This window comes from Micropterus salmoides, unplaced genomic scaffold (genome assembly GCF_014851395.1).
Source record: "Micropterus salmoides isolate LMB-PRFRI ecotype aquatic unplaced genomic scaffold, ASM1485139v1 Ms_hic_scaffold_4, whole genome shotgun sequence".
In the NCBI taxonomy this organism is placed as follows: domain Eukaryota; kingdom Metazoa; phylum Chordata; class Actinopteri; order Centrarchiformes; family Centrarchidae; genus Micropterus; species Micropterus salmoides.
Genome location: NW_024043372.1, coordinates 38,533,014 through 38,605,102, shown reverse-complemented (window position 1 = coordinate 38,605,102; position 72,089 = coordinate 38,533,014). Strand labels below are relative to the sequence as shown.

Below are 72,089 nucleotides of genomic sequence, written 5' to 3'. Positions count from 1 at the left end.
AAAGTGTTAGCATGGCTGGCCTAACATGTATGATAATGCACAGTAAAATGTGTGGCTAATAACGTCATTACAATCGTCACATCATTGATTGGCTTTAACTAATTAAAATGCACTAATTTGCATACATTTGCCAAGGCAATGCAGGTAAATAGGATAAACAAAATAACTAAAGCATATCACCACAGACTTTCCCCAGTTAATGACTTACATAAAGAGGCTTTTCCCCTGAAATGTTATGTTTATTTATGTTATGCTTGTTTGAAAGTGGACCTTTCTATTTAGCACCCTGCGTAAATTTGATTTTGGAGAGTCATTCATCCATTGGATAAAACACTCTACACTTCACCTAGAGCCACAGTAATTGCAAACCAGATCACTTCACCACCATCCCTATTTGCTATTTTCATCGAACCACTTGCAGCAGCAATATGACAAAACAATAAAATTGACGGAATCCAGGATGCCAGCTCACAACATAAAATTAGTCTTTACGCCGATGATTTATTATTATATCTACTAAACACCTCTGTGTCACTACAGAAAACATTTAACATCATTAATAACGTCTCAATAATTTCACTACACAATATACTGGAACAAATCAACTATACTACCACCATCTCTAGATGCATGGGATTCTGCAGCTCAAGAATCCTCCTTCCCTTCTCACTGGCAACATAAAATATTTATGCATTAATATTTCTCATAAGATGTCAGATCTCTTCCAGCCTCAACTACGATTGACCAAATTCCCACTCACTCTCATTTACCTCAGATTAATTACTTGTTCTCAATGCTTCCCATCACCCCCACCAACAAATGGTTCAAAACAGTAGACTCACTAACCTCTCAATTTTACTGGAAAAACAAAAAACAAGAATCTCACTTTCAACATTACAAAACAGGAAATCACAAGGAGGCCTGGAAGCACCACATTTTTTAACTACTTTCTGGCAAATCAATCAAAATTTTTATTCAAAGGGACCCAGAAACAAGTATTTTACGGGCCCTTGTCCCCTTGCGCACCCAGGGTAGAGCGACAGCTGGGGTCTGTAAACCGCAGGTTGGCTGATGCAGGTCTGAAGGTAACACCGCACATATTACACAAGTGAAGTGTGGAAAATATTTGCCAATGTGGGGTCAGGGTGTCAGTTACTTATTCAATTAAAAATGAATGACTTGGAATGGATATAGCTGTAGACTTCAAAAGGGGGACAAACATCAAGGCCCCGGTTCATATCTCTGAGCAACCCGTATACCTGACAGACTGCTTCAAATTCCTTTAACACCTTCATGAGTAACAATCTCAAATGGAATATCAACAGCAATCAAATTAACAAAAAGACCCAGCAAAGACTGTACAGCTCAGACCGTCTCAACAAGAACAGACTGAAGCAGATTGTCACTAAAGCCTCCACTGTAATCAGTTGTGACCTCCCTCTAGTCAACTCATTGTAGAAAAAAGTGCACCTTCAACTGGGCAGCTAAAATAACCAAGGACCTCTCCCATCCAGCCCATCACCTCTTCCAGCGTTATATGCCAAACCAAACCAACTAACTAAAACAGCTCTTTCCTACAGCAGCCAGAACCCCCACTACACCCCCCAAAAGACCCCATATTAACCTGAATGCACTGAAAGCACTGGACTGAACACAGACTGGTCTCGCTTGCACTAGTACATACATCCATTCATCCATCCATCCATCCATCCATCCATCCAGTTTACGGTTTAGCTTCATGAGCCTTATTTTAAGTTTAGAGATTATACATTTGCCTCAAGCTTCTTTAGCCTCTCAAAAAAAAAAAACAGCTTCACAGTAAATAAATCCTTGCTACGGCAATTGAGTTTGAAGAAAACTCACAAGCTTCACAACACAATAAACAACAATAATAAAGTATGTCTTCTAAAATACAACATCATTAAGGAGTTAAGGCTTTCCTGTAGATAGATAGATAGGTAGATATATACTTTAATTTTCCCGAAGGAAATTCAAGTATCTAGTAGCATACGAAACATACATACATTAAACATACATTAAACCTATATTAAAATAGAATTAAAATTAAAATAACTTATAACACAGTAGCCACAGTAAAACAGTGCAAAAACAGTAAACAGTGCAAATGGAGTGCAAATGGAAGTAAAGAGTACAGATTTTGTCTATTGTCCTTCCTGCCATGACTAGGAGCTGTTGTACAGTCTGATGGCCAGGGGGACGAAAGAGTTTTTAAGTCTGTTGGTGAAGCTGGGCTGGGACAGCAGTCTGCCACTGAACACACTCCTCTGCCCGATGAAGGTGTTGTGCAGAGGGTCGTGGGCGTTGTCAAGTATGGACAACAGTTTGTCCAGGGTTCTTCTTTCTGCCACTGTCACTAGCGAGTCCAGCTCTCCTCAACAGTCTGTCCAGTCGAACAGCATCTCTCTTCTTACTGCTTCCTCCCCAGCAAACTACAGCATAAAAGAGGACGCTGGCCACCACAGACTGGTAAAACATCTGCAGCAGTTTTTTGCAGGACCCCAGCCTTCTCAGGAAGTACAAACGGCTCTGCCCTTTCCTGTGGAGAGTGTCCATATTTTCTCTCCAGTCCAGCTTGTCATCCAGCTGCAGCCCCAGATATTTGTAAGTCCTGACCACCTCCACATCGACCCCCTCGATGGACACAGGCTGGAGATGTGGTTTCTTACTTCTGAAGTCCACCACCATCTCCTTGGTCTTGAAGGTGCTCAGCTGCAGATGGTTGGTCCTGCACCACCTCACGAAGTCCTCTACCAGGCTCCTGTACTCCTCCTCCTGTCCATCCTTGATACAGCCAACTATCACAGTATCGTCTGAGTATTTCTGCATGTGGCAGAGCCCGGCGTTATACTGGAAGTCAGATGTGTACAAGGGGAAGAGGACAGGAGAGAGCACGGTCCCCTGTTGTGCTCCGGTGCTGCTGACCACAGTGTCTGACATGCAGCCCTTCAGTCTGACGTACTGTGGTCTCTCTGTGAGCTAGTCTGAGGACATGTCTGAGGTCTAAGGACATGTAGCAGCAGCCGTTCAAAGGTCTTCATGATGTGAAGTCTTCCAGAGCACTGGGACCCTTCCCAGCTGCAGGCTCAGGTTGAAGACATGCAGGAGTGGCTCCCTCAGTTCAGCAGACCAGGCTTTAAGCATCCTTGGACACACTCTGTCCGGGCCCGCTGCTTTCCTTGGACGGAGCCTCCTCAGCTCTCTGCTCACCTGATCCTTTGTGATGGTGGTGGGGAGGGGTGTTGAACTGTCTGTGTGTGGAGGGTGGGGGGTGGTCTGCAGTCTGAGGGGGTGATGGACATGGTGGTGGCATTGGGGGAGGTGATGGACATGGGGATGTGAAGTGGGCTGTCGCTGGTTGTGGGATCTGGAGTATCAAACCTGTTAAAAAACATTTTAGCTGGTTTGCTCTCCCAGCATCCCCCTCTCCTGCAATACTGCACTTCTTCTTGCTGCCTGTGATGGCTTTCATGCCATCCCAGACCTCCCTCATGTTGTTTGCTGCAGCTTCTGTTCTACCTTCCTTCTGTAGTCCTCCTTCACCTCTCTCTCTCAGGTGGACCTCGAGTTCCAGTAGTATGTAGTAGGCGGTTCTGAATACTGCCAATGTCTCTGTTGCACACAATCTCCTTCACCGTAACATGCCCCTGGTTGCACCATCTGTTGTTGATAAACAGCGCGATTCCCCCTCCTTTGCCGCTGCGTCCACAGTCCCGGTCCGCTCTCACTGTAGTGAATCCAGGTAAATCCGCATTAGCGTCCGGGGTGTTGGGTTAGCCAGGTTTCAGAGAGGCAAAGTTAACTGCACTCCCTGAATGTCCTGTCCGTTCTCAAAAGGGCAGCCAGCTCATCAGTCTTGTTGGTCAGACAGTTCACATTCCCCATCACTATTGACAGAACCGAGCCGCTAGCCTAGCCTTCATCTTAGCTCTTAGCTCTGCAACCCTGGTGCCTCTTCCTCAGCTCCTTAGGTATGTGGTGGAAAATGCTGGCTCGTCCCATTGTTTGGAGTGAAAGCAGCTTCTCCCTTGAATAAACAAGTTGTCCACTGCTATGTTGTTCGTAAAAAGTAATTGTATCCATAGGATATATAAAGTTTTACACAGCTTAGTGTTATATAAAGAGTTAACGTTAAAGTTTAAAAAAACACACTTAAAGTATTAAAAACAACAACACGTACGGAGCTACTGGATCAGCGTCCTGCTCGCGCTGGCGCCAGAAATATGAACTTTAAAATGGATTTGGTCCACCTGCTTGGAGGAACACATTAAAGCTGCTATGATCATGACAGGATATTGGCATGTAGATGTTTTTATCACACATTTGAAGAATGGGACAGATTTGACCATGTCCAGTCCATATACATACTACTAAAAGCTTAGTAATTTAACATCCCAAGGATCTTAATATTGTTCTGCCTACATTTGAAATCAAGTTAATGCTCTAGGAGGAGTTTGTATAAGTACCGTGCCTGTAAACGGAGAAACCTCTTGTAAAGACTTAAAATGGCCGACTTCCTGTTAGGTTTAGGGTATGGCTCCAAGAGGCTTATTTTTAGGTCTCAAGATGATACATCGGTTTCTCAAGTTTTGTACAGCTAGGTAAAATGTACGCTGGGGGCTGCTCTTTAAAAAATGTGTAAGGGGAGCTATTGAGCCAATTTTCCACAACCATGCCCCCAAACCGTATTGAACAATAAAAAACAATACTTCTGATGTGCGTGCCAAGTCTTGTGAGGTTTCGAGCATCCCCAGACATGTCAAGACTAAAATGCCTTTAGGGGGCACTATAGATCCAATGTGCGACCTCCAATCCCAAAAATGACAGGAAATCAAAACATTACCAGTTTGAGTGTGGCTGCAAAGTTTTACGGCTCTTTGAGCATCCTAAAGGCCTCAAACACCTGTTTAAAATACTGAAGATGACACAGGAAGTGCAAAATGGCTGACTTCCTGTTGAACAAAATCTCAAGAAATGTGGTCTTTGTAATAAGTGCAATAATCTCATGAAGATCAAAGAAACTTTTTCCAAAACATAGTTTATTTAGAGGCACTATAGAGCCCCCTGGCCTCACCCGACCCCAATCACTGCAGAACATTGGGTTTCCCACCAGACCTGAGGTGTGTGCAAATTTTTGTGATTTGAGCATCCTAAGATCTTGAAAAATGAGTTCTCTGGGGAGAAAAACAAAAGCATTTCGTGCTAGGACACCAGTGGGTACCCTATTTTCCATCAAGGCAGCACAGCGAGGAACACCCACCTATTCGAAAATATATCATTTAATACACTAACCCAGAAGTACAGGGTAGGGAGACACCAGTTCCTCCACAACCAATAACTAAAATCCTTAATTAAATCTAGAATCAACATTACCAGTAACACACTACAACTGTCTAAATTAAGTTATGAGATATTAAACATCACAAATCCAAAAAAAATACTTAACTTAATACCATAAATACTTAATACCAAACTCAGTAAACTCATATTCACTACAGATACCTCCTTAACACTCCAACTACAAAATGGGAAGATTATGTAGCTGTCTCTCCCAACCCTGAGGTCTGGACACAAATCTGTAATAACATTTTCTCTATAACCACCAAGACAAACTTGCAATTCATACAAAATAAAACTATACATAGAACCGAGGTTCTTATTGTAACGAAGACAAACGAAATAATGAAAACTAGATGTGAAAAACATTGTCATTACCTGAAATACAAATAAAAACGAGGCTAACTAAAAACTATATTGTAGGATTGCAAAACTAACTAAAATGAAATGCAAGAGTAAATATTTTATTTACCCAGGTAGGGGTAGGCTGCGTAGTTGGTGGGATTTGAACATGTTTTCTATTATCTTTTATACATACATGTGTACAAAATAATATGAATGCAACAACTGTATAGAGTTGTGTTTTGTTTAGTTCAGGTTGCAGGCAGTGAGTCACTGTCCTGGTAGTTTTCTTTTCCTTGTTTTGTTCTGTTCTGATGGTCTGGCTTACTGCTCATCCTGCGTGTGGGATAAACTTGCCCCTTGCCCCTAACCGGGGGCAGCATGCAATCGTCAAAACCGCTGACTTAGTATTGCCTTATATGTAGTTTTAAGTCCAAAACTCAGCGGTTTTGTTGCTCCAAGAATCGGCGGGCGCCATCTTTAGTAACTAACAAACTTTCCCAGATCTTGGGCTGCAGAATCCCATTGTCCCCATCACTATGCCTACTCGGAGGTACTACACAAATTACCCTACCAAATAAACATAAAAACCCACTACTAATTTCTAGCTATCGCTAAGAAAGTAATATTTCAAAACTGGAAATCCAAGACTTCTTGTCACTTCACTCACTGGATTATTTACTTACAGAACATATTTTAATAGAAAGAATAACAGCTTACAAAACAAGTAATATATCTGCCTTTAATGAAACCTGGGATACATTCTTAACCTTCTTTAACAAAAATCCACCCCAAGACTGAGGCCACGTGCATATCCGCAGACCTCTTTGAGTCCAGGCGTAACTTGTAGGTCCCATATTTATTCATCATTTATTCACTCCTTCTGTTATTTATTTATATTTTGTTGTTTCACCTGGCGGGCAATGGCTTCCATCAGCCAGCTCCCTATACATATACTGTATATATATGCTGGTAGTCCATCGATGACATCCCTCATTATTACCGGTGTGTTCTTTGATGACTATAGAGTCCAATTCTTGATCCACAAGTTTTCTTACAAGTTAGGCATATAAAGTCTGTGTTAGTGGGGCAGGCATAGCAGTGCGTCTCCTTTGTCTTTTCTGTTTTCTCTCACATTTTTCTCCATTTCCAGCTGTTTTATACCTTTATTGCAAAGCTCCTGCCAGTTGGAACCATAGACTGTATATAAAACGGTGGATGGCAGCTTGCTCCAGTCTTAAGGGGTCAATACAACATTTCTTCAGTGATGTTTTTAGCTGTTCTTTGTACCGCTTCTTCTGACAAACTGCAGATTGGTGACCCAGATGAAGCTGTCCATATTTGAACATGAGGTACAAGGTCACGCCACGTGATTCCCATTATTTGCTGCAGACAGCCTATTTGGAACTTGTTGTGTTTGTGTAGGACTCAATAACTACACCATGTAGCTTCGTTCGTATTGCGTTTTACTCCACTGCTGCCAACCTTACATTTTGACCTTTTGACGTAAATCACTGCTGTAAGCCTTAAAGGCACAGTAACCTGTCACTCGCAGTGCATAACATAACAGAGTCTAACAGGACAATACTGAACGTTTTCAGACACAACATTGTCTGTAAGGGGCCGGCCCCAACTGCTTAGTCACCTGCAGGGGCTCTGACCAGTATGACAGCAGCTTATTTTGGCGGTGGAGGTGATCCTCACCCAAACCCCTGGAGAAAGTGAGGGGGTCTGCACTCTGTGCGTGGCATCAAACCTCTCTTTCATCCGAGCCTGCAAACCCTTCACCTGAGCTCTGGCTTTCTGGAGCCCTGGGCTCCCACGTGCAGAAGCTGGCTCTGCTCTCAAGCAGTCCAGTGGTTGCTTTAGTTCGTGTCCAATCATGAGCAATGCAGGTGACACTCTTGTAGTGGAATACTTGGATGGTCAGGAGAGTTTGGTTGAGTGAGTCACTGAAGGTTTTCCCTTCCTCCAGACAGGCTCGGGTTCCATTTTTGAGAGTTTTATTCAGTCTTTCCACCCCCCCATTACTCTCTGGGTGATACACTGCCGTTCTGATGTGCTTGATGGACCGTATCGTGATAAACTCTGTGAACTCTGCAGAAGCAAATTGGGGCCCATGATCCGTTGTGATGACACTGGGGAGGCCCCAGCGCCCAAACAGGTTGTCCAGGCGGTCAATGATGGAGTGTGCAGTGATGGAGCTCAGCTGAAAAACCTCTGGCCGCTTCGAATGAAGATCTTGCACAACCAACAGGTAGCGAGCGTGAGCAGGTGCCCCGTGAAGTTCACCACAGAGGTCAACCTGAATATGTTCCCAGGGTGACGACAGCCAAAGTGTCGGGGTGAGAGGGGCTGTGGCCGGCTGACCAGTTTTCCCACTCAGGAGGCAGCAAGCGCAGTTACGTACCAGCTCCTCAACATCAGTGTCTATGTGGGGTTACCACACTGTGTCACGGCAGCGCTGCTTGAGAAACTCCGGAACGACCGAACGGTGGCGATGGGCCAGGCACACCGCCCCCCAGCAGGAGAGCTCATCGTGGAAGCGGTAATAGGGAAGCAGCCTGTCATCCACTTTGGCAGGCCAGCCGTCCTGGACGTAGGTACGGAGAGTTGTGAGGCCCTCATCAGCAGCTGAGGCCTGCTGCAGCTCTGCCAGAGTGACTACTGAACTGAGGGGCCCATGCAGGATGTGGACCCAGTCTTTGTCGCTCTCTGTGTCTGGTGTCACCTTACCCGTCTCCTTCGTCACCGACACAGCTCTAGACAGGAGGTCGGCCACCGTTGACTCCAGACTGAAGTTGTACTGGTTCAGCCTGTCAGCCCACATCAGCAGTCTCATGGGCCTGTGCCCCGAGCCTTGAGTCGCCAGCAGTGCCGTCAGCGCCTGGTGGTCTGTGCGGATGGTGAAAGGCCTCCTGTAAAGGTAAACGTGCCAGCGTTCGCACGCCCACAGACAGGCCAGGGCCTCCCTCTCCCCCACCGAATACTTCTGCTCTGCTGGAGTAAGTGCCCGTAAGGCGAAAGCCACCGGGCGTTCCACACCTTCTTGAGTCTGGGAGAGCACAGCGCCTAGCGCCACCCCGGAGGCGTCGCAGGTGACCATGGTGGGCGCGGTCAAGCAGTTGAGTCAGAGTAGTGTGGCATGAATCTGAGGTAGTAGGCGGCCATCCCCAGGAAGGAAGACAGCTGGGATGGTCACTGGCAGGGACAGAATGGCTTCAGTGTGGGACATAATCGGGACGATGCCCTTCTTTGAGAGCCTGAAGCCTAGGAACTCAACCTCCTCAACCCCGAACATGCATTTCTCAGAGTTCAGTGTGACCCTGTGCTGTTCGAAACGCTGGAAGACCTACTCCAGGCGATCGTCATGCAGTGCGGTGGAGGGTGCATACACCACTACGTCATCCAGGTAGATGGAGACACCCTGGATACCAGCCAGTATGAGTGACATTATCTTCTGAAAACAGTTCGAGGCTGATGAGTCCAAATGCCATGCGTTTAAATCTGAAAACCAACCCACGTGCGTGACAAACGCTGTAAGTTCCATGCTAACCGGTGCTAGAGGGACCTGCAGGTAGCCATTACATAGGCTTATCTTACTGAAAACAGTGGATCCATGGAAATGGCTAGTGACCTCCACAGCCGTGGGTAGGGGGTACTTATCAGGAATGATGGCTTTGTTTACATCTGTGAGGTCGTCACAAAGTCGCAACCTACCCCCCCTTCTCTTGGCTATCACCAGGTTAGACACCCATGGTGAGGTGTCGACGGGCTCTATGACGTCCACCTCCACCAGGCGATGCAGCTCGGCCTCCACCGCATCACGGAGAGCCAGGGGAATGCGCCGTAGGGGCTGGATCACAGGGCGGACTGACAGATTAACAGTAGGCTGGTGTACAAATCCAGTCATGCGACCCAGCCCATTGAACAGTTGTGGGTAGCGGTCAGGCAAGGAGCACATTGTTGATCATATCTGACAGGGAGGCGAGCCAATGAGATGGGGAAATGACCATAGCCTAACAGGGGTTTAGCCGCTGCTGCCAGAGGCACGAGACTGAAGAAGTGCTCATATTTGCATTTGTGCAGGATTAACACTGTAGCCCCTGTGTCCACGAGGAGAGGAATGAGAGCTGTGCCCGCACGGCATGTGCAGAGCTTAAACGAAGGCAGTGAGGTCTGTATAGTGTTTATGGGAACAGCGGCAGTATCAATCATCATCATAAATGGTTCAACTTGTTGCAATTACGACAACGTTTTCCATGGGCAGGGCAGGGACTGATCTCTAGTTGCATGTTTAGGGGAGCCACAGTTGCTACAGCTCTTGTGCCCACTCTCACTGGGCCACCTGTCCACCCTGAGTACATCCAGACTGTCACTCACCCTGTCAGCCGCCTCTGCAGTCTCTGTGTGCCGAACTGACGGTGGTTCAGGCTTGTGCGCAGCGCGGCCGAACTTCAGCGCCTCTATTAGGGTCGTTTCCAAGTGCTTTCCAATTACTAAAGCGTCCGCTAGTGTCGTGGAGTCTGGCTCTAGTAAAAGTCTCTCCCTCAGTTGGTTACATGACGTTTTCTCTATTAACTGGTCGACTATAAGTCCATCCTCCAAAGCCCCAAAATCACGTCTAACCCGCTCACGTAATGCTGATAAATAATGGGCAACGGTCTCACCTGGCATTTGGGTCCTCTGACGAAACTCAAAACGGTGCATCCGCTGGCTTCTTCCGGAGCTGAAGTGAGCCTTCAAGGCGGCCGTGGCTGTGACGTACTTATCATCCGATAAGGTGAGCGTGGCGAAGATTCGCTTTCCCTCCTGCCCGAAAAAATGGCGCAGGAGTATGCACTTCCTCGCCTCCGCTAGGTCAGAGTGTCCCAAAGCCAGCAAATAATCCTCAAATGACGTCAGCCAGCGATCCCAGGGAACAGCTGGATCACCGGGAACAGGTAGGAAAGGTCGCGGAGGCTAAGGAGGCTTGTTTGATTCTATTGTGAATTTCATGATCAGTGTTGCAGCAGTCAGTCAGGATGCTGCCCAGATATTTGAAAGATGATACAATTGAGAGTTGTTGATGTGCTATAGTAAAGACAGGCATAGTGGGTAAGGGGCTGGACCTCCATTGCCATATCACCTCAGTCTTGGTGGTGTTGACATATAAAGCCAGCCTGCTGTAGGCATTTACAACTGTGTCAAGGGTGGTTTGCAGGTCTTCTGGTATGTGAGCCTCAAGAGCGCAGTCATCAGCATACTGCAGCTCAAGTACCCGCACTGCTGACACCTTGGTAGTTGCCTGTAGCCTTCAAATGTTAAAGAAGTTTCCATCTAGCCTTAAGTCTATTGTGATCCCACTACTACCTTATAAATCTTTATGAAAGAGCTTTGTGACACATAGGAGGAAAATGTGGAATAGTACCGGTGCCTGCACACACCCCTGCCTCACTCCAGTGCGTACATTAAAGGGCATTGATTCCTGTCCTCCTATGGCCACACGAGCCACCATCCCATCACTGAACTGTGATAGAATTTTGGGACACTTCCTAAGGATGTCCCAAAAAGGCTCACGGTTCACAGTGTCAAAAGCTTTAGAGACGTCGACAAAAGCCATGAAAAGGTCCTAATGTTGTTCTCTGCTGTTTTCTTGTAGCTGTCTAACTGTGAAAATCATGTCCACAGTACTCCTATTCTTCCTGAAACCACACTGTGACTCTGGCAGCAGATGTTCTGTCAAGTGCTTCACCATCCTACACAACATAACCTTTGCAAGGACCTTGCCTGCAACAGCTAGCAGTGATATGCCGCGGCTGTTGCCGCAGATGGATTTGTCATCCTTATTTTTATACAGGGTGACAATTTTAGCATCCCTCCATTATTGAGAGACACTCTCCTGGTCCCATATCTACAGGATGTACTGATAGATCGTTCTAGTGCACAGGTACCCGCCGTGTTTTAGGAGTTCTGTTGAGATGCAATCGCTGCCAGGGGAGTTGATGTCTGCAAGCACTTCTTGAAAAGTTGGCCAGTGGTCAAGGTCCTCTTCCAGGATGGAGTGTTCATCTGGAGAATGCTGGTTAAGAAGGGTTTCAAAATGTTCAGCCCAGTTCTCATCAAACCAGTCCGGAAGTTTCCTGGCCCTGTAGCCTATAGAGTCAACTGCAGCTTTATGTAGCAGTGAGGTTAGGGAGGTAAATTTTGATCCGCGGCCTCAGACCATTTGCATTTGCCTGACCAACCGCATGCCTACCTAATACTCCACTCCATTTACCGCTGTTGTTTCCTACACTGGAATTAAAGTCTCCCGGAAGAAGGATCTTGTCTTTTTTTGGGATCCAATGACGGACCTCATCTAGTTGTTGGTAGATTCTGTCCTTCACACTGTTGTCAGATGGTAATGTTGGTGCATACGCACTTAGGGTGGCATAGTGTGCTAGGGGGATAAGAAGGGTCATTAGACTCTCACTCAGGCCAATGGGTTTCAGTGAGTGAGGCTCAGTAGAATGCTGTTCTTGATCGCTAGTCCAACACCATAATAATGTTGTCCACCAGAGGGATAGCCTCTCCTCCTTCCTCTCTCACGGAGCCTTCACCCAGGAGTCTGGTTTTCGCTAAGAGCAGCAGATTCACGCCATAGCGTCTCTGTTTCTCAGCAGTCAGTGCAGTCCTTCCATCTGGTCTGTTGGCATCATTATCAAGAAGTCCTGACATTCCATGTTGCAATTTCCTCCTGAACACACACAAACTGCCATTCAACACCTTTAATATCTAACATGTCAAATCATTTCCAGTTGTTTTTTGTCTTTGTTTGGATTGTTTTTTTGCGTGCATTTTCACTACATACTGTTGTGTCTGATATTTTACCTGTTACGTGTTGCACCACTAACCAACTAAAGAACCACTCAGCCATGCATTAAATAAAATAGGAAATGAATACAGGTAATTTTTGACACATGTGCATTAGAAGGGGTTTGCATAGCTTGTGCATCAAAGGGTTAACATTGTTTCTGTCCACCATTTTATTTTACCCACTATAAATTGAGAGCAACACATTCATCCACTTCTCATTACTGGCCTTGAGAATGTGCTGTCTTTAACTGATGCTACACTTGACACGTGTCTTGAACTTGCAATGACAGTCTAACAACTTTATGTATGTCACAATGCCGAAACAAACCCTGAACTTTTTTAACAAACACAATAGCTGTAACCACATCAGCATCAGAGGTTCTCTGCTACTATATCTGCTACTGTATATACGCTAACATGCTTACAACTACAATAATAGCATGTGGACGAACCGTAAATGTTTACCCTTTCACATCTTATTTAAAAAAATAAGATGTGAAGGTAAATATGGTGCAAAATGCCAGAGCTTGTAGACTTGATGTGAACTCTTGTAGAATACGATGTGAGAACTTGTAGAACAAAACTATGTACTTGTATATTAAAATTTTCACTTGTATACAATATTCACACACATGTGAGTTGAATTTGAAGTCACAAAAAGAAAAAAAACACAGGAGAGCTTGTAGAAAGAATCTGAAGTTGTATGTTGAAATTTTCACTCCTAGAAAATATTCTGAAGATGAAGTCACAGAAAAAAATATGCACACACGTGTAGATTGATGTTTACATAAAAACAATGACAGCTGCAAACTTGTAATGCAACATTACTCATAGTATTTTTTTTACTTGAGTCCTTTTTCCAGTACAACCACAACTCTGTGATTACAACCTCTAGAATTGGTCTCTGCAACTTCACAAATGTGCTCTCTCCTGTTTCCTGTGATGAATTTGTGCGCCTGGAATTTTGCTACTTTTCTAGCAATAAATGTGGTACAAAATAAACTTGCAGTTGTAGCTGGGAGGGGGGGAGAGGAGCAGGGGGGGAGGGGATGAACCAATGAGAAATCAGAAGACAAAGCGCTCTTTTCTGTTCTCCATGTCGGTGGAGATCGGCGATGGCACACCAAGCCAAGGTAAGTTTCTTTTAAATACATGTTTGATAGGTTAGTACTGTGATTAAAGGCTAAATAAATGCCACTAACACCTCACATTCCTTTTAACGTGTAACACTGTTAGTGGCAAAATGAAAGTGAATGTGCACTTTGGCTAACGTTAGCTGTGTTAGTTAACAAAATGTTATATCTAACATTAGCATAAAAAACTGAACATTAACGTTATTCAGATGCAGTCGAGATTTCAGCTTTATTACGGAAAGATCGCCTTTCATGGCATTTATATTTTAGGAAATCACTAATAGAAAAAAACGTTTCCATTTTTTTATAACGTTACTCAGTCAGTGATGATAAACCTTTCACAGAGACGTCGAGCTGGGCTAATGTTAGAGATCTGTATCGCCAGTGCTCTCTGCAAAGAAAAAGGTTTTTGAACACGTGTTGAATTGAGGTTAGATTGTAACAGAAAAGTTTTTTGACTTTAACAACAGAGTATAATAATCTAATGTATAGAAACACGTGTAAATTCAGATGTTTGGAATTCTCTGAGGCATGCTCAGAAGGACTGTTTTTGGATAAAAATTGACAACTTAGATGTAAAAATAAAGACATGTAATAAAAAGACAACATCAAGTTATCTTAGTAATTAATACTGTATTTTGTCTTTGGTAAACTGATTGAATGTCAGTGTCAGGCAGTGCATGACATTGCCCACAACAACCAGCCAGCCTGCAGAATATATTGGCCTCTGAATAAGTAATAAAGTAGCCCAACCTTTACTACAAAGTGAAAACATTTAGTACTCTGAGAAAATCAAAGGCAGCACAGGGCAAGTGATGCAAACAGTGATTGGTTATTTTTTCTTATATACATTCTATGCATACTGTAACTCTCAGCATCAATGTGTATGGACCTTGGTATCATTACACATTGTAAGTGTGTCTTTTCTTCTTTAGATAACCAGATTACTTCTTGAGGAATACCCCAAATTGCGACAGTTGCATGGCGGTTGGCTTTTACAAAAAGCCACAGGTGAGATTATAACACCACACATGTTTGCTAATTTACACAGGACAGAAGCCACACCATGGTCAGTACTTCATGTTTTAAAACTTCCTAAAGAATACTGACGTTCCATTATAGGCTTCTTTAATAAATTCTTTTTTTCTTTCAAAGGAGGCAGTGGACAAAGGAAGATCACTGGAAAGAACATCTTCTATATTGTCCCCCTTCAGGAAAAGATTGACACGACCCCCTTGCCATATGATGCACCTGAGTTTCAGAATATGCCAAAAAATGACTGCATGACCTGTGGCACATCAGTTCCTCTTCAGTTGCTGACTTTGCACATTGAATCCTATCAGTGTGAAGATAATGTAAGTGATCAGATTTAATTCTGTGGCAAAGAACAGTAGATTCCCTGTGTTATTTGCGGCTTATTATCTATACCACACCTATAGCTTTAAAATGTATTTGGATTGTGTTCTGCCTATTATAGTACTGTAGTTACTACATATTTGTTTAAAAATGATAATGATTGTTTTTTCCCCATTCCTGGTGGAGAATTTTGAACTTGAACAGAAGATGAGAAAGGCCAGGAACCGGATGTTATTTGTATGGTAAGCAATTATTCAGATTAAAATGATCAAAGTAACAAGCTCAAATCAAAGTTTCCTCGTGAACTTTAATTGATTGAGTCCAACATTCAATTCCCACTGTAAATAGTCAGTAATGTTAATAATAGGATTTATTACAATCTGTGAGTCATTTCAATTTATCAAAAAGCTACCGGCCCGGATAGCCAGTAGATGCAGTCACCCTTGCAGGCATCATACTCTTTTTCTTTTTCTCTACAAACTGGTATGTGGCTGTCCAACAGGTAAAAACTACATAGAGCTGTGTAAAAAATCAAGTAGAATCTTTTTTAAAGTTATTGAAACATATACCTCATTGTAACAGAAGTAATGTGATTCTACAAACAACCTTGTATATGTTTTTACATTTAAATAAGTCAATCAAATCATTGTATCCTATAGTTAAATGATCCAGTTAATTAACTCAGTACCAGTTCATATAGCCTACAGGTACTACTATGTAGCAGGTGAAAAAAAACCTGCTTTGCCCTGCCTTTGTCATGTGTTGCAGGCATGCCCCATGTGTTCCTGTAATATTCAGGTATCCAATGTTGTGTCATGCAAGCCTAGTTGATTTAGTGTTATCCTGAGCCTCACTCTGACTCCCCAGGATTCCTGCCCAATATGTGGAGATCAGTTTGCTGCTGAAGTGACGCCCCTTCATGCAAGTTCATGTGGGGAAAGGTATTTTCAACATGTCATTGAAGTATCAGCATTAGTTGACACCTAATATTACAAAATAACAAGTGAAACAAGGCCCTTACCTCTAATACAAACCATTGGAAAGTCCCTGAACACAACACTTTTCTGGTTTTAAGTAGCTTCAACATAGCAGAATACTGCAGTATGGTCCTACTAAAATCTTGGCCCTGAGATAGCATCAGAGACTGAAATCAACGAAATTGAAGTTTCCATTAAATGCAGACTTAAGGCGTGTTCTGCATTAATTGTAGTTTGAGAAAATACTGCAGTGACTTGGTTTTATTACTCTTCATTTTGTGCCTTATCGTGATAGTTATCGATATCGAATGATGTGAAATTATTTTATTGTGATAACATTTTTGGCCATATCGCCCAGCTCTACCCCCTCTAGAGTATTATACCCTTGTAGAAACACAATTCTGAAATATTTTTCAGCATGGAAGAGGGTTGAAGTACAAGAAAGGGCAGCGATCCTATACAGAAGGTATTTGCTACAGCAAAAAGAAGATGAGCCAACACTGAAAGTGAGAATTGACATGAGAGAGGAAACTGAGGATCAGGAGGGAAGACTAATCAGCTTTTACAAGGTCCATAAAGTAGATTGGGCCAGACCACTCCAGTGCAGATTGGAAGGTAACTTAACTTAAACTGAATTACCATGTAGCAACTTCAATTACCAAGGAATAAAAAAAAAGAAAACCTTGGAAGGAACAAATTGGACAAATACTAGGGTGGGCATTGACATCCGGGAAACAATACATCTGGTAGGTTTAGAGCCAAATGTAAAGTATGGATGCCACATGAATACACAAAAGCATGTCACAAAATGTATATACCTTCTCTCAAACTTATCCATTAAGCTTACTGTAGCTGATGATTCTAAGAAGGCAGACAATGAGAAGAAAAGAGACAGTGAGCTGACCAGATCAGGATCAGAGGGCCGCTGTTAACCAGTTGGCATTCTCTTGGGACCTTCCTGAATTGACAGCAAGCAACCATGTCTGGCTTTTACAAAGTCTTCTGTTGTGGGGACAGCCCAGCTGATGGTGAGTGTCCTGGTTTCCCTTTTCTTTTCTCACTTTATTTCACCCATTGTTTTGCTCTGCCTGCCTCCCTGTGTTCTCCTCCTCTCTCCCTCGGCTCCTGAGCCCAGCCAACTACCTACACCTGCACCTCATCAGCCTGCCACACCTGCCAGTAATCAACCTCATCCCTGCCTGTATTTCAACCCCGGTTCTCCACACCATCCTCGCTTGATCGTCGTTGCTCCTTACCTGGTGCCACCTCTACGTTCAGGCTCTCATGTTTCTTGTTTTTTCTCATATTCCCTGTATTCTGTCGCTCCAGTCACTAACCCTGTCTTTCTGTCTGTTTTCCCTCCCAGGTTCACTCACCCTCGTCCTCCGTTCAGTCGGCTGGGCTCATCCTCCGGTCCTCTCCTCTCGGTCTTCCTCCACGGCGCCCTCCCGGCTCCTCCCTGCTCCTCGCCTCACCACCCATGCTTCGCCTGCTCCTCGGTCCTCCGTGCCCGCATCCCCTGGTGTCCACCTCTCCTCCCTCACCTCTTCCCTAGCCCCCTCCGTGAACCCTCAATAAAACCTCCTTCCCTCTGAGTGTTGCGTTTGGGTCCTTTCTGTCCCGTCTCCTAACATCTTCTTCAGCATGCGGTAAGCTCAAACGACCAATACTCTTTAAATACATTAGGAAAGGGATTGCTCTGTTTTGGTTGGATTTACATTCATCAACTGTTAAACTGTTAAATATCTATTTCTGAAATGTACAATATTTTACTACCTAATTATGAATTTTAAGCCACCCTAGGTGCATATGCACATCTGGAATGTTTTACAAATACGTGCTTCTATATTTTTGTATATCCTTACACCTTGAATGAATTAACAACTCTCTAATATCTATAATATATGTAGGTGTTCGGGCGAACCTCGCAACAAATAAAACAGCTGAGGCAGGGATTGCAAAACTCCATGTTGTTGCCACTGTTGGAGGCCAGGCCAGATGTAGTACCATTGGTTTTTCCACGTCAATCAATGGTTGAATGCACTACTCAGGTATTTTATTTCCTCTTGCCCACACAAACATGACTAATGGTGGCTTAAAATCGGCAAAGCGTCCCTTCAATTAATCTATTTTGCTCTTGTGTTCAATTCAGTCATTCTTCAAATGTTACGTTTAGATGGTTCTAGACAATCTGGCCGGTAGAAAGGGAAAAGGAGGATGACGATGAATGCCCTGTTGCAAACCAATGCAGAATTGCTGGCTACCTACCCCAGTTTGTGGAGACCGGTATATTGTTTTTGTGCTCTCCTGTGAGGATCCATATGTTCATTATAGAACATATTGAAAGTAATATATTTACAATAATAGTGAAGACTTTAAAAAAACTATGAAATAACATGCAACATTATAAAGTGACCAAAAAAGTGTTTAAATCAAAATTGATAGATTGTAGCCTCCTTTTGCCTTGATGGAAACTCAAAGGCTGTTTCTGAAATCCCCTCATTCACTACTCCCTACCCCCTATGCAGGCAGTTGTATGTAGATCACTATATAGTGAGCTCACTCGCATTATTAAAACAGCACTTTCGGACACTACCCGATCGTTATTTTGGCGCCGTTAATTACGTCATTGCCGTCGGACAATCAGTTCTTTTTTTTTTTTTTTTTTTTTCTATAAGCGCAGTGCATGATGGGGTGTGTGTGTGTGTGTGTGTGTGTGTGTGTATACAGCTTGGTTGGTGACCATCGGTTGTACACTACTTTTCAAAATGCATTCTGGGATACATTGAGTGCACTATATAGAGTATAATAATTATCACTATACATTCGGACAGCACTACAAAATGGCGAGCTCACTATATAGTGGACTATATAGTGAGTAGTGGGGGATTTCGGACACAGCCAAAGGCTTTAGAAAGAAATTCATACATAGGCAATAATTTAACTATTTTTAACAAAACTAATTTGAAGCATTTAAGCAGAGGACTAAAATATAGAAAAACAACATTCAATCAGGTGTGTCCAAACCTCTGACTGGTAAGGTTTCTTATTTTTTTTTTTTTTTATTTTATGTGAGTGCAACATCCATGTAGTAATCGCAATATACTTTCTTTTTTTTGTGGCATCACCTGCCATGTTTACATTTATGTATCCTAATTCCAAATACCCTGACTTCACAAGCTAAATATTTTCTGTTGCTACAAGACTTAACTATTGAAGAAAGTGGACAATGCATCTGTATTGCAAACTGAGTCTCAAAATCACAATTTCATTGATTAACATTTGTTCTCCTCTCTTCCATTGGTGTAATTATTGACCTCCATTCCAGTGATTCAAGACAAACTGAAGCAGCTGGTAAAATTCTGGGTGGGCTGGGAGCTGCCCGTGGAAGTTGTGCAGGCAGACCATCCAAGATCATCCACCTGTTTCCACATCCTGCGCTTGCCTGGTCACTACACCGGTTATGAAGAGTTTTGCAATCATCTGGAAGGTTGCATTGCAACTAATGATTGTGGGTTTGGACTAATATGAAGTCTGAGTTTTGCTGCATACCATTGTTAGGGCACACTGCACATCACCCATGCATGTTTAGAAAGTGTGTAGTTTGTGACATAAATAGTCAGTAGATGGCAGCCTTTTGTGTTCTATGAGGAACAAGTTCTAAATTCATGAGGTCTCTTCATTTTCTGGTTTCCTTTAAATTGAATCTTTACATTGATTCACGTATCAAATGTTTACAGCCTCGAAGCCCATGAGGGATTCTGAAAACACAACTATATCATTTAAAAAAAGAGAAACGACTGTTTTTTTTTTTGTTGTTTTTTTTTAAACACAAAAATAGAATATGCTTGAAGTATAAAAGTGCATGCTGGCTGAAAGTTGCTGTCAAGGAGCGATTACAGAGTCCCCTCTTGGCCATGTTCTGTGCTCTCCCTGGACTAGGTTCTTTTCTTAGCTGAAAATCTAAGACTGTTAATGGAGTCACTGATCTACTAGACTAGATTTGGTGAAGGTAAAGTTTTGTCAGTTTCAAGAAAATAGGAAATGTTGTAAAAGGTCACGGTGATAATAATCAAGTCATAGTTGAGCATTCTGTTATGTGCCTCAAACTCAATACTTATATCTCAAAGTATAATAAAGTTGAACGAAGTATGTACCAACTTTGGATGTGAGAATTAGAGGGACTGACTTTATTGCCATCTCTGCTTTCATGACAACAATGTCACTTACAAATCTACAAAACTTATGCCAGTAGTCACTATTTCATGTCATACAGAGTCATGTACATACAGTGTGTGTGTGTGTATGTGTGTGTATATATATATATATATATATATATATATATATCCCCAAGTATATTTACCATTCTGACCAACATTATAGTTTGAACTGATAAACAGGTCAGGAATCACAAGCATACTTAATGTAATTGTAAGTGTAAATGTATGTAAGCAAAGAATAGATAAACAATGGGAATAACAAAATGTTTTATTTTCAGCTATCACACAAAATTCAATCACACTGCAGTAATAAGTTTCCTTCAAAGTCTTTAGTCCTTGCTCGTGAACTCACCCATCAAGCTAACACAACATTTGTATAGGGTTGTTTTTTTTTCTGTGGGATATGAGAAGCAGTTCATAGAGATAAGCCTACACATAGCCAATGCTGTGCATATACTCTAGTGCAGCAAAGTATCTGTCAACTCCCATGCATGTTGAGGGTCCCATTGGGTCCACGGCAGCACGAAGTCCAGCCAGGTCTCAGTGGGCAATCGCACTCAGGAAAATATACACCACAGTTGGGATCAGAGGGTGTAAGGCCACTACTCTCCCAGTCAATGAGAGGGATGCGCAAATCCTGAAAGTTAAGTAATTATTTCTCCTGCCTCACTCCATTCTCTGCTGAGCATATTTGAAAATTACATACCTCGTCATTGTACTCTTCAGAGTTGTGTAGTTGTCCCATGTGCCACAGTTGGTTGGGAGTGAGATTTCTCTCAGTTGAAAGGGGATGATTGTCCCAGCCATCAAGCTGGGCTTGCAAGCGGGGAATAAAGACGTAATGGCAGCAGAAGAGGTGAAGACTACTGGACAGGTCAAGGAGACCATCTTCCACCAGCTGGTGCAGTACATTGTAGAAGAGGCAAGTGACCGCTCTGAAGACATCTCGCCAGAGACGTTCGATTCTGTTAAACGCACATAATTTAGAATTAGAATTCTTCTAGTTAATTAATTATTAATTCAGAATTTAGAATACTTGCCATAATACCAAAAACAAGTAAAGTAACCATTAGCCAACTGAATAATTACTGTAGAATGCCAATAAAAGAAAAACATGCCATGACAGCAATAAAAACATCAAAGACTACTGGTTGCAATATAATACCTCTGTATTATCAATACAAGACAAGCTGAAATGGAAAATACTGTACTCATGTTGGGGGAGTAAGAGAAGAGAGGAAACACATATACATACATGCATACCCCCCCCCCCCACACACACACGTAAGTATGTATGCATGTATTTGTGTTTTTTCGTGGTTACCTCTGATTATGCACACTTTTCCCTGCAATGAAGCTGTTCCTCTCAGTTCCTCGGATGGAGAACATAAGGTGGGCCACATCAACATTTTCCACCCCATGGTCTCCCCAAACCCTTGAAAAGTGAATGTGCCAGAACAAAAGGCTGCATTTGCAATATTTGACATAACTTAAATCACAACTTTAAGTTAATAGGTGAAGTGTGTTATAGTTAAACATATATATCAATTTAAATGTACAACATTTACCTTTGTGGTAAGCCATGCTTCTCAACAGCTTCACTGAAGAAGGCAAGGGTAGTGGAGGCCTTGTTATTGGCAACACTGAGATACATTATCTGCGGGAATTATACAGAAAACTCCCCATCAAACCCTGAACCACACATTTTTATGTTATAAGTTTGATTTAGGTAAACGAAAACATGACACAAAACACTGAACTTTTAACTACATTCATTGGGTGTCCATATTAAAATTATAAAAAGATATGCTGTAAAAAGGGCTTTCATTTATTACTATTATTAGTGATTATCACTACCTTCCTTGAGAAGCCATCAATTCCTCCGAATATCACCACATTGTACCTAAATTGCCATGGGGGAAGAAAATAGGCATAATCATATCGCCTATTTTAATACAATGTGGAGAAGTCCTGCAATAGTTTTCTATTTGACTAACACAACCAACCTTATAAGTTTGTGGTTTGTGTCAATATGCATCAGCGACTTGGGACCTAGGACAGAGTATGTCCTGCAAACCACACACCGCAACTGTGACATTCTTGACACAATCCCTACAGTGTCAACTCTGTGCATTGATGCACGAATCCTCTGCCACTGTACTCGATGTCCCTGTGCTTGCAGAAGACCCAACATCATTCGGTACCCAGCATTTGGGTTGCTGGAGTGGATGGCTGATACCAGAATGTCAAGTTCATCATCATTTAATCCACTGAGCGATGCACCTCAGTAATAGCATTGTAGATTGCTTGACGGATCTCAAGCTGGCTTGATAGTGCGCTGAGTACTACCAGCTCCTATGAACATACAAACTCTAGGTAATCTAGGTCCAGAGGGGCACGTTCAAGGCAACTTGACAGTCTGTTGTAGAGCCTGTCCAGTAAATGACTGAGCAGCATTTCCTAGATGAGAAAAATCAGTGTTACAATAATGTCTGTAACATTATGGGATAGACAACCATATGTCATGGGTGTCAAGAGTGACGTTATGCATGTTATTAATTAAAACCTTAATCCACTGACACTGACACTGAATTAGCTTCGGTGTCGGAAGACAAGGTGCAGAGCAGGCTTAAGCGGAAGGATGAGGTTATTAAGTTTATAACATTAGTAGCACAATCACTTGTTCCAGTGCTAACTTTTCGAGTTTCGAGTTAGCCTTGACCTTAGCTAGCAGACTAAGTTAAGTAAAATAACTTCTTGGTAACATTAAGTCTTAACTTTAACTAACGTACCATGAAAGGCGATCTTTCCGTAATAAAGCTGAAATCTCGACTGCATCTGAATAACGTTATTGTTCAGTTTTTTATTCTAATGTTAGATATAACATTTTGTTAACTAACACAGCTAACGTTAGCCAAATTGCACATTCACTTTCATTTTGCCACTAACAGTGTTACACGTTAAAAGGAATGTGAGGTGTTAGTGGCATTTATTTAGCGTTTAATCACAGTACTAACCTACCAAACATGTATTTAGAAACTTACCTTGGCTTGGTGTGCCATCGCCGATCTCCACCGACATGGAGAACAGAAAAGAGCGCTTTGTCTTCTGATTTCTCATTGGTTCATCCCCTCCCCCCCTGCTCCTCTCCCCCCCTCCCAGCTACAACTGCAAGTTTATTTTGTACCACATTTATTGCTAGAAAAGTAGTAAAATTCCAGGCGCGCAAATTCGTCACAGGAAACAGGAGAGAGCACATTTGTGAAGTTGCAGAGACCAATTCTAGAGGTTGTAATCACAGAGTTGTGGTTGTACTGGAAAAAGGACTCAAGTAAAAAAAATACTATGAGTAATGTTGCATTACAAGTTTGCAGCTGTCATTGTTTTTATGTAAACATCAATCTACACGTGTGTGCATATTTTTTCTGTGACTTCATCTTCAGAATATTTTCTAGGAGTGAAAATTTCAACATACAACTTCAGATTCTTTCTACAAGCTCTCCTGTGTTTTTTTTCTTTTTGTGACTTCAAATTCAACTCACATGTGTGTGAATATTGTATACAAGTGAAAATTTTAATATACAAGTACATAGTTTTGTTCTACAAGTTCTCACATCGTATTCTACAAGAGTTCACATCAAGTCTACAAGCTCTGGCATTTTGCACCATATTTACCTTCATAAAAATAAATGCTGACCTGAAGATAGCACACATAACAAGTCAGGGGAACATTGTTATTACAATTCATACTCTTGGGACTACAAATGTCTGGACAGATGGCAGTGGATTTCATGGCAATCCATCCAAATTGGTGGCGCGACCGACAGACCAACGTTGCCATCCCTAGAGTGATGCAGCTAGGGTGGCCCAGTATTACTGATGTAAACAAATATTAGCAAACAGTCTGTGTATTCAAAGATCTAACAAACAAAGCTCTGTTGGAGTCTCACTTTTTAAAGTAAAATGTTTTAATCATGGATTATACATATGCAAAAATCATTAGAACACACCCTCCATTATTTGTTACATGGCATATAGTGGTAATGGAGAAAGCTAATGATATGCTAGTCGTGTAGCAGATTCCACATTGCTGCCAGTTTGAGGTATAGGTCATAGTAATGAAGATGGCCCAGACATTAGCAGGTTTTTGTCTATTTCCTCAAATTCCTAAACTGATTTAGAGATGCAGCTACATGCTTCCAGCTGTGTGTCAGTATTCAATCACCCACGCTGTTTTTGTGGAGCGTTTGGGCAGAGGTGACTGACACACGCTTATATACTGAACAGAAACCTTCAGGCATATAACAGACATCTTGTTGTAACTGATGGGCAAAAGCTGCACAGTTACAGAGCAAGAGTTCACAGATCACTGCTTAAGCTGTTTGGCAGCCAAGAGAGTGAGTTTGATGACATGCAAGCTGCATAAAGATGTTTCCTGGCACAAACAGTTTGAGTAAAATTTTAGACTTGCTAAAGATTGAAAGAGCTGCTGGGTTATTCAGGATACATATTAGACTATTCCTGATCCGTCAAGCCTATAAATGCATATATTCAGCAGTAGATGGATCAATAAATGCAAATTACTTCTCCAATGGAATTTTTACATTTCTAATGATTTTGTGTCTGAGGGGCGGCTGTGGCTCAGGGGGTAGAGCGGGTTGGTCGGCGGTTCAATCCCTGGCTCCCCCTGGTTGCATGTCGAAGTGTCCTTGGGCAAGATACTGAACCCCGAATTGCCCCTCACGGCTGTTGCGCCAGTGTATGAATGTGTATGACTGGTGAATGCAGATGTAGTGTAAAAGCGCTTTGAGTGGTCAAAAAGACTAGAACATTTTCCAGCTACTGCAAGTACATTTACATGTACTTGCAGTAGCTGATTTGTATGGGCTGTATTTAGATTGATTAAATATTAGAATCAAGTTCATGTGTTAGTGGATATTGTACTGTTATTTCCAACAGTAATTACAGGTAACTGTTACCTGTGAGAGCATGTAGGCACTGTCCAGTATTGCCATGTCAAAACACATCCCTCTCTGTGAAACTGGTGTGCTGTTGGCTGCGTCAACCCACAAACAGAGGAGGAAACAAGGGAGGGCTCTTCCCCAGGTAAAGTCAGTCCCCTTATGTGACCTTTAGCATAAGGAGTGGCTGGACCACATGGGATGTGTCTATGTTGTCATTTTGGCTGAGCTGAGGGAGTCTGGGATTGGATGAAGTGAAAAAAGCCTTGGAGAGAGAAGGATGTGAGATGAGCAAAGGAAGATAAATGGAGATTAATAACTGTCATTACATCTCAGATAAAGAAACTTGCATGTGTAATTAGTAATGTAGTGGAGAATAGAATATGCTGTCCTTAAAGTATTGATCCACATTTTGAGAACAAAGCTTTCTTTTTGAGTCTGAGATGAAAAGATCAAAACAAGTCTTATCTGTGCGTGTTAATACTAGCGCTGAAGCAAGGAGGCAATTAGCTTAGCTTAGCTTAGCATAAAGGGGAAACAGCCAGGCTAGTTGTCTCCAAAGATCAAAATATCTGCCTAACAACACCTCTAGTGCTCACTAATTAAGACGTGTCTCTTTTATTTAATTGATACAAACTGAAAAGTGTAGTGACTTCCTGGATCCACTGTCACGGTGAGGTCGCCAAGAAATAAAACATCACTCTAATTACTGAGCTTTAAGGTTCTACAGATGTCTATGAAGATTCTCAGTCATCCAGGTCATAGTTATCCAACGAAGGTTAAAGTCAAGGGCAACAACTGGAATCTTTAACCAAGTCCAGTTGCCCTTGACTTTAACCTTCGTTGGATATTTAAGGTTCTACAAAGTAACTAGTAATTGCTAGTTTCTTTGTGTAGAATTGGAAACTTTCTGACGTGCCCCAGGTGTAACTGTCAAAAAATACATTGGCAAACAGTAATGCATGCAGCTGTGGAGCTTGGATGAAAGGACTGAAAGCACTGCACCAATTTTAATAAAGTCTATTTTTTATTTATCAAAAAAACATATACCATCAGAATAACTTGAAAACCCTACAATCTTAACAATTATGCATTGTTGCTTTAATATAATTTAGATTTTTAAAATTAGCTGAAACAATTATGAAAATGAAGAGTTATATGGAGTATTCTTAGATATATGGCTTAGTAAACTCTAATTATATTAGAGTCATTATGAAAAGGTGTGAAAACGGACTCTTCCCTGCGTGTTTGCATGTAAATGATTAGTATTTTATGCAGAACACTCAAATATGTGGGTGGAAGACCAGCTTACGTGTCTATTGTATCTGATGATAGAGACACAGTAGAGTGTATGGCAAGACCTGAATGACGCAAAGTGAGTATCCTGTCACAGCCGCCATCACAGCGACAGTTATCACACTGTCTGAGACACTCATGCCAATAGAGCTACACCCTGGCTCATAGCAGAGTGACCCAGCAGTCCATTAGCACAGAACACAGCACCGACACCACACACTGCAGGAAGAGACCCAGACTGGCCATACACACACCTGGACAGACAGAAATGAAGTGGTTGTAAGGCAAACCAATCTCCTTGGTTGAGTTAAACCTGAATAAGCAGGGCTAAAGAAGTACCCTACCTTCATCATAGTGTTCTCTTTCCTGCCAGTGTGGCTCTGCATTGGCGCTATAATCCCTCCCCCACAAAGTCTGCAAAGAAGAGCATGACACTGATCAGCGCCATCCAGCTAAACATCTCCGCCACAGTCTGCATATGACCATGAAGGCACCCTGCCCTCCCAAATATGCTGGGTGCTTGGCTCCAGTCCACAGCAGGGAGGTAGAATTTTAGAGAGTGAAATCTCTGTTGATTACTTTATTATTCATATGTAATGGCTGCTCAAGTCATTAATAAGAAGAAAGCTGAGCTTTAGAAATTGTCCATGTGCTATGCTTTAGACACAACCTGAATATATGTAATTATAAAGGCAGTGAAGGATTTGAATATTTAGCAGCATAAAAAAAGACACTCACTCACGCTTTGTCACGCTGTCTGAAAGAGTCAGTTATGACGCATTGAGATGAGAATGGGTTGGTTGAGCTGCTGAGTATCTGCACAGGATTAGGTCAGGTTTGGAGAATGGTGTCCCCTATCAGAGGGCCCATTAGGTTCATGACGGCACAGGTAGATTCCCAATGTAGGGCCATGCCCACAGAAGTCCGTCAGACACACAGCTCCACCCTGAAATAAAATAAAAATACAGTGGGTACGGAAAGTATTCAGACCCCTTTAAATTTTTCACTCTTTGTTTCATTGCAGCCATTTTCCAAAAATCAAAAAAGTTAATTTTATTTCTCAGTAATGTACACTCAGCACCCCATCTTGACAGAAAAAAACAGAAATGTAGAAATTTTTGCAAATTTATTAAAAAAGAAAAACTGAAATATCACATGGTCATAAGTATTCAGACCCTTTGCCGTGACACTCATATTTAACTCAGGTGCTGTCTATTTCTTCTGATCATCCTTGAGATGGTTCTACACCTTCATTTGAGTCCAGCTGTGTTTGATTATACTGATTGGACTTGATTAGGAAAGCCACACACCTGTCTATATAAGACCTTACAGCTCACAGTGCATGTCAGAGCAAATGAGAATCATGAGGTCAAAGGAACTGCCTGAAGAGCTCAGAGACAGAATTGTGGCAAGGCACAGATCTGGCCAAGGTTACAAAAAAAATTCTGCTGCACTTAAGGTTCCTAAGAGCACAGTGGCCTCCATAATCCTCAAATGGAAGACGTTTTGGACGACCAGAACCCTTCCTAGAGCTGGCCGTCCGGCCAAACTGAGCTATCGGGGGAGAAGAGCCTTGGTGAGAGAGGTAAAGAAGAACCCAAAGGTCACTGTGGCTGAGCTCCAGAGATGCAGTCGGGAGATGGGAGAAAGTTGTAGTAAGTCAACCATCACTGCAGCAATCCACCAGTCGGGGCTTTATGGCAGAGTGGCCCGACGGAAGCCTCTCCTCAGTGCAAGACACATGAAAGCCCGCATGGAGTTTGCTAAAAAACACCTGAAGGACTCGGATGGTGATAAATAAGATCCTCTGGTCTGATGAGACCAAGATAGAACTTTTTGGCCTTAATTCTAAGCGGTATGTGTGGAGAAAACCAGGCACTGCTCATCACCTGTCCAATACAGTCTCAACAGTGAAGCATGGTGGTGGCAGCATCACTGGGCCGAAGGTTTACCTTCCAACAAGACAATGACCCTAAGCGCACCGCTAAAATAACGAAGGAGTGGCTTCACAACAACTCCGTGGCTGTTCTTGAATGGCCCAGCCAGAGCCCTGACTTAAACCCAATTGAGCATCTCTGGAGAGACCTGAAAATGGCTGTCCACCAACGTTTACCATCCAACCTGACAGAACTGGAGAGGATCTGCAAGGAGGAATGGCAGAGGATACCCAAATCCAGATGTGAAAAACTTGTTGCATCTTTCCCAAAACGACTCATGGCTGTATTAGATCAAAAGGGTGCTTCTACTAAATACTGAGCAAAGGGTCTGAATACTTATGACCATGTGATATTTCAGTTTTTCTTTTTTAATAAATTTGCTAAAATTTCTACATTTCTGTTTTTTTCTGTCAAGATGGGGTGCTGAGTGTACATTACTGAGAAATAAAATGAACTTTTTTGATTTTTGGAAAATGGTTGCAATGAAACAAAGAGTGAAACATTTAAAGGGGTCTGAATACTTTCCGTACCCACTGTAAATAAATAAAATGAAAAAAAAAAAATCATATTAAGTCAAAATGAGAATAAATAATGAGATAGTAAGTTAAAATCTACCAATTTCATTTCGTTATGCAGCCTTGTGCTGTATAATAACAAATAAACCTTGTACCTTGGACCTGTTATGTAAACCTGTTCTGGTATAACCCTAAGTAAAAACTGAAATTGAGTATAATATGAACACTTTAACAATTAAAAAGCAACAATCATATTTTCTTCTTCCATTTCTCCTCTGTTGAACAAAAGCTGCTGTAACTGCAGGTCCAAAGAAGATTTAATTACAGTTACTGCACTGTAGTTCAATCAGAGTGTGATTATGCTCTGTAGTTTGGCTTGCATACAAATATACATTTTATTATATATACAGTGGGTACGGAAAGTATTCAGACCCCTTTAAATTTTTCACTCTTTGTTTCATTGCAGCCATTTTCCAAAAATCAAAAAAGTTCATTTTATTTCTCAGTAATGTACACTCAGCACCCCATCTTGACAGAAAAAAACAGAAATGTAGAAATTTTTGCAAATTTATTAAAAAAGAAAAACTGAAATATCACATGGTCATAAGTATTCAGACCCTTTGCTCAGTATTTAGTAGAAGCACCCTTTTGATCTAATACAGCCATGAGTCGTTTTGGGAAAGATGCAACAAGTTTTTCACATCTGGATTTGGGTATCCTCTGCCATTCCTCCTTGCAGATCCTCTCCAGTTCTGTCAGGTTGGATGGTAAACGTTGGTGGACAGCCATTTTCAGGTCTCTCCAGAGATGCTCAATTGGGTTTAAGTCAGGGCTCTGGCTGGGCCATTCAAGAACAGCCACGGAGTTGTTGTGAAGCCACTCCTTCGTTATTTTAGCGGCGCGCTTAGGGTCATTGTCTTGTTGGAAGGTAAACCTTCGGCCCAGTCTGAGGTCCAGAGCACTCTGGAAAAGGTTTTCGTCCAGGATATCCCTGTACTTGGCCGCATTCATCTTTCCCTCGATTGCAACCAGTCGTCCTGTCCCTGCAGCTGAAAAACACCCCCACAGCATGATGCTGCCACCACCATGCTTCACTGTTGAGACTGTATTGGACAGGTGATGAGCAGTGCCTGGTTTTCTCCACACATACCGCTTAGAATTAAGGCCAAAAAGTTCTATCTTGGTCTCATCAGACCAGAGGATCTTATTTATCACCATCTTGGAGTCCTTCAGGTGTTTTTTAGCAAACTCCATGCGGGCTTTCATGTGTCTTGCACTGAGGAGAGGCTTCCGTCGGGCCACTCTGCCATAAAGCCCCGACTGGTGGATTGCTGCAGTGATGGTTGACTTACTACAACTTTCTCCCATCTCCCGACTGCATCTCTGGAGCTCAGCCACAGTGACCTTTGGGTTCTTCTTTACCTCTCTCACCAAGGCTCTTCTCCCCCGATAGCTCAGTTTGGCCGGACGGCCAGCTCTAGGAAGGGTTCTGGTCGTCCCAAACGTCTTCCATTTGAGGATTATGGAGGCCACTGTGCTCTTAGGAACCTTAAGTGCAGCAGAAATTTTTTTGTAACCTTGGCCAGATCTGTGCCTTGCCACAATTCTGTCTCTGAGCTCTTCAGGCAGTTCCTTTGACCTCATGATTCTCATTTGCTCTGACATGCACTGTGAGCTGTAAGGTCTTATATAGACAGGTGTGTGGCTTTCCTAATCAAGTCCAATCAGTATAATCAAACACAGCTGGACTCAAATGAAGGTGTAGAACCATCTCAAGGATGATCAGAAGAAATAGACAGCACCTGAGTTAAATATGAGTGTCACGGCAAAGGGTCTGAATACTTATGACCATGTGATATTTCAGTTTTTCTTTTTTAATAAATTAGCAAAAATTTCTACATTTCTGTTTTTTTTCTGTCAAGATGGGGTGCTGAGTGTACATTACTGAGAAATAAAATGAACTTTTTTGATTTTTGGAAAATGGCTGCAATGAAACAAAGAGTGAAAAATTTAAAGGGGTCTGAATACTTTCCGTACCCACTGTATATAACTTGGATTTGTTTATTCCATATTTATATACATATATTCTACATTTATTTATGTCAACTGTATGTTTGTCTACGTGTAGCACATTATAACCATAGCAAATTTCTCGTATGTGTAAAACACTACTTCGCAATAAAGCTCCTTCTGATTCTAACAATAAGTAGTTATTTATCCTATTTAAAGTGGCTACTGTCTGAATTTAATAACCTGATGGTGGAAGGAATAAAATATTTGGAGTAATTATTACTATATGTACGGATGCATGCACGTATGATTGCTTTTATTTTATTATATTTCCTGTGTGTATAACTGTGGCTATGTGCTCATTTATATCCTAGCCATATATGCAACATCTACATATTTATTTAATTTATTACAACCAATAAATGCAGAAAGTTATGTTGGTCAGAACATAGTAAATATGATGAAATAATTTTGTTTAGGCCCTGTTTTGGTGCCTAGACTTGTTAGTAGAAAACAAAACACCCCATATTTCCATAGAGCTGCAGACCACTACAGACCTGTTTACCACTACTGACCTGCAGACTACTGCTGACCTAGTGTTTTCCATAGGCAGCTAAAATATCCTCTTTCCTTTATCTCAAGTAAATGTAGCTTCAGTTCAGATCAAGCAGTCATTAACAACAACTTACAGTTTCACTCTGTATCACTCACTACGAATCAATCTTCCTTGACATGTCTGTGTACGCAGTGACATTGCTCTCAGCTCGGCAGAGCAGCGATGAAAGGCAGGCTAGTGCCCGACCACAGTAGGGATTTAAATTATGAAGCAGAGGAAACAACCGGAACGATTAAGCCAATAAATACAAATTAGATTTGTATTATTCTCTAGTATTAATCAATATTCTTTCTTCAGTTTGTTGAGAACACATCTACTGTACTATATTAACAAAACATCTAATAGTAATTATTTCTTATTTGGGGGGGCTTAGGACCATGTTAGGGTAGCTTCAGCCCCCCTAAAATAGGCCTAACCACGTCCATGTGAGATGAAATTCTGAGATATAAAACACAGTCAAAGTAGCAGCTCTTTGAGTTCTCATATTAAGTTTGACACAAATGGATTGAGTACATTGAAGACTACAGATGAAATACTTCGTTTGCTTTCTGATTCACACGGGATTGCACTAAGCAAAGACGCCCTTGAAAGGATTTTAAGCAAGAAGCAGCTGTGACGTAGACACATCAAACCCATGTGGTTGATGTGGCAACCATCACTGAACAACTGGAAACATCTGGTCAGTCTCATGGTTATAGATGAATGCACCAAAAATGTTGGTTACATGGAATTGTGACTGACATAGAAACAGTTTGAATATTGCTAAAGTTATTGGTTGGTGAAGGTCAAAAACAAACTACAAAGACATGTTTACCACAGCTGTGGCACATTGATGGTAATGACAATCTTAAGCTATTTGGAATTGGAATCATTGGATGCATTGATGAATTTTCTAGAAAGCTATGGCTTGAAGCTTAAAAAAAAACAACCAAAAAATGACCCAAAGATCATTGCAGGCTACTTTTTGGATGCTGTGTGTGTGAGAACCAAGCTGAAACAGACCATTACCTTTGGTCCAAGCACTGGAAATCAGTGTAGACATGTGGCATGGTGGACCAGGAAGGGGCGGAATTGAATGAAAGCCAAACTATGCCACCTAGGGAATTGCACCCCAGGAAATACTATTTAAACCTTGGTTAATTGAAATAGAAGACAATGGCCACACAGAAATGTTACTGATGTAAGAGGGTCCAACTACAGACCTCCACTGTCAGGCAGCTGCAGACCTCCACTGTCAGGCCACTTCTGCTGCAGACCTCCTCTGTCAGGTAGCTGCAGACCTCCTCTGTCAGGCCACTTCTGCTGCAGACCTCCTCTGTCAGGTAGCTGCAGACCTCCTCTGTCAGGCCACTTCTGCTGCAGACCTCCTCTGTCAGGTAGCTGCAGACCTCCTCTGTCAGGCAGCTGCAGACCTCCTCTGTCAGGCCACTTCTGCTGCAGACCTCCTCTGTCAGGTAGCTGCAGACCTCCTCTGTCAGGCCACTTCTGCTGCAGACCTCCTCTGTCAGGTAGCTGCAGACCTCCTCTGTCAGGCCACTTCTGCTGCAGACCTCCTCTGTCAGGTAGCTGCAGACCTCCTCTGTCAGGCAGCTGCAGACCTCCTCTGTCAGGCCACTTCTGCTGCAGACCTCCTCTGTCAGGCAGCTGCAGACCTCCTCTGTCAGGCAGCTGCAGACCTCCTCTGTCAGGCCACTTCTGCTGCAGACCTCCTCTGTCAGGTAGCTGCAGACCTCCTCTGTCAGGCAGCTGCAGACCTCCTCTGTCAGGCCACTTTTGCTGCAGACCTCCTCTGTTAGGCAGCTGTCATCCTAAAAGAAACACACACACTTCTCATTCATAATTTACCTTTGAAGAGTAATATACTAAGGTATTTTACTGCAATCAGCTGAATTTAATAGGAAAAATGGACAACTGTGTAACTACAATTTGAGCTTATAACAAATGTTCCCAACAGGATTAATAAATAAATAATAGAAGCCTGGACAGAGACTTCATTGCTCATTATGTGGTCAACACTTTCTCTCACACACAGCAGCCCACTACTTGCTCCAGATGTGATACTTTTAAAAGCCTGAAATAAACCAACAAAGACTACTGCTCAAGGAGAGACCGCAAATCTGCCCTTTATGGTATCATATTAATTATTATTAATCATGTCATAATGACATTCATGCAGTGCGCAGCATAGTTTGTTTGGAAAACATGTTTATTTATCTTAATATAATGTACATTTGTGAAAAATAATGGTTGTTGGCAAATTAATTACTGACCCCCACAGATGCATGATTAAGAGCTCAGACTCTCCTTCTGGACCGTAACTAGAATTCTGCTGGACTATGTGGACTATCAAACTCTGCAATCCGTAAAAATGAACACACATGCAATACAACATGTATACCTGTATCGATAATTTTGTAAATATCCACTTTTTAAAAATGAATGGAGACAATAGCCTACTGTAATAATACTTTTACTTTATTCACTGTACACACACAGATTACACAGTTAGAAAAGGAGTTGGCAGCAGTGACTGATTTGCATTATCCAAAACATTAAAAAAGAGTCTGAATGCATGAGTCTCTGCATGCTCCATCAAAATACCTACCACTATCAATAGTGGGGCGGCTGTGGCTCAGGAGGTTGCATGTCGAAATGTCCTTGGGCAAGATACTGAACCCTGGCTGTTCCACCAGTGTATGAATGTGTGTGAATGTTAGTTTCCATTTGAGCACTTAAGCTCAGTTTATGAATGTGTATGACTGGTGAATACAGATGTAGTGTAAAAGCGCTTTGAGTGGTCAAAAGACTAGAAAGGCGCTATACAAATACGGAGTGTTTACATTTACAATATTTGTACATCTAAATCATGCAAAAATAGGATATGCCAGCTGTGGCTGTGGTGAGGAGTAGTATCTTTATGTGGATAACTGTAAATATCTCACTGCTCCAAAACAGCTGATTCAAACTATCAACTCATTATGAATCCTGAAGCTGCATTATGAATCAGTCAGCTTGAAACAGGGAGAGATTAAATCATACAGGACAGGGGGAAACTTTCTTCAGGAAAGGGTTGGGAAACACTGTTGTGGTACATAAACTTCAATTCAACTAAGATCAATTTGTACAGCCAGAAAAGTCTTTGCACACTGTTTAACGTTAAGAGTGAAAAGCTACACCGAACAGTCTAAACGATACAGATTTTTATTTTATCTTCTTTTGGACAAATAACTAACCTAAGCATCGTCAACATGTTGAGACAAATGCAAACCTATGCCCTTGCAAAAATGCTTTACAAAAAAACGAACACACAGTAGCTTCATACAGTATGAATAGCTAATCCTAAAAAGCTAATCCTGCTACAGGAGCTAACGCTAGCCACCGTTGGCGTAGCCTAACGTTACCTATGTAGAACAACAAATAACCTAACTTACACACGTGTAACATTCTGTAATTTGTGTGATTTATATGTACAATATTGACAGCGGTAGCCATTGATGGCGAACATATACCAAGAGAAATGCATTCAGACTTTACTCAATGTTTTGGATAATGCTAACCAGTCACCAACCGCTGTTGCGATGTGTAGAGTAGTGAAACAACCGAGATGCATCACGTGTAAAAAAAAAAAAACTGACCGGCCTGACAGTGGAGGTCTGCAGTTGGACCCCTCTCCAATGATGAGGCAGAGACGTGATTCAAAATATATTTTTAATAAGCAAAAACAATCTGGGACTGGAACTGCTGAAAGGAAAAGAAATGTGAACCAGCAATAAGAACTATGATAAAATGGTAGATAAAGCACTTATTACAATTAGTTAAAACTGGCCACCACCACCCCCCACCCTACTATTAGCATCCTAGGAACAACTTGATGAGGTATTAATAACTTGGAACAACCACAGAGTCCGTCAAGTCCGTCAAGTCCACAACTCACGATCACCTCATGGACGTCCCTCCATATTGTATGCAGTCTCTGATCTGTATGGAGGAAGAGACTGTTTACACCATGTGGACCTGAAGAAGGTTCAAATCTACCTCAAAGACTTTCCATCTGATGATTGTGTGTTCCATATCTGTGTGGACCTAATGTCACAGCATCATTTGAAATTAACAAATGATGTATTTGAAACAGTTGACCTGTATATTCAACTCAGACAACTGACAAAAATGAACTAGAATAAAAATGAACTAGATCTAGATCATTAACTTTCCTGGGTCTGTGCACATGTTGTATTTCAACAATGTTTTTTATTTCCTGCTTTGAAATGTAAATGATAGCGGTTATCAAATTCATAATGTTTCAATCTATGATGAATGCAAATAGTGTAGCTGTTTAAACACATAAATGATGTTCTTTTGAACGAAATATAGGCACACAGAGTATTGTCCCAACACTGGTAACACACAAGTAAAAGAGTAAAAACGCAAAATCCACACTTTTATTAACTGAATTATTTATTTCAATATTTAAACAACCAAAGCATACCACTGTAAGTTGATCTAACTTACAACAGCAGGGAGCCTTTAAGAGTAAACCATCTCTAGGCCTATGGAATGGTAGACAATGCAACAACAGTACAATAAGTAAAATAGAGCTTATGATGTGAAATTGAAAAAGAATATTTACCTTGTAACAAGATTGGACTATTATGTGATATGTGCTAAAATTATTCTTTTGGAAGTTAGCTTCAGTATGGAAATAATTAAAATATAACAAAGTGCATTTGGAAAAACAGCAGTTATGTGAACATAACCGGTAATCAAATACCAATGTTATTACAAATATAACTTTGTTTTGTTATCTTTCTCTGCAGTTCACTAATGTCCACACATGAAGTACAGTAACCTGAAGTAAAGTGGTGTTTTCTCAAAAAGAACACTGGGTCTAGTTGTTGTTGTTGTAGTTCGTGTTGGCTGACGTGTTTTAAACTATGTCCATTAACCAGACATTGCTTTATAAGACTTTGTTCATTTCATGTCAAAAATCTGGGTAGCTGTCATAGCGGACTAGCAACTAAAGCCACATGTATGAGTCTGATCCAGTGCACAATCTGAGGAAAGAGGAGAGATGGCGGCTGTGGCTCAGGAGGGTAGAGCGGGTTGGCCGTTAATCGGAAGGTCGGCGGTTCGATCCCTGGCTCCCCCTGGTTGCGTGTCCTTGGGCAAGGCTCAGTGTATGAATGTGTGTGACTGGTGAATGCAGATGTAGTGTAAAAGCGCTTTGAGTGGTCGAAAAGACTAGAAAGGTGCTATACAAATATGGAGCATAATGGTTTATTATGTAAGGTCTTTATAAACAACATACACTGAACAAAATTATAAACACAACACTTGCGACATCTGTGGCATTGTGCCCGTGTGATGAAACTGCACATTTTTGAGTGGCCTTTTATTGTGGCCAGCCTCAGGCACACCTGTGCAATAACCATGCTGTCTGATTAGCATCTTGATATGCCACACCTGTGAGATGGATGGATTATCTTGGCAAAGGAGAAGTGCTCACCAACACAGATTTTGACAGATTTGTGAACAATATCAGAGAAATAGGCCTTTTGTGTACATACAGAAAGTCTTAGATCTTTGAGTTCACCTCATGATGAATGGGGGCAAAAACAAGAAACTGGGCGATAACGTTACATGCTATGCATGCTCCCGCGGATGACAATCAGTTCCTGGCCACGTAAATCTGATTTCAGGTCTGATAACACCTTATACCAGGGATATTCAATTAGAATTTAAAGAGGTCCAGAGGTTAGAGAAAATTTCCCAAAGCAACATCAAAACAACTAATTTGCATTATCATTCAGTACCATAACGTGTAGTTGTATCAACATATGTTTTTTTTCTCTAATAACAAATTCTAAATTTAAGTAAACTAAAATAAAGTGCCTAATTTTTAGAATAAATGACATAAAAAGTGTAGCTTGAAGTGATTAAGTGTAGTCTTAACCAATTTTATAATAAACACTCAACACATCATAACAAATGAACAGCTGTAATACCTCCTCTTCTCTTTCTTTCCTTCTTATAGAGCTACCACTTCCCTACTTTCTCTTGTTAAGTGAGAAACGTGAGCTGCCCGTGGGAGGAATGTACATGTAAAAAAATCTGTACATTCTTGATTGTACTTCTTGAAAAGCCATGTGAAATCTCTTTTCCCTTTTGTCTCCTCAATTTGTGTACATTTCCAAAACGTCTCTGGTGAATCTTGCGGACTCGACTCGCAAGCATCGGAATGCACAGATTTGATTGGCTGAGCAGCGTCACATGAGACGATTGGAGCATATGCGATTGGTCTGTGAGTTTCCTGGCCGCTAAACCAGTACAGTAAATGCTAGAAAAGCTGCGCGGGTTAAAATCAATAATAAATCGGCTGTAGGTCGGTGGTCCGCAGAGGACGGCGGCTGGGTCCGGATCCGTACCGTGCTCCGTCTATAAGTGACCTCTGCCAGTCTATGATTAACACACAGTTAAAAACGGGGACATTTCTGGGGACAACTCCAGACGGGGACGTCTGGTCACCCTAGTCTTAAACCCGGCTGTCCAACCAGCCTCTGCCAGATTGTCCATTCACTGAAGTGATAACACCGGAGGTGGAAAGTAACGAATTACATTTACTTGCTCCACTGTAATTGAGTAGTAGTAGTTTTTTTGTGAAATTGTTTTTAAGTTGTTTTAATAATCCGTAATTTTACTTTTACTTGAGTTTGTTTTCTTTGAAGTATTTTACTTCGCCACATTTTAAATCACACCCTTTACTGAGTAAAAAAAAAAAAACACGTTTGAATGACGTTTGACGTCTTTTCTCCAGTCCTCTCTTTGAGGCGGCTAGAAAACGGGAGCATGACGATCTGCTCTCTCACACACACACTTGATCCTCGCTGTGTGATCTCCCAACCACTCAACCAATGATGCCTCTTGACTGACAAATACAAAGTTAAATACACAAACAGCATTACAAGATGTCAAACAAAACAGGTTAGGTTTTAACACATCGCTGCGTGTAATTCATGTATATGTACGTTCAAGGCCTTCAGGAAATTTCAGTACTCTAAACGTAAATATCTATTATTGAAAACATTTCACTACTCAATCAATTGTACATATATGAACATGAAAAATACTCAGGGGTTTTAAGGCAAAATAACCCAGGGGGTTACACCTGTAACAACTGTGGTAAATTCATTGGCCTATGAATATAATTGTCAGGTACGTGCATGGTGCAGCGTGCACTTGTAACACCATTAGGCCCCAGACAGACAGAAACAAGGTTATCGACCAATATCAACTTAGAAATTTTGACGAGTAGAGAGTGCTTGTGTAGAAAGATCTGCAAGAACGAGAGGCCTAAAGATCCACAAAGCAAGGATGAAAGGCAAGAAGAAATTGCAAGCACTACAATGCACAGGTCAACCACCTGGTGAGACAGATGAGGAGCAGAGCCTGGAAGCACCCCCAGAGCCCAGCACCTCTAAGTGGTGCAAACAGTTCCTTCAGTCACTTAAGGCCCATTTATACTCCTGCGTAGGGTCTACGTGTGTACCTACGCCGTAGGCTACGCATGTAGCCATACATTTATACTTGTGCGTAGGTGAGTCCGTTATTCTGCAATTACACCTCCACGCTAGTCGGCAGTAGCGCTACAGTGCCCACTGTGTTGACATTTGCTGGATGAGCAGGCTAACTTCCGGTTTAGCACTCCACTAACGTAAATGGGGGTAAAATTTTAAAGGTGCGGCTGGTGGAGCCTTTTCAAATGTTACCGACCGAATGGATCACATTCTGATAGCAAAACGAGTCAAATATATTGATTCACTGTGTTACAGCTGCCGTTTTGGCCGCTAGTAAATGTTACCTCAAAGCGCAGGGTACTTCCGGTCGGCCTATGCAGTCACCTACGGCGTAGGCCTCAAGCCTCTAAAACAACTGAGTGGCAGAATTTTGACGAGGATGCTGAGAAGGTGCCAGAAGTAATAGAGGATATGGAGAGGAGGCTCCTGACAATGACAACCATCATAGTGAACATGGCCTTACATCAAGAACCAGAGAGCAGTCAAAATCCACAACATCAGGAAAGAACTAAAAGCCTTGAAGAAACAGCACAAAGAGGTTAGTAAAGAGGAGTGGGCAGCACTGGCAGAGCTCTATCTCATGCTCAGGACGTTGCTACTAATCCTGCAAAGAGCCGAGCAAAACAAGAGGTAGCAGAGGGAAAGGGCTAGGAAGCGGACTGGCTTCATCAACAACTCATTTTGGTTCAATAAGGAGGTCCTGGGACAGTGACACACTGGAAGCCTAGCCAGTTAGAAGGAGGAAGTTGACCAACATTTTTACAACAACTTCAGTGACCCCACAAGAGACCAAGATCTAGGGCAGTGATAAGACCAAGAGAATCTGCTGAGCAATTTCTCCTGAGGGAGCCATTCCTGAAAGAAGTTCAGGATGTGGTGAGGAAAGCAAGGTCCAGGTCAGCACCAGGACCATGCGGAACATCCAATAAAGTGTAAAAGCATTGTCCCAAACTACTACACTGGCTTTGGAAGATCTTGAAGGTCATCTGGAAAAGGGGAAGAGCAGCACAACTGTGGCAGTTTGCAGAGGGAGTGTGGATTCCTAAAGAGGAGGATTCCAAGGACATCGGCCAGTTTAGAATCATCTCACCGCTCAGTGTTGAGGGCAAGATTTTCTTCAGCATTGTAGATAAGTGGCTGGTCTTGCTCAAGAAAGGATACATGGACACTGTAGTGCAGAAAGGTGGCATCCCTGTGGTACAAGGCTGTTTAGAGCACAAGGGTGTGCTAAGGAGAACTAGAGTGATCTGGTTGCGCTGTGGTTAGACATGGCCAACGTCTTTGGCTCAATGCCCCACAAGCTGGTGCTGGAAATGCTCGACAGGTACCATATTCCAACATCAACAACTCACTCCATTCTACAATTACTACAGCAATTTCAGCCTGAGAGTTTCTTCAGGGTCAGTACATCAGAGTGGCATAGACTGGAAGTTGGAATGCTGCTGACGTACTGCGGTAAGCGTTTCGACTCATTTCCGTTTCCGGTGCTTGTGTGTTGGTACCGTGTTGTGCTGCTCTCGCTAAATAACAGTTACATTTGTTAGATTACAGCAGCCAACTGTCCGCTAAACACTTATTCTTACAGTAATTTTGCCTAAACACTCACAGTTCTTTCCATCTTTTAGTGACTGCTGTTCAATCTCATAGTTGTTCAAAAGTTTTGGTAGCTGACGCTACAGTACTTTAGCTTAGCAGCTTGCGACGGCTTCTCCTTCTCCCTCTCTCCTACTTTCTCCTGCTCGGTGTGTCAGATGTTGTTACTCCTCTGCCTCCTTTAGCGGTAATGGTACGTGTAACAAGTGTAGTTTATTTGTAGACATGGAGGCTCAGTTACGCCAATCGGAGGTCACTAAGATTAATGTTGAGTCGGTGTGTACATATGCAAAAACAATGTCGGACACCGTAGTTTTCTCTGGACCCCTGCCAAATCTGACCAGTGATGACATGTATAGCCGCATGTCGTCATTCCGCCGCTGGTTGTCGAGGTGGTGTCCAGCAAACGATGTGGGCTTTGTTGATCATTGGCAGACTTTCTGAGGAAGACCTGGTCTGATCCGGAGAGACGGCATCCATCCCACTTGGGAAGGAGCAGCTCTCATTTCTAGAAATCTGGCCAAGTTTATTAGTGGACCAAATCCATGACAACCCAGAGTTGAGACCAGGAGGCAGAGGCGCAGTCTAACACACTTCTCTGCCCTTCTTTTTCAGCAGTTACCCACCCAAAACCCTACGCAGAGTCGCAATCTAACACGCTTCCCTGCTCCTCCATTCCAGGAGTTACTTAATGAAAATCCTATAGTGACAGTGTCTGCCCCCCGACCATCGAAATTATTTAAATCAAACAGTAAACAGAAGAGGAGCTGTACGTAAAAACCTCAAAAATTAAAACCACAAGAGCAATAGTGTAAACGAATAGGAGAGTTAAATGTGGACTCTTAAACATCAGATCTCTCTCTTCTAAAGGTGTACTAGTAAATGAACTAATATCAGATTATGATATTGATTTATTTTGTCTTACTGAAACCTGGCTGGGTGATGGAGAATATGTTAGCCTAAATGAATCCACCCCTCCCAGTCATATTAATACTCACACTCCTCGAGGCACAGGCCGAGGAGGTGGAGTTGTAGCTATCTTCGACTCTACCCTACTAATCAGCTCTAAACCTAAACTAAACTATAACTCATTTGAAAGCCTTATTCTTTCGCACCCAAGTTGGAAATCACTGCAACCAATTCTTTTTGTTAGTGTACCGAGCACCTGGCCTGTACTCTGAATTCTTATCTGAATTTGCAGAGTTTTTGTCAACTTTAGTCCTTAAAACAGCCAAAGTTATTATTGTAGGGGATTTTAAAATTCACGTGGACGTTGAAAATGACCGCTTCAGTACTGCGTTTATCTCTGTTAGATTCCATTGGCTTCTCTCAGAGTGTTCATGAACCGACTCACTGTTTTAACCACACCCTCGACCTTGTTTTGGTGTATGGTATTGAAATTGAACATTTAGTGGTGTTCCCTCTTTGTCCGACCACTGTTTGATAACTTTTGAGTTTGTATTGCTGAACTACTCGCCATTGGGCAAAAATTTCTATACAAGATGTCTGTCTGATAGTGCTGTAGCTAAATTTAAGGATGCGATTCCATCAGCTCTAAATTCATTATCAAGTTACAAAGTATCGGAGGACTCCTATGCTAGTTTCAGTCCCTCCCAAATCAATCATCTTGTTGATAGTGCTGCAGGCTCGCTGCGAATGACACTCGACTCTGTAGCCCCTCTAAAAAAGAAAATACTAAAACAAAGACGGTTAGCTCCATGGTATAATACTGAAACTCGCAAATTAAAGCAAATATCGCGGAAACTTGAGAGGAATTGGCGTTCCACCAAACTGGAAAATTCTCGTTTAATTTGGCAAGATAGTCTTAAAACTTATAGGAAGGCCCTCCGTAATGCCAGAGCAGCGTACTACTCGTCATTAATAGAGGAAAATAGGAACAACCCAAGGTTTCTTTTCAGCATTGTAGCCAGGCTGACAGAGAGTCACCGCTCTATTGAGCCAAGTATTCCCATAGCTCTCAGTAGTTACGATTTCATGAGCTTCTTTAATGATAAAATTCTAACTATTAAAAACAAAATTCACCAAGACCTGCCCTCAACTGGCACCGACTTATCTCTTAACTCAGGAACCTTAGAAACAGCTGTAGAACCAGATACATGTTTAGACTGTTTTGCTTCCCTCAATCTTTACCAACTAACTTCAATAATTTCTTCATCTAAACCATCAACCTGCCTCTTAGACCCCATCCCAACTAGGCTGCTTAAAGAAGTTTTACCCTTAGTCAGCACTTCTATACTAGATATGATCAATCTATCTTTATCAACAGGCTATGTACCACAGTACTTTAAAGTAGCTGTAATTAAACCTCTTCTGAAAAAGCCCAAACTTGATCCAGATGTTTTAGCCAACTATAGACCTATATCTAACCTTCCATTTCTCTCTAAGGTTCTGGAGAAAGCAGTTGCTGTGTGACTTTCTACAGAGAAATTTTGAGGATTTTCAGTCAGGATTTAGAGTTCATCATAGCACAGAGACAGCACTGGTGAAAATTACTAACGACCTCCTTATTGCATCAGACAAAGGACTTGTCTCTGTACTGGTTTTATTAGATCTTAGTGCTGCATTTGATACCTATTGACCATCAGATCCTATTGCAGAGACTGGAACATTTCATTGGCATAAAAGGAACCGCTCTAAGCTGGTTTAAGTCCTATTTATCAGATCGATTTCAGTTTGTACATGTTAACGATGAGTCCTCCATGCATGCCAAAGTTAGTCATGGAGTTCCTCAAGGATCTGTCCTCGGACCAATCCTCTTCACTTTATATATGCTTCCTTTAGGCAATATTATCAGGAAATATTCCAGAAACTTTCATTGTTATGCAGATGATACTCAGTTATCGATGAAGCCAGATGAAACTAATCAGTTAGCTAAACTTCAAATGTGCCTTCAGGATATTAAAACCTGGGTGACCTGTAATTTTCTAATGTTAAACTCAGATAAAACTGAAGTTATTGTTCTGGGGCCCAAGCACCTCCGTGACGCATTATCTAAAGATATAGTTTCCCTTGATGGCATCGCCCTGGCCTCCAGCACCACTGTGAGGAATCTTGGAGTTATCTTTGATCAGGACATGTCGTTTAAATCTCACATTAAGCAAATTTCAAGGACCGCCTTTTTTCACCTACGTAATATTGCGAAAATCAGGAACATCCTGTCTAAAAATGATGCAGAAAAACTAGTCCATGCATGCTGGATTACTGCAATTCCTTATTATCAGGCTGCTCGAAAAAGTCCAGACTCTTCAGCTGATCCAGAATGCTGCAGCACGTGTTCTGACAGGAACTTCTCCTGTCTTAGCTTCTTTGCATTGGCTTCCAGTAAAATCCAGAATAGAATTTAAAATCATTCTTCTTACCTACAAAGCTCTTAATGGTCAGGCACCATCTTATCTTAAAGAGCTCATAGTACCTTACTACCCCACCAGAGCACTGCGCTCCCAGAATGCAGGGTTACTTGTGGTTCCTAGAGTCTCCAAAAGTAGACTAGGAGCCAGAGCGTTCAGCTATCAAGCTCCTCTCCTGTGGAACCAGGTTCCAGTTTGGGTTCAGGAGGCAGACACCATCTCCACATTTAAGAGTAGGCTTAAGACTTTCCTCTTTGATAAAGCTTATAGTTAGGGCTGGCTCAGGTGAGTCCTGAACCATCCCTTAGTTATGCTGCTATAGGCCTAGACTGCCGGGGGATTTCCCATGATGCACTGAGCTCCTCTCTCCTCTACTTTCTCTCCCTCTGTATGCAACCTCATCCCATCATTGAGTGAGGAAGTGGCAGCAGGTCAGGAGCAACGACGATTAAACAGAGATTGTGTGGAGAACCGGGGTTGAAGTTGATTGCTGGCAGGTTTGGCAAGCAGAGGAGGTGGCTGACGAGGTGCAGGTGCGGATTGTCAGCTGGGCTCAGGAGAGAGCAAGGGGAGAGGAGGAGACACAGACAGGCAGACCAAAACACAAGGGAAAAACAGAATCACACGAAAAAAGGAGAAATAAACAGGACACACACCGTCAGCCGGGCTGCCACCACAACATTAGCTTAATTAATTTGAATTTAGTTAAAAAAGAAATATTGATGTAAACGCTCAATCTCCCCCCCAGAAGATTTTGAGCATTAAACACTTAATTTCCTGCATTCTGGAGACATTTTCTGCACCAATTTATGGTGGAAATGGCTTTATTTTTATAAAAGGAAGGACAAAAGTTAGGTGGCAGGTGACAATTCAGAATATAATAATATAATATAATGTAATGCAGTAGCTTATTCTTTTTTTTTACCTTAAGTTACTTTTAAAAATATACTTATAATCAATATATTTATATTGCATTGCAGGTTTTCTTATTGTGCAAATAAACCTTTCTCATAGCATTTTATTTGTTAATTAACATTTCTTGGTACAAGCTATTTTTCAGTGACCACGGCTCTCCTTTACTCCTTCAAGTGCCTGCTCTATGCAGGGTAGGCTATGCTGCTGATGTTGAAGCTACTGCAGCTCCAGTACCAAACAGCCCTAAAGGTTCATCGGCAGGTAGCCTATGCCAGATTACCAGTCCACCCCTGAGACTACCCTGATCTTCATCAGAGGAAGAAAACTGAAAACACTTGTGATCAGACAGAAATATCACCACACATCCACACAAATGTTCACTTCAGCACTTCTGATAAAGTGCAGCTCACAGCCGCTTTAGAGGGAATGAAGCATCCTGGAGACAGCAGAACAGTAGTGTCTCACAGCGAGGGGGACAGAGACAGCAGGACACAGAGTGACAGGCGTCAGTGTCGCAGTCAGGTGTTATGATATTCTCTCACTACTGTGCAGGGACTGTTAACCATTTGTGTTAATACATTGACTAGACACTGACCGACAACATTTATGTTTAAATATACTGATTACAATTTTGCAATTCAGAAGTGACAAAGAAGCCCTGAAGCTGTGACCAATGCGCGGTCTCTCTCTCTCTCTCTCGTGCTCTCATGCAGGCAGTCTGAGTAACGGTGGTGGGGGGGTCATATTATGTGAACTTCAAACAAAATGGATCAGTTATTGTGAGTAGCCTCCGCTCTTTGCAGACCTGCGAGACAGGCTTTGTCATGAAGATTATTGCATATTAACATAGAAAATATTTTTGTTGCTGTTGAGTTAAATGACCTGGCGACACCTTGCCAATCTCCACCTCTTTCTTTTCCAACCTCAGCTGTCTGAGCTTAGCTGTGAACCAGGGTTTGTCATTATTATAACTCCTCCTGGTGCGTGTTGGAATGCAGCTGTCCTCACAGAAACTAATGTATGATGTCATAGCCTCTGTAAACTCATGCAGATTGTTGGTAGCAGTCCTGAAAACATCCCAGTCCCCGTAAGTTTACTGAACTTCAATTTATGTCTGTATGCAGAAATAAAGTGGACCATGAGATTGTCAGTGTCCCAGTGCAGTGCAGAGGACGGCGTGATAGGCACTGCTTACTGTAGTGTAAGAGTGATCCAAAACGTTTTCCTCTCTGGTTGGATATTTGACAAAGTGTCTTTATTTGGGGAAATTCATGGCCGAGATTTCCTTTGTTAAAGTCACCAAGAACAATAACTAAGGAGTCCGGGAATGTCCACTCAGTATCTGGTTGAAAGCATGCACTGTGCATCATACACATTGGCCTGCTGTGAAATGCAAACTACCGAGCAGAAAGTCTGAAGCAAACTCACGGGGAGAGTAAAAAATTTTAATACACAGTGTATTAGTAAATATTCCAGGTCTGAGAACAGTGCAGCTGAATCCACCAAGCCACGTCTCTGTGAAGCACAGAACAGAAGATTAATAAAAGTCTCTGTTTTTTCCCCATCAGTAGCTGGAGTTTGTACAGTTTATTGCATATTGAGCGCGGTGTCCTCTTCGGCGTACTCGCACCAGCTTTCCGGACCTCTTCTCCCTCCCCTGGTGTTTCACTGCATGAACAACCGATAGTGAAGCCTTGACCAGAATGTCTAATAATTCCACTGATGACATGAGAAAAGTGAGAATTAAATTCGGGGAAAGAGCTCAGGGTATCACAGCAGAACGCTAAGTTAACAAACACAAACAAAACAAACAGAGCGCACCAAAATACCACGACTGCCCTGAGCAGCGCCACTGATGACCTGACTGTGACTGCTGAGTCTGTGCTTGGAGGTAGATGGAACCTGAAGGAGCTAGAAAGGCTAATGGAATGGGCCAGGATTTCATTTAAACCAGAAAAATCCACATCCTTGGTTTTGGAAAAGGGCAAAGTAGTGAATAGATTCTGCTTCTTTATATCAGGAACACCAATCCTTACCATCACTGAGAAGCCTGTTAAAAGCCTGGAACAGCAGTCTCAGGGATACAGCCTTCATTAAGAACACACCTGCAATGAACTAGAGTCATCATCAGAGCAGGGCCCTGTTTCAGAAAGCAGGCTTAACAAACTCTGAGCTCGTCCCTGAGCTCTGGGTTGACTGAGCCTGAGATGTGAAACTCTGAGTTTTCGGTTCCAGAACAGCTGATCAGAATCAGTTCAATCAACTCTGAGTATGTTGAGCCTGATGGAAACGCGTGCGTGGGGATTAAAAAAAGCCTCATCAATGGAGATCCGATACTACGATTCACCATGGCAACGGGTAAATAAAGGCAGAGCCTCCATTTCAATCGAGTGGAGCTAGAAATATGAATGCGTGCCAACGCGGACCCTGATAGGCTCTAAAACGCAGGAGCGGAAGAAGAATCAATGCATTAACATTATTAGGCTACTACACAGCGTTGCTCATTCATCATTTACCAGACTGGACTTTCCTTAATGAATGATAAAGTGCTGGAATTATTCTACAGCCCCTTACATTTGCCCCATACTCACTGATGATGTGCCCTAGTTTTGCATCAGAAGATGTTTCTTTAAAACTATTCAAGCAGCAAAAACCATAAGACGTACAAACAGCAAAACTGGCAGGGGGGTTACAATTCCATTATTCAGGCACATATAATGACGCTTAAGTTTACGTTTTTGAATGTATCTTTAAAACAGCCCAGAATATGCCATGGCCAAACACTGTATGGAAGTGAACGATGGCCCACATTACTCTTTTGGGTTTGCTGGTCTTGAAAAGATGATGGTGGAGACCTCCAATGAAGTGTGTCTCCATGAGAAATGTTCTGCACACACACACTTAAAACATCAAGTCTTAAAGTCTTAAAAAAATACTCACACGACCATATGCACTTTGGAAGAGTTTTTATTCACTGTCCTCAATTCTCCTGTCCATGTTGGTGCAAAGGGGTCTTAGGAGCTTCATAGAGCAGTTTAAGTGAAAGAAGACAAAATGCACTGTGTAAAAATTTCTTCAGCTAAAGCAGTCTGAGAGGCCATCCACACTTGGTGGACCTTTTGCTACGTTTGCACCTCCTTTCCACACTGGTGAATCCAAAGACCTAAAACAGAGTTTGAAAAGGCTGCTGACACTGTTTTTTCTTTTAATTCTCTGGGGTAGTGCAGACAAAACAGAAGACTTAAAAAAATGATGACACAGACACTCACATTTGGCTTTTTTAATTGGGTCTTGTAAGTCATGCAAATCAAAAATACAATGCTACTGACAGAGTTTTAGTTTTGGTATTTTTATTAAAATATTTTGTACCCTGCAAATAACAGTTAGGGCCCGATGTACTAACATCCCGAATAAAGAGTACTAAATTGCGTGTGCATTCAAAAATATTGCACATGTTATTTTAGTACCTGTTATTGGTGATTTACTAAGAATTATTGCATAGATGGCAACAGGTGCAAACACAATGGAGGTGGCAGTATTTAAATGAGGGTTTTGCGTGTTTTAATGGTTTCCGCCATGGAGAGTTGGAGGGAAAGCAGCCACTGTGTAAAAACCTTGGTTTGTTTCGTTCAGTGCGTCCCGAGTATGTGGAAACCATATGTACCTGCCCATCCTGCTTAAGATTGCACTAAGCACTTGGGACAGCACACCTGAAAAACTGCTCTGGGAAACCCCGGCAGAAACAGATACAGTATGCTGGAATGACCCAGACATGATGCCAGCAGATTGTGCTTCATCCATTCAGTGGGAACAATCACCGACCGTCCGCAGCGTCCCTGGCCCTGTACGCCCCATTCCCTCTCCGATACCTACAATGGGTTGTGTCGCATTTACAACCGGCGCGTAGTGTCAGTAGTTGGTGATTGTTCCCTCTGGCTGGATGAATTTTACGCGTGATCCATGCACAGGAAATATCTAGTGTGGTTCCTCGTCTGTAGTACTTTATTCTTAGAGTAGACCATCTGCTTCATGTTTACACCGGCATGCCATGCCCAGTGTACGTGAATGGCCACTTGATGTGCATTTTCAGTCTTTTTAATAATTCTGATACGCAGCTAAAACGCTGTGGATAGAGATCGTAGTAGTGTGGATGGGGCCTGAGTTAATTAAATCACGTAGATCTTGGTGGATTGTCCCAAGTGACTGCCATTTTAGTTCAGAATTCTATTGGTGTCATGGCTCAGCAAGGAAGCCAACAACAGAGAACTATTTTACACAGAACAACAATTGCATAGCCAGAGGGGACAGCAGGGACAATACAGCACCTGATAACCCTGCCAATGTCCAAGTGGGCATTTGAGTATTGTATGAAGATACACTTCAGTGCAATGGCCTTTATAACTTCTTTGCCCTTAAACCTTGTTATGTCATGTCTCTTTTTGTACATTTCCTCAGAAAGCCCAAAGTCCAGCTCACAGGAAGTTCCCATCTCCCACAGAAAACTCTGCTCTGAACTGCCTGAAAACAGCTCATTTGTAGTCCAGTCTTTTCTTCCGCTTTCTTGTCAAAAAACCCGCATCATAATGCTTGCCTAGCTGCTACTCCGACATGCCCTCAAAAACAACGGTGGAAAAACAGTGAGCTGCAGCACACACCTCTCCTCTCCTCTCCCTTCCAAACACTAGCTACCCTCCAGGCAGTCAGTGGACATAAAGTTGTTACTGTGATGTAGAGACAGAGCTCAGTTAAAACTTTATGGATGAAAGATACTTTTGTTACAGATTAATAACTCACCACTCTGAAACTCTTGCTCCTGTCTATGCTGCTAAGCTGGTCAACATATACATCTGAAGCAAAGCCTTGTGTACCTTGTGTAGCTTTTCAGGACCCGCCCTACTTTGCTTCTGATTGGCTTGTAGTCCTTAACTGGGTACTGCACATTTGCAACAAAAATCTTGTAGATGGGCGATGCATCACTCCATAGCTACAACGGAGCGTTCAACACACAGGGTGAAGAGGTGTTGCAGCAACGTGCAGTATGACAAAAATTGTGGAACAACCCCTAAATAAAATAGATAATAATAAATAAAGTCTGAAAATGAGAATAATATGACCCATTTAAGGATCAAAATCAGGCCAGCAGAACCATATTCCACACATCCTTCTTCTTTGTCTAAACCTGACGCCTACATTACTCACAATGCAACACAACCACTGACAGTTTGGTTGGTGATTGGGTGTTATGCTAGTAGTGGCTAATGTAGCCTGGAGCCGAGATGATCAGCAGCTACAGAGGTCTGAGCTCGCTGCTACACATTCTTTTTATTTCCAATCTTGTAGTCTTTAGCAGACACTGACTCAAGTGACATCTCTTGTGGACATTTATCAGACTTTACAAAGCTCCCCATGGAGAAACTAAATATGCAGTAGTGCCCCCTGACACCTGTTTTTCTTACCTATCGCGATTTTCATATATTTATTTCTTTTGTCACTGCTGACGTACTCTGATGAAAGCCTAATGCAGATTTGTCAAGTTCATTAGTTGTAAAATACAAAATATAAAAATTATCAAGACATGAGGTAAATCTCTTGTTATTTGTGACCTCTGGAGTGCTGCTTTTTTCATGATACATTTGCATGTTATTTAAACATATAGGAGTCCAGACTTGAAGACATCAGGTTCTGCAGTGTGAGCAGTACCGTTACTAAACTGATTGAGTGTGTCAACAGTGTGTTCATCACATCAGATGACCGTGTATAAAAACACGCTACTGAGTGACAGACTCCTGAGTACCACTGATCGCATAATTATGAACCCAAACCCCCACCAAACATTACTCAGAGCTTAATGTCACAAAACAAGTAGTTAAATCCGTATAAAAAGTAGGTTGCCTTTATTAGAAGCTGGGAAACCAAAACATTATCAACACTGTTGTTAATACTTTTTTTAAAAGACCACAATATTGCCATGACCAGCATCATCATCGCTTTGCACTTTTTCCACAACATGCAAAAGATTCAGAGTTCAGCGTTCCTTTTCCACACCACTGAAATGTTTCTCCACTTGGTCTCCTGTAGGAATCACAACTTTGCTTACATTTACATTGCCAGTACAACTGAAGGTAGATAAAAATAAAAAAAACATCAAAAACAGTACAACAGAGGAAACTGGAGAATGAATGAAAGAGGAGAAATTCACAGCCTTCTGCCATGTGCCTCCTGTGGGGTGATGGAGAGGAACCTCGTTCAAGCTGTGAACTACTGGACAGTATCTGATCCTACTGCAAACAGCTCTGAGCTTTAGGTTGGTATAAACACACCGTAGTTTCTTATTCATGTCCTATAGTCTTAAAATGACATTAAGGATTGGGTGCCAATTCAGGACCTGCATGTAGAAAAACACATTAACCTGCTAATAAGGACAGTAGTAAAACAATTGAATGTGCTTCTGAACCAAGGACAAGGTTCGTGTGTCCTGTACACATCCAAGGCTGATTCTATTGCAGCCTTGCATTTATGTTCCCAAGATCACAATAGCAGATTGTTCTTATTTTTTGCTTTGACATCAAAACACTACTTGTCGCAAAAAAGGACAATCTCACAAGTGCTGCACCTGATCTCCAAGTCACTAGTTTTGAGATCGTTTATGGCTTTGGATGGTCTGCTGATCATACAAATTTAATTTGCCGCTTGTAGCAAAGACCTAAACATAAGGACAAATTACATTCTCAGGCCTGTGACGACATTAACAGAGCCGCTACTGAAACTCAACGCAATAAAAATTAAGGCATTAACAGACAAATGAATGCCGGATATATATACTGAGCTGCCCACTTCACTGTTTCAATCTTTTCTGGATAACTCTGAAAAATGAATCTGCATGTGAAATACTAATGAGTGAACAAAAAGCTCTAAGAAACAAATGAGCAGTAACTATTAAGCTGATGGGACTGGGAGAGGGGGAGAAGAGAAGGAAAGGACTGGAGTAAAGGAGGGAGGGATGGTTAGTCCAACCACCAGGCAGAACAGATTGGATAGGGTCAACTCTTTTTCTTTAAAATCAAGATACATTTTATTTATTTTCTTAAAAAACAAACATTACAAAAAAAATCTGAATAGAGAATTAGAACAATTAACCAACAGGAGAAAAAAAAAACATTCATTTTTTTGAACTCAAAGAAAAAAAAAAAAGAAACATCTCTTGTTGCATTTCTTAAAAATAAAAACAAAAGCAGATTTAGGGGTGCCTGGCACAAGGGGCTGAATGTTTAGGAGATGCTGTAGCCATGCAGGGAGGCGGGGTTTGAAAGGGGTGGGGCTGCTGCACATAGCATGGTGCATGGTTACAAAGCCCAACATATAACAGAAACCGTTTCACAGGCAGCTGATGGGGGAGAGAAAAAGAGCCAGAGCCAGACCCCCCGCCCCCCCCAGCAAACACATTTAAACAAGTACATAAAAACACGCACATGCTCGTTTTAAACGTGTCATAGTGGCAGTCCGGCATGTAGCAACACACCTTCAGTTTGAACTGATATATGAAGCTGCCGCCACATTGCAAGAGTTCAGGGCACCAATACAGTCTGAAACAAGCAGGGCCATGTTTAAAAAGAAAATTTAACTGAAAGAACAGATTTAAAGGTTTTAAAACAACTACCTAACACTGCCCATTTAAGACATGCTCCTGGTTTAAAAGCACAAAGTACCAAAGAGAGGGGAAACGCTTCAGGCCTGCAAGCGTGGACTTTACGGCACTTCGCAAATACAGCGCTTTAGTTCATGATACCGAGAGGCTCGGAACAATACTCCCTGTAATCGCAGCTATTAGTAAAATAAACTGTGTGGCCAGTCGTGTCAGATCGCAGATAATCCCCAGGGAGGAAAACGACACAAACACAAGTGAACTGCTGTGTTCACACTCAGGACGGATTTTCACGCTAAAATGCTGAAGATGGGAAGGCAGGTAAGGCTGAACGTTGTGACTCTGGTGTTGAAAATTTAAAACTTACATATGATCACATCAGCACAATGTCTTGGTTGGAGGGGGAGAAGCAAAACAAGAAAAAGCACACAAAGTCCAAACCATTGAGCCAGGCCACCAGGAGAAAAAGAAACGACCGAAAAGAAAAGGGGAAAAAACAACTCTAAATGCAGAGCAACAAAAGAAACGAAAACGCTGAGAAGAGACATTGAGATGGGCTTCAGCAGGTACCATCTTCTAGTCTTCTCCAGAGGGCGCCTCCTCTTCTGAGCCGTCCTCCTCCTCTTCGTCTTCTTCCTCCTCCTCTCCTCCTGCGGCCTCCTTCGTCGTCTTGGGGGCAGGGGAGGTCTCTTTCTTCTCTGCCTCCTCCTCTTCCTCCTCCAGGGGACTCTCTGGGTCTTCCTCTTCCTCCTCTTTGGGTGAGCTCTTCTCCAGGGCCTTGGTGCTTGGGCGCCCCTTCCCCTTCCCCTTCATTGGGCTGGGGGTCACTGGGGGAATAAAAGACGAGTGAAAATTCACATCAATGTCACATCTGGCTACACAAGAGCATAAAAAATTGTTTGGGTGTCCTTTTTACCCTCAAATCCACAGATACAGCATGTATGAAATTATGAATGGATTGTTTTTAGTCTGTGTTTCGATCTACCTGTTTTTAGGTAACCAAATTTATGACCAGGATGCCAAGCGCTCCATTTCACCTGGTTAATACTGATCACACCACTGGACATTTATTTACAACTGGCTCAACTTATCCTTCATCTAGTAACTCAGTCAAACGCTTAAAAAGGGATAGTTTGACAAATACGCTCCCTAATGCTGAGGGAAGATGCTCAGGTTAGCCTAGCATCTACCCTCTGGAAGCAGGCTACGCTGGCTCTCCCCAAACTTCAAGAATCCACCCAATACGCCTCTACAGCTCACATATTCACACAACATCTGTTTAATCTGTACTCAAACAGAAATGTAAAAAACAACAAACTGAAGTGTATAAACTTAATAGTTTAAAATAAAATAAGGCACCCCCACCCTTTGGATTCAAATCCGGCTCCTAAACTGTGTTTCTACTCATGAACCAGTCATACTCTCTTCACAACATGTAATGGCATTTTAGCATACATAGTAACACTTACAGAAACAATGGATGTTTTTATAAATGTGCATTTACTGATCTGGAATGAACTTTATGACATTTAAAAGCTAAACCATGGTGCGTGATTAGGCTTAGGTTCCATCGTGTTTTGACTCCAGTTTCGAATCCCTTTAAGATCCATCTGGATTCAGCTTTTAACCTTTACAACTTAAGTTAAAAAACTCAAACTCAAACACTGAATTGAGATGAGTTTGACGTCATTATCGTTCACAACCCACAGATAAGACCTGAAAAGGAGCTGAGCAGCAGCAGGTATGACCTGTGAAATGTGTTCCTGACAGGTAAGAGTAACAGCTACAGCCAACTTACTCTGCTTACCCTACTTATTTTTCACAAGCTACGTTAACTGCTGCTGGATTATGCTGAGTCTGCAGAGCGACTGACTTCTCACCTGTGGCCTTTAGTCGGGGTTTGGGGCTTTTCTTCTCCTTCTTGTCCGGCCCGTCCCCGTCGAATCACCTTCTTGCCTTTCTTCTTTGAGCGACCGTAGTCACTGTCATCATCATCCTCCACCATGAAGTCCTCATCGCTGCCAGACTCATCGGCTGCACACAGAAAAGGGACGTATAAGACTATTAACTAATGGGACTCCATGGTGCTATTGTAGCTGTTATCACATGCGTGGCAGTTCACACACATGGTCCTGGACCCCTGCAGCAGGGAGGCTAAAGAGCCATTTCAAATAAAAACACTGAATGAATTTGTTTAGTGTCCAGTGAGTGTGAATAGTTATTTAAGAGCTTTCTCGCAGCTTTGCCAGCTTTTTAACTGCTCACCAGAACATTTATCAAGACCTGAGGTAATATAATCACTTATCTAAAGCGGTGCTTGTGGGCCCTTGCGTCTACTTGTGACTTCATGGCTGATGTTTTTTCCTCAGATTGTTTCATATGATGGATTTTTAGACTATTTTACAAGAAATCAGACACACTATACAAACACAACGTGCCGTCAGCTGCATGTTGCTCAGTGTTGCCAACTGTGTGACAGCAGCTTTACGCTTTACATGTACCATCTGGTGAACCATGTGTTGCTGTGTCAGTGTGTAGTGCAGTTGTACATACGGTCCATATAAGATTCCTCTTGGTCTTCATGCTCCTCATCCTCGCTGCCTCCATCGCCCAGCAGGATCTCCCTCTGTTTGGACACAGCCTTGGAGGCTGCCTGGCGCACTGTACGCTTTCGACTCACTTCCCTGTCATCATCACTGTCATCTGTGCAAAACACAGTGGAGCGCAGCCATGAACAGGGATGCAAACTGGTCAGGGGTAAAAAAGGTGAGAGGATACGCAAGCACAGAAACACACAGACAGTGGAAGAGGGTTTTGGTTTCAAAATGGCAAATTCTGTTGAAAGTAATAATCGTTCAGTAATCATAATTGAGGTAAAATGTTCAATTAATCGCGATTTTAATTTTAGATCAAATCGTCCAGCCCTAGTAAATTATCAGCCAAAATTAAATTTTCCGATATGATTCCGATAATGAAAATATGCCCATTATCGGCTCGATAATTATTATGCGTACCTAGTCAAAAATGCCCCTTCACACGTTCTGAGAGCCTAATGTGACATCCTAACCGATGTCCAGTTTTTTTTACGACCAACACTGCAAACTCCACAGATATTCAGTTTAAAAAGATATAAAAGCAGCAAATCCTCACAATAAAGATGTTGCAACCAGGAATATTTGGCATTTTTGGTTGATAAGTCTTTAAAGAGTGACTGCCAAACTTGTTGCAAACTATTGTTGTGTCTGCAACCTCCCATACCAGACCTTTTCACTGCTCTCACATAGTCATGTGATCAGTCAATGAAAGAAACACCACCACTCTGGGCACTGGTCAGTACAGCCAGAACACAAAATGTTCCAGTATAGATCTGGAGAGGAGAAAATATTTCCTATAACTTATAACTAATATATCAATGCGTTCCTATAGGGAGCAGCCATTCTGGTAACCAGAGGTGTATTCTGGGTAACAAAGCAAAACAGTACTGAATTGCAATGCCTTAAAACATGTAAAGCACTATGCAAATTACACCACCCAACACTAGTTGTCAGCAGCGCCCACTGTGGTGACTTTTGCCGGCCGAGCAGGCTAACTTCCGGTTTAGCTGTCCACTAACATGAATGGCTATTATTTAGCCTTTTCAAAGGTTATCGACCGAATGGATCATGTTCTGATAGTAAAACCAGTCATTTCGCTCGGGTTGTGACAGTCAAATACATAATTTTTATATATATATATATATATATAAAGATTATAGGCAATTAGCAAGACACCCCCAATAAAGCAGTGGTTCTGCAGGTGGTGACCACAGACCACTTCTCAGTTCCTATGCTTCCTGGCTGATGTTTTGGTCACTTTTGAATGCTGGCGGTGCTTTCACTCTAGTGGTAGCATGAGACGGAGTCTACAACCCACACAAGTGGCTCAGGTAGTGCAGCTCATCCAGGGTGGCACATCAATGTGAGCTGTGGCAAGAAGGTTTGCTGTGACTGTCAGCGTAGCGTCCAGAGCACGGAGGCGCTACCAGGAGACAGGCCAGTACATCAGCTCAAACGGTCAGAAACAGACTCCATGAGGGTGGTATGAGGGCCCGACGTCCACAGGTGGGGGTTGTGCTTACAGCCCAACATCCTGAAGGACGTTTGGCATTTGCCAGAGAACACCAAGATTGGCAAATTCGCCACTGGCGCCCTGTGCTCTTCACAGATGAAAGCAGGTTCACACTGAGCACATGTGACAGACGTGACAGAGTCTGGAGACGCCGTGGAGAACGTTCTGCTGCCTGCAACATCCTCCAGCATGGCCGGTTTGGCGGTGGGTCAGTAATGGTGTGGGGGTGGCATTTCTTTGGGGGGCCACACAGCCCTCCATGTGCTCGCCAGAGGCAGCCTGACTGCCATTAGGTACCGAGATGAGATCCTCAGACCCCTTGTGAGACCATATGCTGGTGCGGTTGGCCCTGGGTTCCTCCTAATGCAAGACAATGCTGGACCTCATGTGGCTGGAGTGTGTCAGCAGTTCCTGCAAGAGGAAGGCATTGATGCTATGGACCGGCCCGCCCGTTCCCCAGACCCGAATCCAATTGAGCACATCTGGGACATCATGTCTCGCTCCATCCACCAACGCCACGTTGCACCACAGACTGTCCAGGAGTTGGCGGATGCTTTAGTCCAGGTCTGGGAGGAGATCCCTCAGGAGACCATCCACCACCTCATCAGGAGCACGCCCAGGTGTTGTAGGGAGGTCATACAGGCATGTGGAGGCCACACACACTACTGAGCCTCATTCTGACTTGTTTTGAGGACATTACATCACAGTTGGATCGGCCTGTAGTGTGGTTTTCCACTTTGATTTTGAGTGTGTGACTCCAAATCCAGACCTCCATGGGTTGATAAATTTGATTTCCATTGATAATTTTTGGTGTGATTTTGTTGTCAGCACATTCAACTATGTAAAGAAAGGAGTATTTAATGAGATTATTTCATTCATTCAGTTATGTGTGTTATTTTAGTGTTCCCTTTATTTTTTTGAGCAGTGTATATTGATCCACCGTGTTACAGCTGCTGGTTTGGCTGCTAGTAAATGTGACTTCAAAATCACTGGGCACTTCCTGTCGGCTCGGAGGCATTGCGATGCTACCCAATCAAGCAATCACAGTTCTTACAGTCCACGTCGCCCCGACGTGTGGTTACATTTTTGAGGAGGTGCACGTAGGCTACACCGTTGATTCAACACAGAAGTATAAATCACACTTAATAAAGACACAGTGAAGCACTGCAGCCTCATACTGCACACCTTGTGCCTGTTTATTATCTGAATGCTGATGAGGCAGAAACATGAAGGCAGTTATCTTAGTGATTTAAAAAGCCACAGAAAAAGGATTGGCCAAGGACTCGGCCAATCAGTCAAGCCCAACAACAGGAAAAGAAAATCTTAGATGTGTATTTAATCAGGATATTGTTCAGACCATCATCTAATCACTAGAACAATCACAAGGGATGAGATGCGATCAACATCTATCAGACTCTGCTCAGCAGATGATTGATTGATCAGGCCTATCAATCAAACCTTGTACTCCTTGGAGTCATAAATCAAAGCAGAACAGCACTTCTGGGGAATGCATGAGGAAAATCAACTGGGGATGTGGGAGAGCAGTACTGCCCGTCCACCTCCGGGCTCACGTCATTTTAGATATTCACTAAAAGATCAATATCAAAACTTCCTCTCATTATTACTTTGGATAGTAGCACAGGCTGGCCTATCAAAACAACCTGGAAAACCAGTGAATATATCGTGTGGCTGCACAGAACCAGCACCACCAGCGGACAAACTGACAAATGGAATCCGTAAGAAGGCTGCTCGTACGCGTGAGTTCACTGCTTTCTATTTCATTTTTAAAAACTTTTAGTCTTAAACCGACGAGACCCTAAGTCCCCAGAACCGCCACTCTGAAACCGTTTAGTGTAAACGCCAAGCGTGTGGTCCTGCATCTGAACTGAAACGTCTGGTGTGTGTTCTTATTTAAGTATTAAACAGCGGTTCATTCTGTCTGAAGTATCCCACATTTTAAAAATCACCTAAGATCTGAAAATCCTCTAGTGTGCAGCAGGCAAGCTTCATACTACGTTTTTGTGACTAGCAGTCTATGAAGCCAATAGCAGCTAAAGCTCTGTAAACAGTATCATGAGCGTCAGATACTGACAGACTTGGTGTAATCATGTTTAATTACTTCATAAAGCAACATATGCATAAAACACATTGGTCATTTGTCATTATTAAACATAAGTGGACAACTATGTAGCCATTTCAATAAAGATCGTCACTTTAAATTTTAGCAATTTAAGTACAACACTAAATGTAAAAATAATGTTTTTACAAACAATTTAAAGTCAAATGCTTCAGCCCAGTGCGACTCATGCACTGGTACTGGACTTAATGGACTCCTACAAACATCTCTGTGCATGTATGACAACATAACATGCCACATAGCGTGTTTTAAACTAAATGGACACAACAACCAGCATTCACTGTACACATTCAACACTTCATATTACCACACTGTACTGTAGACTTAAAGTAGAACGTATGCACACTGTTCAAATGTGACAGGGTCAGTATGTAGAAGAAGAAACTATGTACCTGCAGCCCGTTTTCTCTTCGGCGCCCTCTTGCTGGGCTTCTCCACCTTGGCTTTCTTTGCCTTTTTCCCTTTTTTTTCTTCATAGTCACTTCCTCCGTCTTCGTCCTCCTCCTCTCCAAAGTCATTGTCTTCATCGTCACTGCCGAAGTCATCTGCAGCAGCAATATAGGGGATGTTAGTGAGCTGGCCCGCCAGTGTTAGTCTCTGCTAATTAAACTCTGCCTTATCTCAAACAAAAGACTGACTTACCTGCTGAATCATTTTTGGATTTTGAGAGCTTGTCATCAGACTCCTCACTGGAACAAAGATTAGGGAAAAACAATGTCTTAGCAACTAGAGTAAGGGTACCCAGGGAGACCATGATCAAGGCACAGATTTTAATCTGCATTTCAACAAACAAGCCTGAGAGGGTTGGGCGCCGAGAAATAGCCAGAAGCTGCAATCTGCTTCAGTTGACTGGTTCTACTATTCCTCCCTGCAATATTTAAAAGTGACCCGCACAGAATGTGTTCACATCTGGTCAATGAGACCTGCTAATTGAAGATTAGTACCACTAAAGAAGCTCCACTAACCTGGTGACAAACACATTGCACTTCCTATGACTTCTTCACAATAAAAGCATTCTGCTGCTTCGCCAGTGAAAGCATTTATTGTGAAGCAGCAGGAAAGGCAGTTCACACAGCTCCGATACTGAAAGTGACCAGTAAACAGGATTTCACTCTGGTCACAGATACACAGGTTCTGCTGCTGAGGACACAGCTAAGTGGAGGAGATGTCATGGGGCAGTCCTGTCGGACAGCAGTGCAGCTCTCCATAGACTGTTTATTGTGGCTGTAGTGGAGACACGTGTCCACGGAAAAAGACTTCAGAGAGGTAGTACACATGCTGTACCATGATGAATGGATTGTAGCTCTGCTCCTTCCCCCACCGCTTCCTTCCCTCTACACCCTTCCAGCTCACCAGCCCTGCTCTGACCCACACACCACCACAGCATACACTGCTGCCTCCTCAACTACCTATTCCCCGTCTCTCCACCCCATAAAGGCTTGCTTCTATGCACGCCTAAACCCCATGCACTAGAGCCCCACTGATTTATCATTTTGCAGATATATCTGCATTTATAACAGCCGATATCACTATTGAAAAGGAAAGAGTTGGATTCTTCCTTCATGTCATGATTGATGCATAGTTTGCCCACAAGAGGACGCTCTGCAGCTCCTCTGACATGAGAGACGATATTTTGTATTATTATTTTTAGTAGTAGTACTATTTTGGTATTTTTTATAGTTTGCTTCGCTGGCCCCCACAATACATACACCATTTAATTTAATGTTCATTAGTAGTAGTACTTTAGTTATTTATTTTAAAAATGTTTTCTGTAGTTTTATACATTTGACATTTATTTATCAAAACTTTAATATTTTTTGCTGCACTTTTGTTCGATGAAGTTACTTTTTATACTGCATTATGTCATGGTATTTTGGTATGTCTCAACATAAGAAATGTTAGGGATATATCTGCATATTGGATTTTAAAATCCTGAAATATCAAAGTCTCTATCTACCCTGCACTACTATATCCTGGTCTTAGTGCTGACTAGAGCCCAACCGATTTGGGTACTTGGGGACAGATAAAAGTGAAAAAGCCGATTTATGAGCTGATATTTTGATTTTGAAAATGATTGGGATTATAGACCTTTTCCTGTATAAACTACACTTAGAAAGCTGTTCAGTATGTGTGCTATAATACATTTTCCTAAATGGATTGTGTTAATAAAATAGATTAGTCTCAACAACTTAACATTAGGGCTGTGCGATATGACGATATCTATCGTTTGACTATAGAGAAACGTCAGTTGTCAACAATTATGCTCTATCCTTTCTTTTGTTGTGTCGCAAATTCCACACTTTACCGTAATATTTCCGCGAGGGGATACTCTTTTTTCCAATTATGCCAGTGTTTCGGAAAAGACATTTTCATTCAGGATTAGGGATGGGGATCGAGACCTGGTTCCAAAATTTCTCTTCTTCTAATAAGGTTTGAGCTTATCGATACCGCTATCGAGACTTGCGGATCCTATGATATAACGTTATGTCTCGAGCGTCAAATCTGATTTAATTTAAAATGCAATGGATAAGAAAATCCTCAGGCTGCAGTCTCTGCCTGCTCCCTCCCCCACCCACACCAGAGCGAGAGGCTGCGCGTCCGCAGTGAAATACGGTGAGGGTAGTTATTGAGCGTACCAAGTACGTGCAATAAAAACTTCGCAGGTAAAAAGAGAATACTTTATCAATCAAACCTGTCTGTAAGGTAACGTTAAACATGTAGAAATGGTTAATTTAATCATCTCTGTCCTCAGTATCTCATCCTGTATGTTTTATACAAGCACAGCTAACGCTAGCTTGGCATTAGCCAAATGTTAAAAACAAGCTAAATAGAAAGCGTCTGTCTGGAGCACAGACTGGTCTGTAGTCTTAAAAACTCAGCTGCTGGCTGAGACAAACCAGCCGCTCCTCCTCCTACCTGGTAACGTTACCTACAGCAATCGAGAGAGGAGAGGAGGGACTGATACAGGCTGATATTATTCTTTCTAAACGTCACTCACTACTTGTGATGTCAGATAAAGCTATTGAGTTACTTTGCTGTTGTAAACATTAATGTTGCTGCTCTAGAAACAACATTTAGCTGTAATTAAAATATAAAATTAAAAACAACCAGGCAGTAAATATGTACACTTCAATATATGTTTATCGCAAGTGATGTGTCATCTCAATATATAACGTTATCGCACATTGAATATTTTTCTCATACCGTGCAGGCCTACCTCATGCCCGTTGGGTCTGGTCTTACCAAATAACCATCACTAAATAATAGTAACGTATCAATAAAGAATCGGATCGTTAAGCAGTCTCAATAAGGGTATAAATATCAATAAAAACTAGAACTGCAAGCAGTTGTAAGCAGGGTCCAAGCCACCAGCGCCAGCCGCCCGGGTAGTTATGAGGCAAACTGTCCTTTGGTTCAAAATCCCATTGAAACGAATGGGCTTTTCCCACGGTATCTGAGCTTTGATTATAGCGCCACCTATAAGCCGAATTGCACCAAATCTTTCAGCTGTGATCAGGGCCCCATGGGGAACAACTGGCCCAAATTTGGTGTCATCCGGACTTGTAGTTATGGAGCTATAAAATGTATGTAAGTGAATGGGATTTTTTTTGGATGACTTTAATCTGCAATAACAGCGCCACCTATGGGCATATTTGGGTCAACTTTGGTGCCTGTAGTAAGGGGACCATGCTGAACAATTCGGCTCAAGTTTCATGTCAATGTGACTTGGTTATAGAGGAACAATTTGTTTTCGGCTTAAATAGCGCCACGTTGAGGCTAGTTGCATTTTGTACAGGCCCTCAGGGTGGCACCCCACATTATTGCTCCAAATTTGGTGTCAATCAGCCATTCCAAACCTAAGATATGACCTCTCTTCCTGTTTTTAGCCTTTTTCGCAAACATTTGTTAGCTTATAGCAATATTTTTAGTCGGATCAAAATTTCCTCTACTAACTTTTATCAGATTGGTCCAGAGATGGTCCGTGCCAAGTTTGGTGCCAATCGGGCTTGCGACTTCGGAGGGGTTAATCAAAAAAGGTTTTTGAATTTTTGATTTTGTGAGAAAAAAAAAAGTTTAGGCGGAAATGGGCGTGGCCTATACCACGAGATTCAGCTCGATCCACCGAACGCGTGGATATAAGGTTTTTGATATGCACCTTCGTAGGCGGGAGTTCCAAGCCCAAACGCGTTGACCCTGCTTATAGCGCCCCCTAGAGGTAGAAGTGTGTGGATTTTTGCGCCTTGAGGTACGTGCAGTGGTTTGGACCTACCCTATGAGTTTCATGTCGGAATTAGCGGCGGAAGAATAATAATAAAAATCCAAGCGAATACAATAGGGTTCCCAGCTCCGCTGGTACTGGGAACCGTGATGCCTTGCCTTCACGGTTCCCCAGCCCACTCGGGCTGGGACCCCTAATTAACAATCCCCATCCCTATTCAGGATACACAAACGTGGGAGAGTGAAGCTTACTCATGACTAGATAAATCTGAACAGGAGGAATCATACCATGCAAACTAGCAAAAGTTTGCTAAGCCACAACTTAGCTAACATAAGTTACATTACTTGCTGTGGCCTTCACTCTATATCATGGCATTTGTCATGATATTGGATTTCTCCAGAATTGCATATGTTACCCCACCTATAGGATGCAGAGAAATATCATGAGTTAATGTTGGAAATTAACTCAGTAACAGAACTCATGTTTTATTGAATTTACAAAAATGTTCTATATCGGGATATAAATGTTTGTCATATTGCACACGTAACAAACAATTGATCATCAATAAATATTTGCTGCTAGAAGGTGCAACTTTTTCAGCCATCTGTAAACAGTGTGAGAGAGAATAAGCATGTATATTTTACTTTACACATAATCTGTTGACATAACTACTTTCAATGTAGCATATTCACATCTAGTTTATCTCTTTACCAGCACTCTTAAATTCTAACCAAAGCTATGAGAACCCACTTCTCAACCACCATCTGTCTAAAACATGCCGTCTACGATACAAGGACCTGCTCTTGAATGCATTTAATAGTACGACTGTCTACAACAAGGACTTGCAACTATACAGTGTTTCACATTTGAAAGAGGAGCTTGATAACTTTGTTTGGCATGAAGCCGTGTTAGATTCTTGTTCATCTTATGTTTATTTACATGTCTGCGCTGGAGTAATCATTTCTGACACACTGATTGTAAAGAGACAATCGGCTCGCTGATATATTAAAAAACAAGTTAAACACTATAGTTTAACTGCTCATTACGATGTTAGCACTCCTCCACTGATAAACACGAAATTAGCTTTGTGACTAATTTAGCAATGGGCAAAGTTACCTGCTGTAAGTTATGTTAGAGAATATTTAGTGATGAACTAGGGAGAAGTGATACGACTGTTCACCAGAACTGCCACTGACCTTGAGGAAGCCGGGAGAGGGCAGTGAAAAATGGGAGGGTTAGCAAGGGATGAATGTTTTCAGGAGAGGAGAAGTGATGGGGGCTGTTATAATAATTTAAGTCATGTAATTAATGTGACAAATAGGGCTGGTGCAATTCCTCGACGTAATCGATTACGTCAATACGTTGACTCGCTTTAAGTGCGTCAACGCGTAGCTGCATCCGGTGTTAGCAGGGATTCCCCCGGACAAGCTGCACCTACAAGACCGACCGTCTAAAGTTAGAGTATTTTAGACAGACCTCAACAAGGTGCTGCTCCATGAGCTGTCAATTGGAAATTGAAATGCTCTTTGTGTAGACGGCAGCATCACAAATCCTGTTTACTTTCAGTCTCCACACATGCACAGCACATTATCAGCATATTAACTGTCTGCACCAGTTTCGGTTCTTTTCTTTGCCCCACACTGATGCAGAAAGACATTTGATTATCATACTGCATTACTCAATACTGAAATAAATCCATGTCAGAACCATTTAAAGTTTTAAGTAAAGTAGCCTAATTAATGTCTGTTATTGTTGATTTATTTTAAGATATGCTATTATGGACATTTTAATGTACTTCATCAGGATGATAAATATAGAAAATAAATATTGATTTATTGATTAGACATGTTTTGGATAAATTGGTATGTTAATCGAGTAATAGGCAACATGTTTTTCTTTTGAATACATAAAATTAGTCGTCAGATTAATCAATTTGAAAATTAATCGTATGTACAGCCCTAGTGACAAATGACCTGCCTGATTTTGCTGACTTGTTCAGATTTTGTTGATCTGTTCGGTTGTCCTTGATTTTCGTGCTTCTACCATGGTTAAGTAGGCTACATAGTTAAGTTGTTCATTTGTGGGTCTGTTTTAACTGTATTTATTGTTGATATATATCAGGAGTCAGCACAGGGTGTTATATTTTGAAAATTGACCGGATTCTCTATGCTGTTCTGTGCCCGTCTTCCTGCCCGTTTCATCTGCTCTGTGCTGCTTGACACGGCTTCTGTCAACTTGTTTTTAAAAATCGCAACACATTAGTTTATCCCCTTACCAGCAGTAAAACATGTCGTCTATGAAACAGTGACAGAGGAAACGCTGCTGTTGAATTAATCTAATACTACATGACTGTCTACAAAGAGGACCTGCAACTTTGAGATTTCACGCTAACATTGCACATTCAAAAGAAAAGCTAGATAACTTTGTTTGGCTTATACAACACTCATGACATGAGGGAAGAATGTAACTGTTTATATTTTTAATAGTCATATATCAGCTGTTATAAACATAGATGCAGATTTAGATGCAAGTAGCTTATATTGTCCGATAATATCTGCAAAACAATAAATCAGCGGGTCCATCTGCACCTGCTGGGTAAATTTCACCCAAATGCTACTCTTCTCTCTGTATCGGTGTGTTGAAGTGGTTAGAGTGTATATGGCACAGGGCTGAGTTATGTCAGTGAAACATCTAAATCATGTCATGAATTCAGGATGAGAACCATTTTAAATCAACCAGTTTATCAAAAACATCACAGCATAAAAGCGGTTTAGTCCCAATACCCTACACGAAGCCTCACCTCTCATCCTGTGAGTTCTTTGAGCGCTTGTGCTTGGGCTCACGAGGGGCTGCGCGCACCTTCTTAGGCTTATTGTCACCATACTCCTCATCTACAGAGAAGGACAAGATATTAGTTTGCAAGCATCCACATACACAGAATGATCACAGTCCTAGTCACACTCTCTTCTCAATCAGTGGTGATATTCAGAGGTCCTTTATGACGCATGCGTGAAAACATCAGCGAGGACACACCTCCAGAGCAGTCCTCTTGCTAGCTGGACTAAAAAGTCTATAAACCAGCCTGATATTCTTTAATATTAAAACAAATGCAAGTTGAGTTGTTTAAACTCTCCAGTTGTTAAGGTGTTAAGACTAACTAGTAGCAGAATCCTCTGGTATAATCTATCTGCTCCAAAATAATTATACCAGTATGAAACAGCCTCTTACCTGCGTCGTCAGACTCGTTGAATTGCGAGTAGTTCACCACTTTCCTGTTCCTGTGAAGAAGTACACACACTGCATCAGATAAGATTACATAGAACAAAGTTACTGCCCACAGCTGATATTAGACATGTTCACGGGTGCCGTGAACAACAAAGCTATTATATGTGAATTCTCCGTATTTAGCCATTCTAGTCTTCTGACCACTCAAAGTGCTGTTACACAATCACATTCACCCATTCACACATGAGCCCAACATTCACACACATCATACACCAATGGGGGGAAATTCGGGGTTCAGTATCTTGCACAAGGACACTTTGACATGGAGCCTGGAAGAGCCAGGGATCGACCCGCTGATCTTTTGATTAGTGGGCAACCTGCTCTACCTCCTGAGCCACAGCCACCAGATTATATATCATGTCCAGCAACTCAACAGGCAACAACAAGTCAGCTGTGTCCGGACGTCTGGACTGTATCATTTGGTTTGAGAACTGGACACTTGTTTTTCCTTCTACAGTTTCCTGGGTTAATCTGGCAAAGTGTATGAGGGAAGCCTCGGGTGACAGTTCAGGTAACAAACATCTACAAGCTGCATTGGTCCAGATTAAAACCATAGAAACAAATCACCCCTTATCCTACGTATGCGTAAGCGCTTTACATGCAGCATAAACACACATTAAAATACGTAATTATACTAAAATAAATAAAAACAGACTGAAGATGTATTTTGGCTCTAAAAATGAACAAAGTCGACCATTTGACACAGGAACCTGGTATAGTAATCACTCTGAAACCATACATCATCTGTGAACACGGCCTGGAAAACTACAGATCCCAACAAGGCTGCAGCAATGTCCGGTGGGAGGGGAGGTGGAAGGGTAACAGCGCCAGAAACTTTTACAAGCACTTGAGATTACAACCACACACACACACAGAGCCAGTAACACGCCCGCCAAGCTCTCCTCACGTCATCATATCAGAGAGCAAGATACTATTTTACCCAGCGGCTCCGTTCCAGTGAGTCACCAGACTGAGGAAGGGAAGGAAGAGGTGTGAATCTGACGATACAATTCATGATGTGGGGCTCAAGATACAACACAGGTAGCCTTGCTGACCAATGGCATGGTGCTTCGTGCTATTACATCAAAACGTGTTCAAGTCGCAATCGCAGTTCATTAAAGCAACAAAGTTCAGTCGACCAACAGAAAATTTGTTGGCAACTTTTTGATAAATGAATAATTGTTTTTCCCCCAAACATCTTCTGTTCCAGCTTCTTAATTGAGGGGACATGATGCTTTTCTTTGCATGACAGTAACCTGAAAGCCCTGAACTGTTGTTCTGACAACACAAGACACTTGAGGACGTTGTTTTGGGCTGAGGCAAACGTCAGTGGCTATTTATTACTGCTTTCTGACATTAACTGGACAAAATAATTGAGGGAGAAAATATTGGGCACTGCTGCAGCAGCACAACATCTGACAGATTTAAAGCAGATTAGCTAACAGTGTATCTGCGATATGTTTTTGTCAGACATTTTATCGTCCGTCTCAGCGACCGCAAGGTAAACAGCAGAATTACACCTTTCATGTTACAAAGTAACCTGCCAGGAATGATGACTTGCACAGGCAGTGTGTTGCATGATGGCGTAGCATTGCATTGTGGCAAGTTGAGCCAGGATCAACTTTTTTTTGCCAGGGCCCTCTCCATCAGCACAGCACCGGCCCTAACTGAGCTGAATGACTGGACCGGACTGCAAGTGCGGACCAAAACAGATGTGAGCAATCAGGCTTTTTATACAGTGGTGTGTCTTTTTTAAAGTTTATTTTATGTTCATGGAGACCATCCAGAGTCCACTCTTGTGCAGTTTACTGATTCACTCAATGTGCACAGTGAATGTAAATATAAGAGAAAATGTCTTTATTCTGCTGCATCAGGGAGGCTGGCTGTGCTTTTATAACCATCACACTAGGCATGAAAATAAAAAAAACATGACTTCTAACACTGCTGCTGGTGAAGTATTCTGGTCCTGAAAGAATAATTATGAATACTGAGGGAGCTGCAGCCACATGCAGCCTCTGAACCAGCACACAGATCTCCCTGACCCCAGGTGAGGTGGGCCTGCGGTGTTAGCCTAACAACAATACAAATGAGTCAATAAACAACTACCTCAAGTATTTAAGAAGGCCTCACTTGTTTTTCTAAATCAAGTTGAGGTCCAAATAAATATATCAATAACTTTTTAAATGAACCCTCCTCCCCTTTCGTACCGCCCCTAAAGACGTTTCTTAGTCCAAATAATAGAAACTCATTTCCACTGAAACGATCCACGCACATGCAGAGAAAACGCGAGATCTCAGATCAACTTCATGGCAGATCTGATCGCATGACTTGTAATCGCGTTAAAGACCGTTTCGCGTGCGCAGGGCCCGGAGACACGTTAGTCACCGGGGGAGCTACCGGGGGGGGGTGACTTCTGTAGTTCTCCGCCTTCCTCTGACATCAGCGTTCATTTATGCCAGCGCTGAAAATGTGAAACGCTCCTTGCTCGTTTCCCAATGACGACGACTTTTTGTTGAGTAACGAAACGGCTCTAATGTTTTAAACGCAATGAAACGCGACATACAGGGACCAACTCCCAGCTCCGACATGCCCAGCGGTACCGTGCGCGGTCCCGAGACCGAACACCACCTCCTCCGCTCGGGTTCTCGCTGTGGCGGGGGGTGTTAGCGTGCTGGAGCCTCCCCTGGATGAATGGGTAGCCATATTCTCATTCTCAGTCAGGGAGGGAAAATGTTATCGGGCCTGGCCTAACTGAGCCTTACGACGTAGCTGGCCAAATCCCACCGCCTCATGTCCCGCCTGGTCTACAAAGCAGCCAACAATGCCCATCATGGAGCCGCAGAAAGCACGATACACACGACATGGCGAGCGGTCCACACCGCTGGGATCCATGTTAGAAACGAGGGTGCACACACATATACACACACGCGCACACACAAGCGCACACATTCCCATTATTTTTTCATGAAATAAACACATTCCCAGCTCATAAAACACAGCGTGGTCGAAGCGTGCATGAAATTTGCGATGCCTGCCAGCACGGCGTCGTTATTAACTCGCGGAGAGCAGAGGACAGATTTAGCACACCTACCTCACTGGTCTTGACATTTTGCAGGAATACTGTAGAGGTTAAGGATGTAAGAAAGGGGGAGACTGAAAAGCACAGGGGAAAAAAGGAAATATAGATTCCCGCTCTGCAAAACACCGAGGGGAGCGAGGCTGACGCACGACTCCACCGTCCGAGCTAGCGCGTGAAAATAAAAGTAGGGCAGCGACCTGTCCTCTACACGCAGATATTCTTATTTTTTTTTACCTTCAGCTACTCAAAATGGTGAATAAAACAAACTGAAACTGCAGCCTGTGTGCAACCAAACCCCCCGGCCTCTAGGGGTGGGTCCTCGACGACAAGCACCGCCCCCCCGGGTCCCTGAGAGGAGAAGCGCTGCTCTCCGCTGCACCTATTGGCTGATTTGAACGACGACTTTCCTTTGTATTGGCTACATTAGCTGCTAGTTACAACACTTTTAGCTCATAGTTCCCCGCCCCCGTTAGCAAGCTCGGTTGAATGAGCGCTGTTAAGAAAACAAAAAGAGGCCCTCAGGTTGGATGCAAACATTGAATTCAGTGTGGCTCCCAAAAGACCATAAAGCAACAATGCAGTTATAGCTTATAACGTGCACCAACATCAGTTATATATAATGACACAGGATTTAATGTTTTTCAGGAATCGGATTCACTGTGCTATTGCTGATACTGAGACTAGCCTTCTTGTGTTTCACCTGACAGACTGCTGCAGCAGGAGCTGCAGGTAGTAGCACCCACAGCTGCAGAGCCTGGAACATTACACTTGCTCTATACTCTTTCTTTAAGTGAGAGATTTATTTTTTAATCTTTGTAATCAAAATCTTTAACTACATTCCACAATGCTAAATTCCCTCTGTCATTACGCACAGTAGCTGCCCCCTTACCCTTAGACCTAGACCTATACACTGGTCTGGGATAACCCTGAGCTGTTTCAGTTGGTCTGAGCATGTATATTCAGGCCTGGCTTTGTGACCCTGCTCCTGACCCAGGTTTAATACTGGCACTATATTGGCACTGCCCCACTTTGGTATGAAAGGGCAAACTGGAGTTTGTATAATAACTTTATGTGGTATTGCACAGCACCTGCTTTTTGAAATGGTGACCACCTGGATTTTTTGTTAATGCAGTAAGGGTGTGTTCGTTATTCAGTGTGTGAAAGTATTCCTATAGTTAGCCTCCAGGACTAAAATACAATACAATACAATACAAATACAAAAGTAAACATTCTATATTAGGCCATTACCTCTGTGACCACTGTGATTAAAATCATACATCTGAACATGAATAAATGTCAAATATTAATTTCTCTCTCTTTTTTAAACAATCATGTTACAGATGAATGACCTGACACCTGTGGATTTCTTTACATTTGTTTGTGGGCTTTCAACTTCTCTAACATTCTCTACAAACATATCCATTAAGCTGCTGGTGGAAAACATCCAGTATCCAGATGAAATTTCTACTGTGTCAAAGTTTTCTTTTTTCTGATACATGGAGTAGTTACCCTGCTGATGGGCGAGGTAATGCAGGCTTTAAATGCACTAGCTTTTAGCATGATAGCATGCTAAATCTTACATGCTAGCAGGAGGAGCAGTGCATGGCTTGCACAAATTAGTACACATGCTTCCTGAGCTTCCATTGCTCAGAATCATAGACTGTCTTAGCTCATTCATTAAGTCCCTTAATCAACATAGCAAGAGCCTAATCCAATGTTGAATTGGTAAATGCATCCTGTTGTGTACCTCTGATTGACGAGACACACAGACACACAGACTGAAGTCTCCATGCTATTCAGAAACTGCAGAAGCTGACCAAAAAGTGGTCACATTGCAAATGTTTCAGAGCCAATTGTACGGAAGATCAGAATTTATATATATTTAGAGGAGAAATTATGCAAGTCTGATAATAGCGAGCTGAGCTAACATTCTGAGGTGTTCTGAAATGGCTGCCATACAAAGAATAACACTTTTAATTTGATCAACAACAACATGGCCTTCCTTCTGGCTCTACCATCAGACCCTCAAACTTGACATTTGCATGTTGTCAGGTGTCTAATGGGTGTTACAGCCCTGCAGGACTGTCTGTCAGGCTGTAGATTAGCCTTGTTTCCTCTGCGAAAAACATTGTAAACATGCCTGTGCTACTGTGTTTGCTTTTAAACTAAATTTCACCTTGGCATCCTTTAGTTGCTTGGCAACATGACAGGAACATTTTGCGTACCAAAGTCTTTCTATCTCTACTTACATTGGTTGAAGATGTTTCATGTTTAGAGCACCTGATGGCTGATTTGTTGCTGGCTTCCGTCCTTTTTGGTTGAAAACAGCTAATCAGATGGAATTTAATACTTATTGCCTGTTTTAAGCCAATGTTTGACAAATGAAATGAAATTTGAAAAATCCGCACCTTTTCAACACATCTTGAAGCAGATGTACCTATAGCTTTTAAGCAACGTGGTGACCTATTGGGAATTATTATTTGAAACAATTACTATTTTGATAGATTTCATGTGACTCATTTATGTTTGTTCAGTTTACAGAAGTGTTGAACTCTCTATTAAACCTTCTACAAACAAAAGGAAAGGAAAGTGTCCCACAAGGTAAATTATCAGTTACA

The 72,089-nt window shown here is 42.2% G+C and overlaps 2 protein-coding genes and 1 long non-coding RNA gene across 3 annotated transcripts; 1 reads left to right on the top strand and 2 right to left on the bottom strand.

Annotated features, from left to right (window-relative positions):
- Positions 1–17,243: 17,243 nt before the first annotated feature.
- Positions 17,244–19,817, top strand: LOC119885471. The gene is made up of 3 exons (XR_005441347.1): positions 17,244–17,649; positions 17,911–18,051; positions 19,329–19,817. It is a non-coding gene; the product is annotated as an uncharacterized LOC119885471 (long non-coding RNA).
- A 653-nt stretch (positions 19,818–20,470) lies between these two features.
- Positions 20,471–22,667, bottom strand: LOC119886630. Its single transcript, XM_038697489.1, has 6 exons — positions 22,227–22,667; positions 22,078–22,123; positions 21,789–21,877; positions 21,545–21,655; positions 20,927–21,185; positions 20,471–20,857 (listed from the first exon to the last, which is right to left on the bottom strand). Exons 1-6 carry the CDS (start codon positions 22,415–22,417, stop codon positions 20,699–20,701), a joined length of 855 nt encoding a protein of 284 aa, XP_038553417.1. The 5' UTR covers positions 22,418–22,667; the 3' UTR covers positions 20,471–20,698.
- A 28,206-nt stretch (positions 22,668–50,873) lies between these two features.
- On the bottom strand, positions 50,874–69,770 carry nucks1a (nuclear casein kinase and cyclin-dependent kinase substrate 1a). Its single transcript, XM_038696437.1, is given in 9 exon segments — positions 50,874–53,471; positions 54,525–54,571; positions 54,573–54,678; positions 55,198–55,347; positions 59,281–59,433; positions 59,531–59,577; positions 65,908–65,998; positions 66,336–66,385; positions 69,484–69,770. Coding segments are annotated over 9 exon segments (912 nt in total). The 5' UTR covers positions 69,501–69,770; the 3' UTR covers positions 50,874–53,220.
- Positions 69,771–72,089: the final 2,319 nt, after the last annotated feature.

What these genes read in the sequence shown, in the direction of transcription:
- LOC119886630 (XM_038697489.1), bottom strand. Translation starts at nt 22,417, where the DNA reads ATGATGTTGGGTCTTCTGCAAGCACAGGGACATCGAGTACAGTGGCAG. An exon ending in TTGATGGCTTCTCAAGGAAG is followed by an intron (nt 21,878 to 22,077) that starts GTAGTGATAATC and finishes TAATTCCCGCAG; the next exon opens with ATAATGTATCTCAGTGTTGC. An exon ending in CTGAAGAGTACAATGACGAG is followed by an intron (nt 20,858 to 20,926) that starts GTATGTAATTTT and finishes CTTAACTTTCAG; the next exon opens with GATTTGCGCATCCCTCTCAT.